Below are 71,497 nucleotides of genomic sequence, written 5' to 3'. Positions count from 1 at the left end.
CCATTTCCGGTGATAAGCAAAATTCATCCATTACGTTGTCTTCAACAAGGTAATCCACATCATCCAAGTCCGAGTATGCCATTCTACCGACCCCCTCCAAACGATTGCTGTGATTTGCCTTAGGCTGATATAGAGAGTCTCAATGATCTCTATATCAAAAGTAATTCTTTTTGCCACTTAAGATAATAATCTACGAATCACCCTCCTCCAGGATGTTTCGTCGTGGTATCATGGCAACTCAACTCCTCGCTACGTTGACAATCGTTTGCCACCCTCTTAAGCGTGAAATTGTTGTCTACCTAGTGAACCTTCGTCATCCGTATTCTTTCCACCCCTCCTGATGTGTATCTCGTGTCTCAACCCGAGAGATGGTTCTATGTCTCATTCCGTGAGTTAATCCTGAGTTGTTCGATCTTCGAGGAGATCGACCCTTCTAGAGTCTCCTTCTTCCCTCCATGTCATGTTGACAGGATTTCTCAGAGCAAGACGACAAGACAAAGATGGTGTTCAAATCAACGTTCATTTGAAGTGCAACCGGGATCGTGAAGATTATACTAGTTTGCGCTTCCCCTTCAGCCTACCCTACGCTTGAATCTCGAGACGAGATTCTTGTTTAGTGGGGGTGAGTTGTCACATCCCTAGCTTCTGGCATTGCACTAGTACTAGCCTTTGGTGATGCATCATGTTTACTTTTACAGAAAGTTGAAATGGGGTTTGTCCAAACCCTAGCATTATAAGAATTCACCAGGTTCACCTAAAATATTTTCAGTCAATCCAAGTGGCTTTCAAAAATGTTCATCATCTTTGGAAAAATGCTGGAAACAGTAACCAGAGATGATGCACATTTTTCCATGTCATTTTGGATCTTTGAACTAATATATATTGTATTTGAGTTGGAGCAAATATATGTTATATATATATTTTAATGCTTCAATAATTCTGATATTTTGTGAGGGGCTCTAGAATATTACTTTCAGTCCCTGCAAAAATTATTGGAAGAAACAAAAATGATTTAGTGTTTGAACTAAATCAAAACAGATTGAAACAAATAGAAAACAATGATTAGAAATAAAACAGAGCAAAAATAAAAAAAAGAGAAGGCCACCTGGGCCACTTACCTGGCGCCACGAGCCGGCCCAGCTCCCCCCCCCTGGCCGGCCCAGCCCACCAGCGCCTCCCCTGTCGCCTTCCTCCTCTGCCAGGAGGACGGGCACGCGCCCGGCGCGCGCGGCCACGCGCCCCGGCCACCTCCTCCCTGCTTCGGCCACCTCCTGCCTCCCTGCTTGCCTCCACTACTCCCTGGAGACGCCACGCGGCCCCCACGAACTCCCTCACTCTCTCCCGAGCTCTCCCCCTCCTCTGTTTCCCTCTCCCTCTCGTGCCGAGCGCAGCCGTCGCCACCGACGCTGTTCGCCGCGGCCACCGACCACCCCTCGCCTCGCCGATGCCTCCAGAAGAACCGCCGCACCTTCTTCTTCGTCTCCACCAACCCATGTGACGCCGGAAGCCCCGGAGCGCCGTCCCCGACGTCTTCTTCCTCCTCGGGCCACCGAGATCGCCGGCGACCTCCCGTCGTCACCAGCCCCTCCCCGAGCTCGCTGACCTCCTCTACGGCACCGCTGTGAGCTCCTACGCCTCCCCTCCCTCTTCCCCCCTTCGATTGCGCCCTGTAGCCCCGATCCCACCGGAGCCGCGAGCTCGGCTCCGCCGGCGATGTCGCCGCCGTCACTGCAGACAGCAAGGCTCGAAACCGAGCACGGCACCGTGCTCCTAGCATCCTCAGGAGCTCGGCGAGCCCCTTAACCATCCCTCCCGTCCTCTGTGGCCTCGCCCCGCTCGAACCCGAAGCTCCGGCCGCCGCCGCGAGCTCCGTTCCGACGAGCTCCAGCGCCCCCGCCACCACCCTCCTGCTCCTTTGGATACGGGAGAGCACGGGCTACGCCCCGGTGGTCTCCGCGCGTTTTTCCGCCGCCTGTAGCCCATTCCGGCGAAGCACCGCCGCGCGGTTTGGTCGTCGCCGGCCGAACCCCGGCGAGGCTGACGTGGCGGCTTATTTAGCGCTAATCCCCACCATTAGCCACCCCACCAGCCGCTGACAGTGGGCCCCGTAGTGGGTCAAAGCCCGGGTCAACGCGGGATTAGCCCCAGTGTCACTGACCAGTGGACCCCACTGGTCAGGTTTGACTGGAGGCGCCCTGTTGACCTGCTGACGTCATAATGATGTCAGGCTGACGCAATAAGTATTTTCTGGAATTTAAATAATCTTAAATGATTTAATAATTCCAGAAAATAGCTAAAACTTCAATAAATCATAGAAAATTAACCGTAACTCCAAATTAAATAAATTATATATGAAAAATTATCAGAAAAATTCAAGGAATCCATCTGTACCATTTTCATGCATGTTAGAACAACTTATCACTACTGTTTAGGGCAAATGAAGTGAATGGCATTTGAATAATCACATATGGAGTTTGAATTTGAATTTTATATTCAAACCAACTTCATTTAATCTGTTGCTAGTTGCATTAGCCCAAAACACATTCATATTGCCATGTCATAGCATGCATCATATTGTGCATTGCATTGATTGTGTTCCCTTCTGTGTTGCCGGTATTTGTTCCCTCTCGATAGACGTGATACCGATGATGTGATCGTTGACACTGATGAAGACTCAATGTTATCTTCAGAAGTGCCAGGCAAGCAAAACCCCCTTGTTCATTCCGATACAATCCTACTCTCTCGCTCCTGCTCTCTTTTACTGCATTAGGACAACACCGATTCATCTGTTACTTGCTGCGGTAGCTGAACCCCTTTATCCTTTGCATGACCTGTCATTGCCACAGTAAATAGATGAAACCCACTAGCATGAGTAGGAGTTGTTTGAGCCCTGTTGTGCCTACTCATTCATGTTTGTTTGTCATGCCTGCTACTGCTTAGAGTTGAGTCAGGTCTGATTCATCGGGGATGAATCAGAGGTGTGTGAACATGTCCTACTGTGTGTGAGCTAAGTGTGTGAACACGATTTGGTAAAGGTAGCGGTGAGAGGCCATGTAGGAGTACATGGTGGGTTGTCTCATTGCAGCCGTCCTCAGGAACTGAGTTCTGTGTTTGTGATCCATGATTCAGCTACTACCACGCATTGGGCCCGAAACCAATGGACCCTCTCGGCTTCTTAATCACCCTTGTCCTCTGTCCAGGAGTTGCAAGTAGTTTCTGGTGTTTGTAGTATGCTGGAGGCCGTGGACAGCGCTGACTGTAGGGGTGGGCTGTGATGCGGTAGGCACGTGGCCGGGTAAACCGGGCACCCGTTTGGTGTCACGGAACCCTGTACACATCGTTTGGGGCTGTGAGCGAAACTCCGGCCGGATCTCCTCATGGATGGAACCCGAATAGGCGATAAACCTGGACTAGAGACTTGAGTGTTTAGGCAGGCCGTGGCCGACACCCACGTTGGGCTTCCGCTTGAAGGTTGCCGAGTACATGTCGTGTAAACGGCGGTAAGTGGTGAGAGCGTGTGTGAAGAAGTACACCCCTGCAGGGTTACCCTAATCTATTCGAATAGCCGTGTCCACGGAAAAGGACTTCTGGGTTGCTTATATCAGTTCATAGACAAGTGAAAGTGGATACTCTAAAATACGCAAGATAAGCGTGAGTGCTATGGATGGCGTTCTCGTAGGGAGACGGGAGCGGATCCATAGTGGTGTATTGATATGGTGAATATGTGGACTCGTGTGCGCCACCTCAAAAGGTTACTCGCAGTCGTAGTTCAGAATAGCCACCGAGTCAAAGCTGGCTTGCTGCAGTTAAACCCCACCGTCCCTTTGTTGATAATGATGCATATGTAGATAGTTCTGATGTAAGTCTTGCTGGGTACATTTGTACTCACGTTTGCCTATTTTATGTTTTTGCAGAGAGACTTCAGTCTCACTAGTATTTCCGCGTGGTCTTCGACGTTTAGCTTGTTACCTCAGCTACGATCTTGTGCCTCGGCAGGATTTGGTAGATAGTCAGGCTTCTCAGCCTTTTTCATTTATAGATGTCTGTACTCAGACATGATAGCTTCCGCTTGTGCTTTGACTTGTATGCTCTGAATGTTGGGTCATGAGACCCATGTTTGTAATATCTCGCTCCTCGGAGCCTATTGAATAAACTACTTGAGTCGTAGAGTCATTTTGTGATGCCATGTTGTATTGCACATATCGAGCATATTGTGTGTATGTTATTGAAATGCTTGGTATGTGTGGGATCTGACCATCTAGTTGTTTATCTTTAGTAGCCTCTCTTACCGGGAAATGTCTCCTAGTGTTTCCACTGAGCCATGGTAGCTTGCTACTGCTCCGGAACACTTAGGCTGGCCGGCATGTGTCCTTCTTCGTTCCTGTGTCTGTCCCTTCGGGGAAATGTCACGCGATGAATACCGGAGTCCTGTTAGCCTGCTACAGCCCGGTTCACCGGAGTCCTGCTAGCCCAGTGCTACAGCCCGGATTCACTCGCTGATGACCGACACGTTCGATGCTGGGTCATGGATGCCTGTCCCTGTAAGTTTGTGCCACTTTGGGTTTACGACTAGCCATGTCAGCCCGGGCTCCTTATCATATGGATGCTAGCGACACTGTCATATACGTGTGCCAAAAGGCGCAAACGGTCCCGGGCAAAGGTAAGGCGACACCCGTGGGAATACCGTGCGTGAGGCCGCAAAGTGATATGAGGTGTTACATGCTAGATCGATGTGGCATTGAGTCGGGGTCCTGACAGCCCACCTGTGCACGCCAGGAGAGGGGGGTGCGCCCTAGTGGGTTGTGCCCACCCAGGTGCCCCTCTTCAGTAGGTCTTGGCTCCAGAAATTCTTATTTATTATATAAAACTTCCTTGCAAAGTTTCGTTCCATTCCGAGAAGTTTTGTTTCTGCACAAAAACAACACCATGGTAGTTCTGATGAAAACATCTTCAGTCCGGGGTTAGTTTCATTCAAATCATGCAAATTAGAGTCCAAAACAAGAGGAAAAGCATTAGGAAAAGTAGATATGTTGGAGATGTGTCAACTCCCCCAAGCTTAAACCTTTGCTTGTCCTCAAGCAATTCAGTTGATAAACTGAAAGTGAAAACGAAAAACTTTTACGAACTCTTTTGCTCTTGTGTGCATAAATAAGATTAAATCGCATCCAGTTTTTCAGCCAACATTATAACTAACCATGCTGACAATAACTTTTAAAGATTATAATGACTCATATCAATGACATAATCAGCTAGCGAGCAATAATAAGATATCTCAAACGGCAACACATTGTCAAAACAACCATGATATAATATGACAATAGTGGTATCTCGCTAGCCCTTTCTGGGACCGCAAAACATAAATGCAGAGCACCTCCAAAGTTCAAGCAGCGACTAAACAATGCATAAGTCATGACAGTTGTGCTCTCAGGTTCTAGTGCTTGTTTTAGAAGGTGATGACACAACATAAAAGTAAATAGATAGTCCCTTCGCAGAGGGAAGCAGTGATTTGCAGAGGTGCCAGAGCTCAAGTTTTAAAAACATAGGTAAATGATATTTTGGGACATGCACCCTTCTCATTTACTTCACGACCATCAGTTATCAATATCTTCGATGCTAAGCATGCTGGTGGCGGTTCCCAAGCGATAAAAGTAAAGGTTTACTCCCCCTCTACCAACAATCACATTCCATTGCTTGTCCGGAACAATGGGTGCCGTTCAAACCAACAACAGTCCCGGGGGGTTTTGTTTTATTATTTGCATTTTTTAGTTCGGGATTGGGAATCCCTATTACTGCCCTTTTCTCGTGCGATGGCGAGTGAATAAACACTCGACCTGAGAATAACCCGCTTAGCATGGAAGATACCGACCACCTCATGTCATTCCATGAACGATCCCGGCACACAAAAATGATATTTATTTAGAAGTTTTTTAGAGGTGGCACATGCAAATTTACTTAGGACGGCAGGGTAATACCGCATATAGGTAGGTATGGTGGACTCATCTGGAATAACTTTGGGTTCAAGGTTTTTGATGTACAGGCAGAATTCCCACTTAGTACAGGTGAAGGCTAGCAATTAGATTGAGAAGCGCCAGCTAGAGGGCAACAACGGTCATGAACATGCATTATGCATAAGTAACATTGGACACTAGCATGAGTAGGATATGAACACCATGAACATAAATATCATAGAGGCTATGTTGGTTTTGATTCAACTACATGCATGAACATGTGCCAAGTCAAGCCACTCGAACATTCGGAGGAGGATACCATATCATCATACTACATCACAATCATTTTAACGCAATGTTGATATCCAAGATAAGTCATTATCCACTCCCATCTACTTATGCATGGCATGAGAAACTATAATATCTAATTGTCATTGCAAACATGTTTAATTATAATGAGCTGAATCATGGATACTAGGTTAAACATATTTACACAAACAGAACAAGTTGAGTTCATACCAGTTTCTCTCTGCCACGGCCAGTTCATCGAATGTCGTCATTATTGCCTTTCACTTGCACGACCGAACGATATGAAAATAATAATAGTGCAAGAGTGACGTGGACTAAGCTGGAATCTGCAAACATTTTATTCAACAGGAGAAGACAAGGTAAAATGTGCTCTTTATTAGTTCAACAATTATTCATATAAGAGCCACTCAACATTTTCAGCGTGGTCTTCTCCTTGGTACAGCTCGAATAAAAAGAAGACAAATTCAGAGAAACCCACTGAAATATTTTTGGGGTTTTTGGTTTTCTTGAACAAGCAAATAAAAGGGAAAAAATGAGAAAAACTATTTACACGAGAAATCTCCCAACAAGCAAAAGAAGAACAAGGAAATCTTTTGGGGTTTTCTTTTTAATGTTACTACTAAGCATGCATAGAAAGTAAATTAGCTACAGCTAATTTTTTTGGTTTTTCTAAAGTTTTTCAGACACACAAGAAGAAAGCAAGAAAATAAATCCAAGCATGGATGGTACAATGGAAAAGTGTGAACACCGACTAATGGAATATGTGGACATGAATGTAATGTCGGTGAGAACACGTACTCCCCCAAGCTTAGGCTTTTGGCCTTACTTGGTAGTCGATCAGTAGCCTGGATAGTAGTTGGCGTGGTAGCTTACAGAGGCTCTCGGTGCGGATGCCTTGACCTGCCGTGCTGCCTCCACCACTGTGTTGTGAGCTCGGGCCTCGCTCTTAAGAACAAAATATCTCCCTTTGTTGTGATAGTCAAAAAGAGCAGGCACAGGCAAATATATGTGAACAATAGATTTTTGGTTAAACAATAGATTATAAGTGAAGTTATCAACCTTTCCCTTGAGAATTTTATGATCCTTTAAGGTGTCAAAATCTAAATATTGTGTGGGTAGGATAGGATCAAAGGGCAAAGGTGAAACACCCAGCCCTCATGCTAAACGCATGGCATATACCACCATAGAAATAGCCACTGTTAGCGCTGTGCTGAAGTCTGCATGCAATAATCGCTACAAGGTTATAATTCCTTTCACCGGTGAGAGCAATGCGAATGAGGTTCAAGTTTGGGGCATAGAGTGTACTACAGTCTTGCTTGCCTACTATACATGTTCCATTAAATAATGCAAAGTACTGAATTGCAGGAAAATGAATGCTCTTTATTCTACCTTGTGTCACTCCCCTCGTCTCACCGCAGCAAATACTAGTTAGGAATGTTTGGTACTCAGCCCTTGGCGGTTCATCAAGCGAACCCCAGAACGGGAGTTTGCAGTGGTAAGAAAAATTCTCTAGTGAGATGGTAAATGGATTATCATAAAGCATAAAGAAACCCTAGATTCATGGGGAATGAATTTAAATCCCTTGACAAATGATTCGGTGAGAAGGTGGCGTTGTTTGCAATTATCTGAAAGGTAGGGACCGAGACCGACATTGTGAACATATTGCTAAAATTCCTCTTTAATACCCACACGCACCATATACTCATCGCAAGGCCATAAGCATGTTTTGGTGGCGGCATCTCGAGTACAACTTTCACTTGGTTCAACATATGACCGGCGAGCGGAGCTGTCACTAGAAGATGCCCCCGGGGATATTCTCCTCGAAGAACTCCTTACAAATAGGTTCATCATGTTCGCGTACAATTTTTTGAAAAAAAATTGGTGACAAAAATTTGTCAACAAAACTTTAATAAATTGATAGCAACTACTCATCGGGATGCATAGAGGCCATAGCAAGCATTCAAACTACTTAGAACTCTAAGAATTTAGCATGCAAGCACATCTATAGCAGCACCAAGAGTAGCTAATTATTCAAAATACAAACCACTAAAACAAAAACTAATTGGACAAACGGTGGAGTCACATACCAAGCAACAATCCCCCAAAATAGTTTCAGAAACGGAGCTTCGAGCAAAGAGATCGAAATCCATGGGTTTGAGGGCAAGAACACACGAGAGAGAACAATGGAGATTTTTTTCTGGAGGTAAGTGATGAAGTGGTCTGAAGGGATAAGTGAGGGGGCCACGTGGGGACCACAAACCACCAGGGCGCGCATGGGGGTCCTGGCGCACCCAGGTGGGTTGTGCCCACCTGGTGCACCTCCCTATGATATTATTTGCACTAGAGATTCAGAAATATTCAGAAAAAATCGTATTAAATTTTCAGGGCATTCTGAGAACTTTTATTTTTGGGTCATTTTTTATTGCATGGAAAATTTACAAAACAAACAAAACATGGCATTTTATTTTATTTAACTAATAAAAACAGAAAACTAAAAGTAGGGATAGAAGGTAGTGCTTACTAAATTCATCAACTTCATATCGTTCAAAAATGATCCATTAATAAGGTTGATCGGGTCTTATTAACAACCACTTTTGATTAGCATGAAACCGAAGAACTTTCGTAAATCACTAAGTTACCTCAATGGGGATATGAATGTCCCCAACAATAAGCATTTCATATTTCTTTTTGATAGTAGGTAGAGGTATTTGAAAACTTCCAATAGTGATTGTTGGAGATTTTCAATAACATTAATACCATTCACTTGGAATTATTTCTTTGGAAAGTGCGCTATATGCTCATCATATGAAAAGTGACATTGCTTTTATTGCAATCAATAACAGCCCCTAAAATATTCAAGAAGGGTCTACCAAGGATAATCAACATGTTGTCGTCCTCGGGCATCTCAAGTATAACAAAGTCAGTCAAAATAGTAACATTAGCAACAACAACAAGCACGGATGTCTACTACGCAACTTTATTTTTGTAGACACGTGTTGGGCCTCAAAGCGCGGAGTTTTGTAGGATGATAACCCACAAGTATAGGGGATCCCAACAGTTTTCGAGGGTAGAGTATTCAACCCAAATTTATTGATTCGACACAAGGGGAGCCAAAGAATATTCTCAAGTATTAGCAGCTGAGTTGTCAATTCAACCACACCTGGAAACTTAATATCTGCAGCAAAGTATTTAGTAGCAAAGTAATATGATAGTAGTGGTAATAGTAGCAAAAGGTAATGATAACAAAAGTAATGTTTTTGGTATTTTGTAGTGATTGTAACAATAGCAACGGAAAAGTAATTAAGCGGAGAACAATATATGGAAAGCTCGTACGCAATGGATCAGTGATAGAGAATTATGCCAGATGCGGTTCATCATGTAACAGTCTTAACCTAGGGTGACACAGAACTAGCTCCAATTCATCAATGTAATGTAGGCATGTATTCCGAATATAGTCATACGTGCTTATGGAAAAGAACTTGCATGACATCTTTTGTCCTACCCTCCCGTGGCAGCGGGGTCCTAGCGGAAACTAAGGGATATTAAGGCATCCTTTTAATAGAGTACCGGACCAAAGCATTAACACATAGTGAATACATGAACTCCTCAAACTACGGTCATCACTGAGAGTGGTCCCGATTATTGTCGCTTCGGGGTTGCCGGATCATAACACATAGTAGGTGACTATAGACTTGCAAGATAGGATCAATAACTCACATATATTCATGAAAACATAATAGGTTCGGATCTGAAATCATGGCACTCGGGACCTAGTGACAAGCATTAAGCATAGCAAAGTCATAGCAACATCAATCTCAGAACATAGTGGATACTAGGGATCAAACCCTAACAAAACTAACTCGATTACATGATAAATCTCATCCAACCCATCACCGTCCAGCAAGCCTACGATGGAATTACTCACGCACGGCAGTGAGCATCATGAAATTGGTGATGGACGATGGTTGATGATGACGACAGCGACGGATTCCCCTCTCCGGAGCCCCGAACGGACTCCAGATCAGCCCTCCCGATGGGTTTTAGGGCTTGGCGGTGGCTCTGTATCGTAAAACGCGATGAATCTTCCTCCTTGATTTTTTCTCCCCGAAAGTGAATATATAGAGTTCGAGTTGAGGTCAGAGGAGCTCCAGGGGGCCCATGAGGTAGGGGGCCCGCCCAGGGGGGCAGGCGCGCCCCCACCCTCGTGGCTAGGGTGTGGGCCCCTAGTCTTGATCTTTTGCCAGTATTTTTTATTATTTCCAAAAATACGCTCCGTGAAGTTTCAGGTCATTCCGAGAACTTTTGTTTCTGCACATAAATAACACCATGGCAATTCTGCTGAAAACAGCGTCAGTCCGGGTTAGTTCCATTGAAATCATGCAAGTTAGAGTCCAAAACAAGGGCAAAAGTGTTTGGAAAAGTAGATACGACGGAGACGTATCAACTCCCCCAAGCTTAAACCTTTGCTTGTCCTCAAGCAATTCAGTTGACAAACTGAAAGTGATAAAGAAAAACTTTTACAAACTCTGTTTTCTCTTGTTGTTGTAAATATGTAAAGCCAGCATTCAAGTTTTCAGCAAAGATTATAGACTAACCATATTCACAATAACACATAAGTCTCATTTTTACTCATATCAATGCATAATAAACTAGCAAGGAATAATAATAAATCTCAGATGACAACACTTTCTCAAAATAATCATAATATGATATAACAAGATGGTATCTCGCTAGCCCTTTCTGGGACCGCAAAACATAAATGCAGAGCGCCTTTAAAGATCAAGGACTGACTAGACATTGTAATTCATGGTAAAAGAGATCCAGTCAAGTCATACTCAATGTAAACTAATAGTAACGAATGCAAATGACAGTGGTGCTCTCCAACTGGTGCTTTTTAATAAGAGGGTGATGACTCAACATAAAAGTAAATAGATGGGCCCTTCGTAGAGGGAAGCAGGGATTTATAGAGGTGCCAAAGCTTAGTTTTGAAATAGAGATGAATAATATTTTGAGCGGTATACTTTCATTGTCAACATAACAACCAAGAGATGGCGATATCTTCCATGCTACACACATTATAGGCGGTTCCCAAACAGAATGGTAAAGTTTATACTCCCCCTCCACCAACAAGCATCAATCCATGGCTTGCTCGAAATAACGAGTGCCTCCAACTAACAAGAGTCCCAGGGGGAGTTTTGTTTGCAATTATTTTGATTTAGTTTGCATAAAGCATGGGACTAGGCATCCCGGTGACCAGCCATTTTCTTGTGAGTGAGGAGCGGAGTCCACTCCTCTTGAGAATAACCCGCCTAACATGGAAGATACGGACAGCCCTAGTTGACACATGACCTATTCAAGCATACAAAACAGGATATTTATTTGAAGGTTTAGAGTTTCGCACATACAAATTTACTTGAAACGGCAGGTAGATACCGTATATACGTAGGTATGGTGGACTCATATGGAACAACTTTGGGGTTTATGGGATTGGATGCACAAGCAGTATTCCCACTTAGTACAAGTGAAGGCTAGCAAAAGACTGGGAAGCGACCAGCTAGAGAGCGACAACAGTCATGAAAATGCATTAAAATTAATCAACACTGAATGCAAGCATGAGTAGGATATAATGCACCATGAACATAAATATCATAGAGGCTATGTTGATTTTGTTTCAACTACATGCGTGAACATGTGCCAAGTCAAGCCACTCGAATCGTTCAAAAGAGGATACCACCCTATCATACCACATCACAACCATTTTAATAGCATGTTGGCACGCAAGGTAAACTATTATAAGCTCCTAGCTAATTAAGCATGGCATAAGAAATTATGATCTCTAGTTGTCATTGCAAACATGTTTATTCATAATAGGCTGAATCAGTAACGATGAAATAATCATATTTACAAAAACAAGAGAGGTCGAGTTCATACCAGCTTTTCTCATCTCAATCAGTCCATCATATATCATCATAATTGCCTTTCACTTGCACGACCGAATGATGTGAATAATAATAATAGTGCATGTGCATTGGACTAAGCTGGAATCTACAAGCATTCAATAAACAGGAGAAGACAAGGCAATATGGACTCTTTGTTGAATCAACAATAATGCATATAAGAGCCACTTCAACAATTTAATTATGGTCTTCTCCTATCGACCCCCAAAGAAAAGAAAAGAAATAAAACTATTTACACGGGAAAGCTCCCAACAAGCAAAAAGAAGAATAGGAAATCTTTTTGGGTTTTCTTTTTAATTACTACTACAAGCATGGAAATTGAAACTAGTTAAAAGCTACAACTAATTTTTTTGGTTTTTCTTAAGGTTTATTAAACACACAAGAAGAAAGCATAAGAAAAGAAAATGAACTAGCATGGATGATACAATGAAAAAGTATGAGCACCGACATCTAGCAATGAGTGTGTGAACATAAATGTAATGTCGGTGAGAAATACGTACTCCCCCAAGCTTAGGCTTTTGGCTTAAGTTGGTCTAATGCCACGGATGGCCTGGCGGATATCCAAAGTTGTAACGGGGGTCATACTGGGATGCAGTAGTCATTGCATCGTGGGCTGCAGCTAGGAGGCGAGCTATCTCAGCTCTCCTCTTATACTCTTCCACCTCCTCTCTGGTTATAGAATATCTCCCTTTTGCCTAAAAGTCAAAGAAAGTAGAAGCAGGGAAGCGACGTGATAGGTGCGTCGTCTGTCAAAGATTAGTCGGTACTAGAGGAACTGATCGTTCCTCTCAACAAACTGATGACGAACCATAGCCTCATAATCCAAATAAGCAGGGGGCAACTCAATATCATCCTCAAGTATGGTTATACCAAGAAAATTAGCTATGCGGGTTGCATAAATTCCACCGAAGAAATCTCCATTAAATCTATTAAGATGCAACCTGCGTGCAACAATGGCTCCCAAATTATAAGATTTATCTCCTAACACAGCACTCCTAAGAATACTGAGGTCAGGGACACACATGTGACATGCTTCATCTTTATCGTTAATGCATCTACCTATGAAGAGAGCAAAATAATGTATAGCAGGAAAATGAATGCTCCCTATGGTAGCTCGTGCTATATCTCTAGATTCCCCCACAGTTATACTAGCAAGAAAATCTCTAAATTCATATTTGCGAGGTTCACTAGTACTACCCCATTATGGAAGTTTGCAAGAAGTGGTAAAGTCCTCTCGGTCCATAGTGTAAGAATTTTCATAAAGATCAAACAGGACAGTTTGAGAATTATGTGAAGATGAAAATTCAAACCTCCTCACAAAGGAGCTAGTGAGATAGTGGTACTGGCGGCATTTTTCTTCCTCGAAGCTCACAAGATCAGCGTTATGCAAATATGCGTTAAATTCTTCCTTAATTCCTGCTCGATCCATGAAGTCCTCTGAAGGCCATTCACAAGGCCGCGCTGGAGCGTCCCTTGGTGGCTCATCATCAGCATCACGCATTGCAAGCCTGGTTCTTGTTTCCTTGAAGAACCACCTTGGTACATTTTCCTAAACATATTTCCTCCGCTGAAAAATTTCTGAAATTTTTAGTAACTTCAAATAAAAGTGAACCAAACTCAACAAAATTGATAGCAACTACTCCTACAAGTGCCTAGAGCCTATATCATGCATCAAAACTACTTGGAACCACATAAATTTGACATGCAAGCTCAAGAATAGGGTCACCTAAGCAGCAAAAATATGCAATGAATAAAGCACTAGAACAAAAACTAATTGGACCAATGGAGGAGTCACATACCAAGGAACAATCCCCCCAAGCAGTTTTGTGAGAGGTGCTTTGAGCAAGGAAATCGAAAATGGCAGCAAAATGAGCTTGGACTCGGGTTTGAACTAGATAATGGTGTTTGTGGGAGGAAGAAGGAGTGTGTGGGTGCAGGAATAAGTGGAGGAGGTCCACCATGGGCCCACGAGGCAGGGGGTGCACCCAGGGGCGTAGGGCGTGCCCTCCACCCTCGTGGCCAGGTGGATGCCCCCTGCTGTGTTCTCAGTGCCAAATATTCTCAAATATTCCAGAAAAAATCATATTTAAATTTCAGGGCATTTGGAGAACTTTTATTTTCGGGGTATTTTTATATTGCACTGATAATTCAGATAACAGACAGAAAACACTATTTTTACTTTATTTAATAAATAATAGAAAGTAAAAATAGGGTACAGAGAGTTGTGTTTTCTAACTTCATCCATCTCATGATCATCAAAAGGAATCCATTAAGAAGGTTGATCAAGTCTTGTTAACAAACTCATTCCGAATAACATAGAACCGGAGAATTTTTGAATAACACTAGGTTACCTCAACGGGGATATGCACATCCCCAACAATAAGAATATCATATTTCTTCTTGACAGTAGGAAGAGGAAATTCAAAACCTCCAAAAATAATTGATGGAATTTTTCCAATAGAATTAATACTGTGGACTTGAGGTTGTTTCCTCGGAAAGTGTACCGTATGCTCATTACCATTAATATGAAAAGTGACATTGCCTTTGTTGCAATCAATAACAGTCCCTGCAGTATTCAAAAAGGGTCTTCCAAGAATAATAGACATACTATCGTCCTCAGGAATATCAAGAATAACAAAGTCTGGTAAAATAGTAATGTTTGCAACCACAACAGGCACATCCTCACAAATACCGACAGGTATAGCAGTTGATTTATCAGCCATTTGCAAAGATATTTCAGTAGGTGTCAACTTATTCAAATCAAGTCTACGATATAAAGAGAGAGGCATAACACTAACACCGGCTCCAAGATCACATAAAGCAGTTTTAACATAGTTTCTTTTAATGGAGCATGGTATAGTGGGTACTCCTGGATCTCCAAGTTTCTTTGGTATTCCACCTTTAAAAGTATAATTAGCAAGCATGGTGGAAATTTCAGCTTCCGGTATCTTTCTTTTATTAGTAACAATTTCTTTCATGTACTTAGCATAAGGATTCATTTTAAGCATATCAGTTAATCGCATACGCAAAAAGATAGGTCTAATCATTTCAGCAAAGCGCTCAAAATCCTCATCATCCTTTTTCTTGGATGGTTTGGGAGGAAAAGGCATGGGTTTCTGAACCCATGGTTCTCTTTCTTTACCATGTTTCCTAGCAACAAAGTCTCTCTTATCATAACGTTGATTCTTTGATTGTGGGTTATCAAGATCAACAGCAGGTTCAATTTCTATATCATTATCATTGCTAGGTTGAGCATCAACATGAACATTATCATTAACATTATCACTAGTTTCAGGTTCATTACCAGATTGTGTTTCAGCATCAGAAATAGAAATATCATTTGGATTCTCAGGTGTTTCAGCAATAGGTTCACTAGAAGCATGCAAAGTCCTATCATTTTTCTTTTTCTTCCTTTTAGAAGGACTAGGTGCATCTATATTATTTCTCTGAGAATCTTGCTCAATTCTCTTAGGGTGGCCTTCAGGATACAAAGGTTCCTGAGTCATTTTACCAGTTCTAGTAGCCACTCTAACAGCAAAATCATTATTCTTACTATTCAATTCATTGAGAAAATCATTTTGAGCTTTAAGTACTTGTTCTACTTGAGTGGTAACCATAGAAGCATGTTTACTAATAAGTTTAAGTTCACCTTTGACATTAGCCATATAATCACCCAAGTGTTCAAGCATATCAGCACTACGTTTTAATTCTCTACCAAAATAAGCATTGAAGTCTTCTTGCTTAACCATAAATTTATCAAACTCATCTAAGCATGGGCTAGCAAACTTAGTAAACGGGATTTCAGCTTTATCATATCTGTAGAGAGAATTTACCTTTACTACCTGTGTCGGGTTATCAAGACCATGTATTTCTTCAATAGGTGATGGATTAAAACCATATATTTCTTCAACAGGCAGTAAATTAAGACCATGTATTTCTTCAATAGGAGGTAAATTCTTAACATCTTCAGCTTTAATACAATTTTCTCTCATGAATTTCTTTGCCTCTTGCATATCTTCAAGACTGAGAAATAGAACACCCCTTTTCTTCGGAGTTGGTTTAGGAATAGGCTCAAGAGTTGGCTCAGGAACTGGCTCAGGAAGTGTCCAATTATTTTTATTTGTCAACATATTATTCAATAGAATTTCAGCTTCATCCAGTGTTCTTTCCCTGAAAACAGAACCAACACAACTATCCAGGTAATCTCTGGAAGCATCGATTAGTCCATTACAAAAGATATCAAGTATTTCATTTTTCTTAAGAGGGTGATCAGGCAAAGCATTAAGTAATTGGAGAAGCCTCCCCCAAGCTTGTGGGAGACTCTCTTCTTCAATTTGCACAAAATTATATATATCCCTTAAAGCAGCTTGTTTCTTATGAGTAGGGAAATATTTAGCAGAGAAGTAATAAATCATATCATGGGGACTACGCACACAACCAAGATCTAAAGAATTAAACCATATCTTAGCATCACCCTTTAATGAGAACAGAAATATTTTAAGGATATAAAAGTAGCAAGTTCTCTCATCATTAGTGAACAGGGTAGCTATATCATTTAATTTAGTAAGATGTGCCACAAGAGTTTCAGATTCATAGCCATAAAAAGGATCAGATTCAACCAAAGTAATTGTATCAGGATCAACAGAGAATTCATAATCCTTATCAGTAACATAGATAGGTGAAGTAGCAAAAGCAGGGTCAGGTTTCATTCTAGCATTAAGGGATTACTGCTTCCATTTAGCTAATAACCTCTTTAGATCATATCTATCATTGCAAGCAAGAATAGCTCTACCAGATTCTTCATCCAGAACATAACCCTCAGGAACAACGGGCAATTCATATTTATTAGGGGGAGAGTCTTCATCATCACTTTCATCAATGTTATCAGTTTCAATAATTTCATTCTCTCTAGCCCTAGCAAGTTGTTCATCAAGAAATTCACCAAGTGGCATAGTAGTATCAAACATAGAAGTAGTTTCATCATAAGTATCATGCATAGCAGAAGTGGCATCATCAAAAACATGCGACATATCAGAATGAATGGCAGAAGCAGGTTTAGGTGTCGCAAGCTTACTCAAAACAGAAGGTGAATCAAGTGCAGAGCTAGATGGCAGTTCCTTACCTCCCCTCATAGTTGAGGAATAAATCTTGGTTCTTGGATCTTTCAAGTTCTTCATAATGATAAGCAGATATAAATCTCAAGTGACTCAAAGAATAGAGCTATGCTCCCCGGCAACGGCACCAGAAAATAGTCTTGATAACCCACAAGTATAGGGATCGCAATAGTTTTCGAGGGTAGAGTATTCAACCCAAATTTATTGATTCGACACAAGGGGAGCCAAAGAATATTCTCAAGTATTAGCAGCTGAGTTATCAATTCAACCACACCTGGAAACTTAATATCCATAGCAAAGTATTTAGTAGCAAAGTAATATTATAGTAGTGGTAATGGTAGCAAAAGGTAATGATAACAAAAGTAATGTTTTTTGGTATTTTGTAGTGATTGTAACAATAGCAACGGAAAAGTAATTAAGTGGAGAACAATATATGTAAAGCTCATAGGCAATGGATCAGTGATAGAGAATTATGCCGGATGCGGTTCATCATGTAACAGTCATAACCTAGGGTGACACAGAACTAGCTCCAATTCATCAATGTAATGTAGGCATGTATTCCGAATATAGTCATACGTGCTTATGGAAAAGAACTTGCATGACATCTTTTGTCCTACCCTCCCGTGGCAGCGGGTCCTAGCGGAAACTAAGGGATATTAAGGCCTCCTTTTAATAGAGTACCGGACCAAAGCATTAACACATAGTGAATACATGAACTCCTCAAACTACGGTCATCACCGGGAGTGGTCCCGATTATTGTCACTTCGGGGTTGCCGGATCATAACATATAGTAGGTGACTATAGACTTGCAAGATAGGATCAAGAACTCACATATATTCATGAAAACATAATAGGTTCAGATCTGAAATCATGGCACTCGGGCCCTAGTGACAAGCATTAAGCATAGCAAAGTCATAGCAACATCAATCTCGGAACATAGTGGATACTAGGGATCAAACCCTAACAAAACTAACTCGATTACATGATAAATCTCATCCAACCCACCACCGTCCAGCAAGCCTACGATGGAATTACTCATGCACGGTGGTGAGCATCATGAAATTGGTGATGGAGGATGGTTGATGATGACGACGGTGACGGATTCCCCTCTCCGGAGCCCCGAACGGACTCTAGATCAACCCTCCCGAGAGGTTTTAGGGCTTGGCGGCGGCTCCGTATCGTAAAACGTGATGAATCTTTCTTCTTGATTTTTTTTCTCCCCGAAAGTGAATATATAGAGTTGGAGTTGAGGTCGGAGGAGCTCCAAGGGGGCCACGAGGTAGGGGCGCGCCCAGGGGGCAGGCGCGCCTTCCACCCTCGTGGCTAGGGTGTCGGCCCCCTAGTCTTGATCTTTTGCCAGTATTTTTTATTATTTCCAAAAATATGCTCCATGAAGTTTCAAGTCATTCCGAGAACTTTTGTTTCTGCACATAAATAACACCATGGCAATTCTGCTGAAAACAGCATCAGTCCGGGTTAGTTCCATTCAAATCATGCAAGTTAGAGTCCAAAACAAGGGCAAAAGTGTTTGGAAAAGTAGATACGATGGAAACGTATCATAGGACAGTAGCAATTTTCCCTCAAGTGGATGACCTAAGGTTTATCAATTTGTGAGAGGTGTAGGATGAAGATGGTCTCTCTCAAACGACCCTACAACCAAATACAAGAAATCTCTTGTGTCCCCAACACACCCAATACAATGGCAAATTGTATAGGTGCACTAGTTCGGCCAAGAGATGGTGATAAAAGTGTAATATGGATGGTATAAATATATTTTGATAATCTGAATAAATAATAACAGCAAGGTAGCAAATAGTAAACGGGCACAAAAACGGTATTTCAATGCTTAAAAACAAGGCCTAGGGTCTGTACTTTCACTAGTGCAATCTCTCAACAATGCTAACATAGTTGGATCATATGATTATCCCTCAAAGTGCAACGAAGAATCACTCCCGAGTTCCTATTAGCAGAGAACAAAATATAGAAATTGTTTGTAGGGTACGAAACCACCTCAAAGCTATTCTTTCCGTTCGATCTATTCAAGAGTTCGTATTAAAATAACACAAAGCTATTGTTTCCATCGATCTATCCCAGAGTTCATACTAGAATAACGCCAAAGAAAATTCATATTCATAATACTCAATCCACACAAAGAACTATAAAGAGACCCCAAAGTTTCTGCCGTAGAAAAGATGATAAAAACATGCATCAACCCCTATGCATAGATTACCCCAATATCACTACGGGAATCCGCGAGTTGAATGCCATAACATATATCAAGTGAATCAATAAGATACCCCAATTGTCACCTCAAGTATTCATACTGCAAGGCATATATCATGTGTTCTCATCTCTGAATATTCAATCCGACAAGACAAAACTTCAAAGGGTAAAGATTCAATTCATCACGACAAGAGTATAGAGGGGAGAAACATCATATGATCCGACTATATTAACAAAGCCCATGATATAGATCATGAGAGAGAGAGAGATTAATCACATAGCTACTGGTACAAACCCTCAGCCCCGAGGGTGGACTACTCCCTCCTCATCATGGTGGTCGCCGGGGTGATGAAGATGGCCACCGAAGATGATTCCCCCCTCCAGCAGGGTGCCGGAATGGGTCTAGATTGGTTTTCGGTTGCTACAGAGCCCTGCGGCGATGAAACTTCTGATCTAGGTTGACCCCGAAGGGTTTTGGAATATTTGGGAATTTATAGTCCAAAGAAGGGGTGTGGGAGGCGACTGAGGTGGGCACAACCCACCTAGGCGCGCCAGGGGGCCCTGGCATGCCCTGGTGGGTTGTGCCCCTCTCGAGGCGCCCCCCAGGTGTAGCTCTGGCCCATTGGGTTCCTCCTGGTCCATAAAAAATCCACAAAATGTTTTTCTGTGTTTGGACTCCGTTTAATATTAATTTTCTGTGATGTAAAAAACAAGCAAAAAACAGTAACTGGCACTGGGCACTAGGTCAATAGGTTAGTCCCAAAAATGATATAAAAGTTGTTATAAAATGATTGTAAAACACCCAAGAATGATAAAATAATAGCATGCATACTTCATAAATTATAGATACATTGGAGACGTATCAGGCACATCCTCACAAATACCGATAGGTATGGCCATTGATCTATCAGTAGGAGTGAGCTTATTCAAATCAAGTCTTCTATATAAAGAGAAAGTCATAACACTAACACCAGCTCCTAAATCACACAAAACAGTTTTCACATAATTCTTTTTGATGGAGCAAGGTATAGTTGGTATTCCCGGATCTCCAAGTTTTTTAGGTACTCCATCTTTAAAAGTATAATTAGCAAGCATAGTGGAGATTTTAGCTTCCGGTTTTTTTCTCTTATTAGTGATGATGTCTTTCATATACTTTTCATAAGGAGGCATCTTCAAGATATCAGTCAAGCGAGTACGCAAAAATACTGGCCTCAGCAATTCAGCAAAGCATTCAAATTCTTCATCATCTTTCTTTTTAGTTGACTTGGGTGGAAAAGGCATAGGTTTTTGAACCCATGGTTCTCTTTCTTTACCGTGTTTTCTAGCAATGAAGTCTCTTTTGTCATATCTTTTATTCTTAGGTTGTGGGTTATCAAGATCAATAGGTGGTTCTATCTCAACATCATTGTCTGGTTCTTTTTCATTGTTTGGTTGAGAGTCTTCATGAACCTCATCATTATCTATTTCATTATCACTAGGTGAGTGTTCATTACCTGATTGAGTTTCAGCATCAAAGATAGAAGTTTCATTATCATTATCAGGAGGTTTTTCTATTTCAGGTTCACTAGAAGCATGCAAAGTCCTATCATTTTTCTTCTTCTTTTTCTTTCTAGAAGGACTAGGTGCATCAGTGTTAACTCTTTGTGCATCCTGTTCTATTCTTTTAGGGTGTCCCTTAGGATAAAGTGGTTCCTGAGTCATTTTACCTCCTCTAGTTACAACTCTAACATCAAAGTCATGTATATTATGATTCATTTCATCAAGCAATTCTCTTTGAGATTTAGCAACTTGTTCTAATTGAGTTTGAACCATAGAAGCATGTTTTCTGACACCTCTAACATCATTTGAGATTCTAAATAACAAGTCACTCAAGCGAGCAATCATATCATAATTGTATTTCAATTGTTTCATAACATTTGCATTGAAGTGATCTTGTTTTCTAAAGTAGTTTTCAAACTCATAAAGGCATTGACTAGGATGCATATTGTGAGGATTGTCATTATCACTAAACTTCATTAGAGAATTTACCTCTACCACCTTAGGCAGTGGTGGTGTATTAAGCCCATGTATTTCTTCAATAGGAGGTACATTTTTAACATCCTCGGCTTTAATACCTTTTTCCTTCATAGATTTCTTTGCCTCTTGCATATCTTCAAGACTGAGATATAATATACCCCTCTTCTTCAAAGTGGGTTTAGCCGGTGGTTCAAGAAGAGTCGAATCATCATAGCTTTTCAATATGTTATTCAATAATTCCTCAGCTTTCCCAACAACTCATTCCCTGAAAACACAACGAGCACAACTATCTAGGAAATCCCTAGAAGCATCGATTAGTCCATTATAGAAGATATCAAGTATTTCATTTTTCTTAAGAGGATGATCAAGCAAAGCATTAAGTGATTGGCAAAGCCTCCCCCAAGCTTGTGGGAGGCTCTCTTCTTTAGTTTGCACAAAGTTAAATATTTCCTGTAAGGCAGCTTGTTTCTTATGAGCAGGGAAATATTTTTTAGAGAAGTAATAAATCATATCTTGGGGACTACGCACACAACCAAGAGCAAGAGTATTGTACCAAGCTTTAGCATCACCCTTTAATGAGAAAGGAAATAATTTGAGAATAAAGTAGTAGCGAGTTTTCTCATCATGAGTAAAAAGGCTGGATATGTCATTCAACTTAGTAAGATGTGCCACAACAGTTTCAGCTTCATAACCATGGAAAGGATTAGATTCAACCAAAGTAATTAACTCAGGGTCGACAGAGAATTCATAATCCTTATCATCAATAAAGATAGGTGAAGTAGCAAACTTAGGATCACATTTCATTCTAGCATTCAGAGATTTTTCTTTATACTTGACTAATAATTTCTCTAAATCATCTCTATCTCTGCAAGCAAGAATATCTCTAGTTGTCTCCTCAGTCATAAAATAACCTTCTGGTACCTTAGGCATTCATATCTAGGAAGGCTAGTTCTAGCAGGTGTTTCAGGAGATTTAGTTTCAAGCTCATCATCAGATTCAACAACATCATGTTGTATTACTCTAGCAATTTGTTTATCAAGAAATTCACCAAGTGGCACATCATCATTAAGCAAGGTACTAGCATCATCACACTACTAGGGAAAAGCTTATAGGCAGACGCTTACTAGTAGCGCGGGTTTATACCCCTCGCTACTGCTATTTACTAGTAGTGCGGGTTTATAACCCTCGCTACTACTAAGTTGATAGTAGTAGCGCGGGTTTATAACCCTCGCTACTACTAAGTGGTCTCTACCGTGCCCCTGGGACAATGCCATACTAGTAGCGAGGGGTATAAACCCGCGCTACTACTAAGTTGAGTAGTAGAGCGGGTTTATACCCCTCGCTACTACTAAGTACAGGGTTTTTTAACATCCCTGAAATACCCATCTCCTCCCCCAAATCCCTCCTCTCTCCCTCCACTCTCTCCCCTCTCTCTCTCCATAAGCTCTCACATTGTCCTCTTGCCCATGCGCTCCTCCTCCTCCATGGCGTCAAAAGAGGCCGCCACCTCGCGCAACCGATGTCTAGGAGCTCCCAGGTCTTCCACCGGCGTCTAGGAGGCCGCCGCCTCACGCAACCACGCCAGAACACCTCACCACCGGTGACCAGCCCCGCTGCTCCCTCCATCTCCTTCCTCTCTCCCTCGGTTTTCTTTTTCACTCTCTCCCTCTAGTTTGATTCACCCTCCCATGTGAAGGAAATATTCCCTAGAGGCAATAACAAAGTTATTATTTATTTTCTTATATCATGATAAATGTTTATTATTCATGCTAGAATTGTATTAATCAGAAACTTAGTACATGTGTGAATACATAGACAAACATAGTGTCACTAGTATGCCTCTACTTGACTAGCTCGTTGAATCAAAGATGGTTAAGTTTCCTAGCCATACACATGAGTTGTCATTTGATTAACGGGATCACATCATTAGAGAATGATGTGATTGACTTGACCCATTCCGTTAGCTTAGCACGTTGATCGTTTTAGTTTACTGCTATTGCTTTCTTCATGACTTATACATGTTCCTATGACTATGAGATTATGCAACTCCCGATTACCGGAGGAACACTTTGTGTGCTACCAAACATCACAATGTAACTAGGTGATTATAAAGGTGCTCTACAGGTGTCTCCGATGGTACTTGCTGAGTTGGCATAGATCGAGATTAGGATTTGTAACTCCGATTGTCGGAGAGGTATCTCTGGGCCCTCTCAGTAATGCACATCACTATAAGCCTTGCAAGCATTGTAACTAATGAGTTGGTTGCGAGATGATGTATTACAGAACGAGTAAAGAGACTTGCCGGTAACGAGATTGAACTAGGTATTGAGATACCGACGATCGAATCTCGGGCAAGTAACATACCGATGACAAAGGGAACAACGTATGTTGTTATGCGGTTTGACCGATAAAGATCTTCGTAGAATATGTAGGAACCAATATGAGCATCCAGGTTCCGCTATTGGTTATTGACTGGAGACGTGTCTCGGTCATGTCTACATAGTTCTCGAACCCGTAGGGTCCACACGCTTAAAGTTCTGTGACGATCGGTATTATGAGTTTTTGTGTTTTGATGTACCGAAGGTAGTTCGGAGTCGCGGATATGATCACAGACATGACGAGGAGTCTCAAAATGGTCGAGACATAAAGATCGATATATTGGACGACTATGTTCGGACACCGGAAGTGTTTCGGGAGGTTTCGGACATATACCGGAGTACCGGGGGGTTACCGGAACCCCCCGGGGAGTATATTGGGCCTAATGGGCCTTAGTGGGAGAAGAGGAGGGGCGGCCAGGGCAGCCGCGCGCCCCCTCCCCCTCTAGTCTGAATTGGACAAGGAGGGGGGCGGCGCCCCCTTTCCTTCTCTTCTTCTCTCCCTTCCTCTCCTACTCCTACTCCTACTTGGAAGGGGGGAGTCCTACTCCCGGTGGGAGTAGGACTCCTCATTGGAGCGCGCCATAGGAGGCCGGCCCCCTCCCCCTCCTCGACTCCTTTATATATGGGGAGGGAGCACCCCTTGGAGACACAATAATTGATCATTGATCTTTTAGCCGTGTGCGATGCCCCCCTCCACCATAATCCACCTCGGTCATACCGTAGCGGTGCTTAGGCAAAGCCCTGCGTCAGTAACTTCATCAACACCGTCACCACGCCGTCGTGCTGACGAAGCTCTTCCCGGAAGCTCTACTGGATCGTGAGATCGTGAGACGTCACCGAGCTGAACGTGTGCTAAACGCGGAGGTGTCGTACGTTCGATACTGAGGATCGATTGATCGTGAAGACGTACGACTACATCAACCATGTTGTCATAACGCTTCCGCTAACGGTCTATGAGGGTACGTAGACGGCACTCTCCCCTCTCATTGCTATGCATCACCATGATCTTGCGTGTGCGTAGGATTTTTTTTGAAATTACTATGTTCCCCAACAGTGGCATCCGAGCCAGGTTTATGCATAGATGTTATATGCACGAGTAGAACACAAGTAAGTTGTGGGTGATACAAGTCATACTGCTTACCAGCATGTCGTACTTTGGTTCAGCGGTACTGTTGGATGAAGCGGTCTGGACCGACATTACTTACGCGGGACTGGTTCTACCGACGTGCTTTGCACACAGGTGGCTGGCGGGTGTCAATTTCTCCAACTTTAGTTGAACTGAGTGTGACTGCGCCCGGTCCTTGTTGAAGGTTAAAACAACACTAACTTGGTGAACTATCATTGTGGTTTTGATGCGTAGGTAAGAACGGTTCTTGCTCAGCCCGTAGCAGCCACATAAAACTTGCAACAACAAAGTAGAGGACGTCTAACTTGTTTTTGCAGGGCATGTTGTGATGTGATATGGTCAAGGCATGATGCTATATTTTATTGTACGAGATGATCATGTTTTGTAATGGAGTTATCGGCAACTGGCAGGAGCGCTTTATTGTATGAAATGCAATCGCCATGTAATTGCTTTACTTTATCACCAAGCGGTAGCGATAGTCATAGAAGCAATAGTTGGCGAGATGACAACGATGTTACGATGGAGATCAAGGTGTCACGCCAGTGATGATGGTGATCATGACGGTGCTTTGGAGATGGAGATCAAAGGCACAAGATGATGATGGCCATATCATATCACTTATATTGATTACATGTGATGTTTATCATTTATGCATCTTATTCTGCTTTGATTGACGGTAGCACTATAAGACGATCTCTCACTAAAAATTTCAAGGTACAAGTGTTCTCCCTGAGTATGCACCGTTGCAAAAGATCGTCGTGCCGAGACACCACGTGATGATCGGGTGTGATAAGCTCAACGTTCTTATACAACGGGTGCAAGCTAGTTTTGCACATGCATAATACTCGGGCTAAACTTGACGAGCCTAGCATATGCAGATATGGCCTCGGAACACTGAGACCGAAAGGTCTAGCATGAATCATATAGTAGATATGATCAACATAGTGATGTTCACCATTGAAAACTACTCCATTTCACATGATGATCGGTTATGGTTTAGTTGATTTGGATCACGTGATCACTTAGATGATTAGAGAGATGTCTATCTAAGTTGGAGTTCATAAAGTAATATGATTAATTGAACTTAAATTTATCATGAACTTAGTACCTGATAGTATTTTGCTTGTCTATGTTGTTGTAGATAGATGGCCCGTGCTGTTGTTCCGTTGAATTTTAATGTGTTCCTTAAGAAAACTAAGTTCAAAGATGTTAGTAGCAATGATGTGGATTGGATCCGTGATCTGAGGATTATCCTCATTGCTGCACAGAAGAATTATGTCCTTGATGCACCGCTAGGTGACAGACCGATTGCAGGAGCAGATGCAGACGTTATAAACGTTTGGCGAGCTCGATATGATGACTACTTGATAGTTTAGTGCACCATGCTTTACGGCTTAGAATCGGGGCTTCAAAGACATTTTGAACGCCATGGAGCATATGAGATGTTCCAAGAGTTGAAATTAGTATTTCAGACTCATGCCCATGTCGAAAGGTATGAGACCTTTGACAAGCACTTTGCCTACAAGATGGAGGAGAATAGCTCAGCTAGTGAGCATGTGCTCAGAATTTCTGAGTACTACAATCACTTGAATCAAGTGGGAGTTAATCTTCCAGATAAGATAGTGATTGACAGAGTTCTCTAGTCACTATCACCAAGTTACTGGAACTTCGTGATGAACTATAATATGCAAGGGATAACGGAAATGATTCCCAAGCTCTTCGTGATGCTGAAATCGACGAAGGTAGAAATCAAGAAAAGCATCAAGTGTTGATGGTTGACAAGACCACTAGTTTGAAGAAAAGGGCAAAGGGAAGAAGGGGAACTTCAAGAAGAACGGCAAGCAAGTTGCTGCTCAAGTGAAGAAGCCCAAACCTAGACCTAAGCCTGAGACTAAGTGCTTCTACTGGAAAGGGACTGGTCACTGGAAGCAGAACTGCCCCAAGTATTTGGCGGATAAGAAGGATGGCAAAGTGAACAAAGGTATATTTGATATACATGTTATTGATGTGTACTTTACTAGTGTTAATAGCAACCCCTCAGTATTTGATACTAGTTCAGTTGCTGAGATTAGTAACTCGAAAGGAGAGTTGCAGAATGAACAGAGACTAGTTAAGGGTGAAATGACGATGTGTGTTGGAAGTGGTTCCAAGATTGATATGATCATCATCACACACTCCCTATACTTTCGGGATTAGTGTTGAACCTAAATAAATGTTATTTGGTGTTTGCGTTAAGCATGAATATGATTTGATCATGTTTATTGCAATACGGTTATTCATTTAAAGTCAGAGAATAATTGTTGTTCTGTTTACATGAATAAAACCTTCAATGGTCATACACCCAAGGTGAATGGTTTATTGAATATCGATCGTAGTGATACACATATTCATAATATTGAAGCCAAAAGATGCAAAGTTAATAATGATAGTGCAACTTATTTGTGTCACTACCGTTTAGGTCATATTGGTGTAAAGCGCATGAAGAAAATCCATGCTGATGGGCTTTTGGAATCACTTGATTATGAATCAGTTGATGCTTGCGAACCATGCCTCATGGGCAAGATGACTAAGACTCCGTTCTCCGGAACAATGGAGCGAGCAACAAACTTGTTGGAAATAATACATACTGATGTATGCAGTCCGATGAGTGTTGAGGCTCGCGGCAGGTATCGTTATTTTCTGACCTTCACAGATGATTTGAGTAAGATATGGGTATATCTTCTTGATGAAACATAAATCTGAAACATTTGAAAAGTTCAAATAATTTCAGAGTGAAGTGGAAAATCATCGTAACAAGAAAATAAAGTTTCTACGATCTGATCGTGGAGGAGAATATTTGAGTTACGAGTTTGGTCTTCATTTGAAACAATGCGGAATAGTTTCGCAACTCACGCCACCTGGAACACCACAGCGTAATGGTGTGTCCGAACATCGTAATAGTACTTTATTAGATATGGTGCAATCTATGATGTCTCTTACCGATTTACCACTATCATTTTGGGGTTATGCATTAGAGACAGCTGCATTCACGTTAAATAGGGCACCATCTAAATCCGTTGAGACGACGCCATATGAATTGTGGTTTGGCAAGAAACCAAAGTTGTCATTTCTTAAAGTTTGGGGTTGCGATGCTTATGTGAAAAAATTTCATCCTGGTAAGCTCAAACCCAAATCGAAGAAATGTGTCTTCATAGGATACCCAAAGGAGACAGTTAGGTACACCTTCTATCATAGATCCGAAGGCAAGACATTCGCTGCTAAGAATGGATCCTTTCTAGAGAAGGAGTTTCTCTCGAAAGAAGTGAGTGGGAGGAAAGTAGAACTTGATGAGGTAACTATACCTGCTCCCTTATTGGATAGTAGTTCATCACAGAAATCTGTTCTTGTGACTCCTACACCAATTAGTGAGGAAGCTAATGATGATGATCATGTAACTATAGATCAAATTACTATCAAACCTCGTAGGTCAACCAGAGTGAGATCCGCACCAGAGTGGTACGGTAATCCTGTTCTGGATGTCATGTTACTTGACCATGACAAACCTACAAACTATGAGGAAGCGATGATGAGTCCAGATTCCACGAAATGGCTTGAGGCCATGAAATCTGAGATGGGATCCATGTATGAGAACAAAGTATGGACTTTGATTGACTTGCCCGATGATCGGTGAGTCATTAAGAAAAAATGGATCTTCAAGAGGAAGATGGACGCTGGTAGTAGTGTTACTATCTACAAAGCTCGAATTGCCGCAAAATGTTTTCGACAAGTTCAAGGTGTTGACTACGATGAGATTTTCTCACTCGTATCGATGCTTAAAAGTCTGTCCGAATCATGTCAGCAGTTGCCGCATTTTATGAAATCTGGCAAATGGATGTCAAAACTGTATTCCTTCATGGATTTCTTAAAAGAAGAGTTGTATATGATGCAACCAAAAGGTTTTGTCGATCCTAAACGTGCTAACAAAGTGAGCAAGTTCAAGCGATCCATCTATGGACTGGTGCAAGCATCTCGGAGTTGGAATATATGATTTGATAAAGTGATCAAAGCATATGGTTTTATACAGACTTGCGGTGAAGCCTGTATTTACAAGAAAGTGAGTGGGAGCACTACCGCATTTCTGATAAGTATATGTGAATGACATATTGTTGATCGGAAATAATGTAGAATTTTCTGGAAAGCATAAAGGAGTGTTTGAAAAGAGTTTTTCAAAGAAAGACATCGGTGAAGCTACTTACATATTGAGCATCAAGATCTATAGAGATAGATCAAGACGCTTGATAAGTTTTTCAATGAGTACATACCTTGACAAGATTTTGAAGTAGTTCAAAATGGAATAAGGAGTTCTTGCCTGTGTTGCAAGGTGTGAAGTTGAGTAAAGACTCAAAACCCGACCACAGCAGAAAATAGAAAGGGAATGAAAAGTCATTCCCCATGCCTCAGTCATAGGTTCTATAAACTATGCTATGCTGTTTACCAGTCCTATTGTATACCTTAGCATCTTTCTGGCAAGAGAGTACAATAGTGATCTAGGAGTAGATCACTATACAGCGGTCAAAATTATCCTTAGAGGACTAAGGAAATATTTCTCGGTAATGGAGGTGATAAAAGAGTTCGTCGTAAAGAGTTACGTCGATGCAAGTTTTTTACATCGATCTAGATGACTCTAAGTCTCGATCTGGATACATATTGAAAGTGGGAGCAATTAGCTAGAGTAACTCCGTGCAGAGCATTGTAGAGATAGAAATTTGCGAAATACATACGGATCTGAATGTTGCAGACCCGTAGGCTAAACTTCTCTCACAAGAAAAACATGATCACTCTTTGGGTGTTAATCACATAGCGATGCGAACTAGATTATTGACTCTAGTAAACCTTTTGGGTATTAGTCACATGGAGATGTGAACTAATCACATAAAGATGTGAACTAGATTATTGACTCTAGTGCAAGTGGGAGACTGAAGGAAATATGCCCTAGAGGCAATAATAAAGTTATTATTTATTTCCTTATATCATGATAAATGTTTATTATTCATGATAGAATTGTATTAAGCGGAAACTTAGTACATGTGTGAATACATAGACAAACATAGTGTCACTAGTATGCCTCTACTTGACTAGCTCGTTGAATCAAAGATGGTTAAGTTTCCTAGCCATACACATGAGTTGTCATTTGATTAACAGGACCACATCATTAGAGAATGATGTGATTGACTTGACCCATTTCGTTAGCTTAGCACATTGATCATTTTAGTTTACTGCTATTGCTTTCTTCATGACTTATACATGTTCTTATGACTATGAGATTATGCAACTCCCGATTACCGGAGGAACACTTTGTGTGATACCAAACGTCACAACGTAACTGGGTGATTATAAAGGTGCTCTACAGGTGTCTCCGATGGTACTTGTTGAGTTGGCATAGATCGAGATTAGGATTTGTCACTCCGATTGTCGGAGAGGTATCCCTGGGCCCTCTCAATAATGCACATCACTATAAGCCTTGCAAGCATTGTATCAAATGAGTTGGTTGCGGGATGATGTATTATAGAACGGGTAAAGAGACTTGTCGGTAATGAGATTGAACTAGGTATTGAGATACCGACGATCGAATCTCGGGCAAGTAACATACCGATGACAAAGGGAACAACATATGTTGTTATGCGGTTTGACCGATAAAGATCTTCGTAGAATATGTAGGAACCAATATGAGCATCTAGTTTCCGCTATTGGTTATTAACCGAAGATGTGTCTCGGTCATGTCTACATAGTTCTCGAACCCGTAGGGTCCGCACGCTTAAAGTTCTGTGACAATCGGTATTATGAGTTTTTGTGTTTTGATGTACCGAAGGTAGTTTGGAGTCCTGGATATGATCATGGACATGACGAGGAGTCTCGAAATGATCGAGACGTAAAGATCGATATATTGGACGACTATGTTTGGACACCAGAAGTATTTCGGGAGGTTTCGGACAAATACCAGAGTACCGGGGGGTTACCGGAACCCCGCGGGGAGTATATTGGGCCTAATGTGCCTTAGTGGGAGAAGAGGAGGGGCGGCCAGGGCAGTCGCGCGCCCCCTCCCCCTCTTGTCTTAATTGGACAAGGAGGGGGGCGGCGCCCCCCTTTCCTTCTCTTCTTCTCTCCCTTCCTCTCCTACTCCTACTCCTACTTGGAAGGGGGGAGTCCTACTCCCGGTGGGAGTAGGACTCCTCATTGGAGCGCGCCATAGGAGGCCGTCCCCCTCCCCCTCCTCCACTCCTTTATATATGGGGAGGGGGCACCCCTTGGAGACACAATAATTGATCATTGATCTTTTAGCCGTGTGCGGTGCCCCCCTCCGCCATAGTCCACTTCGGTCATATCGTAGCGGTGCTTAGGCGAAGCCCTGCGTCGGTAACTTCATCAACACCATCACCACGCCGTCATGCTGACAAAGCTCTTCCCGGAAGCTCTACTGGATCGTGAGATCGCGGGACGTCACCGAGCTGAACGTGTGCTGGACGCGAAGGTGCCATACGTTCGGTACTGAGGATCGGTCGATCGTGAAGACGTACGACTACATCAACCGCATTGTCATAACGCTTCCGCTTACGGTCTACGAGGGTATGTAGACGACACTCTCCCCTCTCGTTGCTATGCATAACCATGATATTGCGTGTGCGTAGATTTTTTTTTTTGAAATTACTACGTTCCCCAACACCATGTCCATCCCCGTGCAAGTCGTCGCCATGGACGACCAGGAGCTATCTGAGATGGTCGGGAAGAGGTGCCCCATGCCGCTGCCTTGCTCTTCCATAGAAATGGGCCCTCTCCAACAGCCACCGCCGGATCTGGTCTGCCGCTGCCCGTTCATGCCTCCGGCGACCCCAACCGTCACTGGATCGAACCACTGCTGCCATTGACAACACGCACGGGATCGAGATTTTTTTAAAGTAATAGTAGTAGTGCGGGGTATAAGACCCGCTACAGATAATTAGTAGTAGCGCGGGTGGCACCAGCGCTACTACTACAAGTTAGTTGTAGCGTTGTAGTAGTAGCGCGGGCACATGCGCTACTACTAGCTATTTATCCCGCGCTACTACTAGGCTTTTCCCTAGTAGTTTCATAAGCATTATCCATAGTAGAGGTAGCATCATCAATAACTTGCGACATATCAGAATTAATAGCATGTGGTGGTGGTGCAAGTTTACTCATAACAGAAGGTGAATCTAAAGCAGAACTGGATGGCAGTTCCTTACCTCCCCTCGTCTTTGAGGGATAAATTTTAGTCTTAGGATCCTTCAGATTCTTCATAGTGATAAATTGGTAATAATCCCAAGTGACTCAGCTATGCTCCCCGGTAACGGCGCCAGAAAAAGGTCTTGATAACCCACAAGTATAGGGGATCGCAACAGTTTTCGAGGGTAGAGTATTCAACCCAAATTTATAGATCCGACACAAAGGGGAGCCAAAGAATATTTGAAGGTATTAGCAACTGAGTTGTTAATTCAACCACACCTGGAGATTAATTATCTGCATCAAAGTGATCAGTAGCAAAGTAGTATGATAGTTTTGATAATAGTAGCAGCAGTAACGATAACGGTAACAATGATAGCAGTAATTTTGTAGCAAGTGTAACAGTGATGATAGCAGTAGTAACTTAGCAAGAACAATATAGGATAAATTCGTAGGCATTGGATCGGTGACTTGTTGGATGATATTCATCATGAGACAGTCATAACCTAGGGCGATACGGCACTAGCTCCAGTTCGTCAATATAATGTAGGCATGTGTTCCGTAAATAGTCATACGTGCTTATGGAAAGAACTTGCATGACATCTTTTGTCCTACCCTCCCGTGGCAGCGGGGTCCATATTGAAAACTAAGGGATATTAAGGCCTCCTTTTAATAGAGAAACGGAACAAAGCATTAACACATAGTGAATACATGAACTCCTCAAACTACGGTCATCACCGGGAATGGTCCCGACTATTGTCACTTTGGGGTTGCCGGATCATAACACGTAGTAGGTGACTATAACTTGTAAGATAGGATCTAGAACATGGATATAATGGTGATAACATAAACGGTTCAGATATGGAATCATGGCACCGGGCCCAAAGTGACAAGCGCAAAGTCATAGCAACATCAATCTAAGAACATAGTGGATACTAGGGATCAAGCCCTAACAAAACTAACTCGATTACATGATGAATCTCATCCAACTCCTCACCGACCAGCGAGCCTACGACGGAATTACTCACTCCTGGTGGCGAGCATCATGTAATTGGCGATGGAGAAGGGTTGGTGATGGTGAAGAACGAAGATCCCCCTCTCCGAAGCCCCAAACGGACTCCAGATCTATCCTCCCAATGAAGAACAGGAGGTGACGGCGGCTCCGTCTCGTGGATCGCGATAATTCTTTCTCACTGATTTTTTCTAGAAAAATAGGATTTTATAGCGTTGGTTTCAGGGTCTGTGGGGCCACCAGGTGGGGACAACCCACCTGGGCGCGCCAGGAGAGGAGGGCGCGCCCTGGTGGGTTGTGCCCACCCAGGTGCCCCTCTCCGGTAGTTCTTGGCTCCAGAAATTCTTATTTATTATATAAAAATTCCTCGCAAAGTTTTGTTCCATTCCGAGAACTTTTATTTCTGCACAAAAACAACACCATGATAGTTCTTCTGAAAACAGCTTCAGTCCGGGGTTAGGTTCATTCAAATCATGCAAATTAGAGTCCAAAACAAGAGGAAAAGCGTTAGGAAAAGTAGATACGTTGAAGACGTATGAGAAAGAAATAGCAATAAAACTGAACGATCATTATGTAAGCTAACGAATGGGTCTTGTCCATCACATCATTCTCCTAATGATGTGGTCATGTTATCAAATAACAACACATGTCCATGGTTAGGAACATTAACCATCTTTGCTCAACGAGCTAGTCTAGTAGAGGCTAACTAGGGACATGGTTTTTGTTTATCTATTCACACATGTATTTAGATTTCCGATCAATACAATTCTAGTATGAATAATAAACATTTATCATGAATAAGGAAATATTAAATAACAACTTTATTATTGCCTTTAGGGCATATTTCCTTCAGATTGAACCCATTACAAATCACCTCTCTCATTGCAAGAAAAATCAATCTAGTTGGCCAAACCAAATCAATAGACCCGAGAGAAATACAAAGCTATGTTAATCATGCATAAAAGAGTTCAAGCAAGACTCAAATAATATTCATAGATAATCTGATCATAAACCCACAATTCATCGGATATCAAATAGATCTCCAAGAATATCGAGGAGAACATTGTATGAAAGATCAAAGAGAGAGAAGAAGCCATCTAGCTACTAGCTATGGACTTGTAGGTCTGTGGTAAACTACTCACACATCATCGGAAGGGCAGCAAGGTTGATGTAGAAGCTCTCCGTGGTCGAATCCCCCTCTGGCAGAGTACCGAAAAAGGTCTCAAGATGGGATCTCACGAAGACAGAAACTTGCGGCGGCGAAAAATATTTTTGATGTGCTCTCTAGTCTACAGGGAATATTGGGTATTTATAGAAGAAAAATTAGGGTTGGAAGTAACACGGGGGGCCCACAAGCTTGTGGGGCGCGCCCTACGAGCTTGTGGCCATCCCGTGCCCTTTCTGGCCTTCTCCGAAGCTTCCAGGGTGTTTTGTGGTCCAAAAAATCGTCAAAAAGTTTCGTTTTGTTTGGACTTCGCTTAGTATTGATTTTTCGTGAAGACAAAAACAAGGAAAAAACAACAACTGACACCGAGCACTAGGTTAATATGTTAGTCTCAAAAATTAATATAAAATAGTATAATAATGCATATAAAATATCCAAGATTGATACGTTGGAGACGTATCATCCTTGTCGCGTCGTATGCATGATCTTGTTCACCGAGAGCCTCGATGCTCAAACCTCGCTTGGGCATTCAAAGTTTGTAGTGGCTCTTTCAGTATCTTGTACCTTTGTTTTTGTGTGTGTCTCTTTGTTTGTTTGTTTTACTTTTGAACTTGGATTTGTTGCTCGATGTTGTGGTGGTTACTTTATACTTCCTCCGTTTCTTTATGTAAGATGTATTATTTTTAGCACGGTGACCAAGGAACATAATCGCAGACATGTTTCAACGAAATTACCTTTGGCAAATTTGTTGGTTGGTGGCAAGTAAATCAATTAGTCCAAGAAAGTAAGAGATACATGCAATCGACAGAGAGATATTTTTCTTCTTCTGCTACAAGGAGAGATATAGAAAATCATGAGAGAGATAGTTTCCCTTTTTCTGGAGGGCTAACAAGAGAATTATGAGGAATTAGAAGAAATGCACCTTACATTCTGGATTTTTATCAAAAAACAAATACACCTTATATAAAGGAACGAAGGGAGTAATATAAAGTAGGGTAACCCTTTTTCATAAAATCTATGCAAGGGTTCAACGACGATGACCGCGGCTCTAGAGAGCTGATCGTTACTTCGTTAGGGGCACGTGCATGAAGACTTCCTGACTATCAACGACAAGGTCAAGCCGGTTCAGGTAGAGGGGCGTGCTACAACGGTGCGTCAGCGGCTCGATTTGACCGCAGTAGTGGTCATTCGGTGGTCTCGGAATCTCGATGTAATTTTTATTATGTTTGAGATGTTTTGTACATCTGTTGAACTTTTATAATAGATCTCATTCTTTAAAAAAACTGAAGCAATTATTCTTTTTTTGAGACAAAAGCAATTATTCTTGTGAATGAATGAATAAAGGAGGTTTGGACTGTAAAATAATGGTGCGTTTTAGCCTGACGGGTTAGATGGGCCGGGATGGTTTGGCCCATCTCATGAGCCAGTCCCTCGGTTGCGCCAGTTGTTGTCCACGGCCCACAGGCGAAACCACAGCCGACCGCCGCCCCTCCCGTCTCCCTGTCCCGTCCCCTCCTGCATCGTTGAACCAACCGAGCTCCAAAGTAAACCCCGCGCCCAAAATCCCCAAACCCTAACCGCTACACCACCCGACCCCACCCCACCCGGCGGAGCGGCAGCTCCCCGGCCGCCCGGCGGTAATCAGCGCCGGCGAGGGAAGGTGCCGGGAAGGCGGCGGCGACCTGCGGGATACCGGGACAGGCGGCACACGGTCGCTGAAGAGCGAGCGCGCGAGCTGCCGAGGAGCAGTGAAGCCCCCGCCACAGCCCCCAACGAGACTCGCTACAGACAACACGGTAAGGCACCTATCGCCGAATGGCCGCTTCTCCATTGCTTGCTCAATCTGTCAGACATCGAGCATTCTTGTGAAAATCGATTTTTTTTTCAGAAAAGTCAAAGATTTTGGAATTTTGGTTGTGTAGCAAAACCTACCAGTTATAATGTTTTCAAGTAGCTCGATAAGAGAAGATAGCTTAATCAGGACGCACCCGCTTGGAGACTAATGATAGGCCGGGTCAAACTGGCCCTTAAGGACCGTTTGACTGAAGCAGACGACCTAAGTTTCGTCAGTTGGGTAAAATGCAAAGGCTGTGGACTACTATACTGTAGCTTTCAAAATAATAAGAGGCAGAGGAACTGGGGTTCACAAGTCTTGTGTGCAGTGGCGGAGCCAGGAATTAAGGATCAGGGGGGCCAAATGACTCAAACTTTTGATAACAGGGGCCAAACAATACTAATACATGTATTTTTGTATAAATTACACACTGTTCATCTACTAATTAGCAGCAAATCAGTGATCTTAGTGGGGGGGGGGGGGGGGGGGGGGCTGCTGGTCCCCCCTGTCTCCGCCACTACTTGTGTGTGCTAAAACCTAAAAGTGCTAGCTGCTACCGGGGAGTGTTGATGGGTGCCAATTTTAGTTTAATTTAATTCGTATGTAATTCCATTTTCTGAGAATGTTAAAATATGTTTGTTTGATGTTTGTTAGGACAGTTGATACAGCCATGGATATCACTCAGATTCTCCTAGCTGCGCAATCTCCGGACGGTAACCTTCGGTCCGTAGCAGAAAGCAGCCTTAAGCTGTTTCAGGAGCAGAATCTTCCCAGGTTCCTGCTGTCCTTATCAGTGGAGCTCTCGAATGACGGAAGGCCGCCAGAGTCTAGAAGACTTGCTGGCATTATCCTTAAGAATTCGTTGGATGCTAAGGATTGTTCAAGGAAGGAGCTACTTGGTCAGCAATGGGTCAGCCTGGACTTGTCGATCAAATCGAGGATTAAGGAATCGTTGCTGCTAACGCTAGGATCTTCGGTGCCTGATGCAAGGCAGGTCTCATCACAGGTTATTGCAAAGGTCGCCTCCATTGAGATGCCCCGTCGTGAATGGCCAGACCTCATTGCCAAGTTATTGGGAAACATGACGCAGCAGGGTGCATCTGCGCCACTGAAGCAAGCAACTCTAGAGGCGCTGGGGTATGTCTGCGAGGAGATTTCTCCTGAGCACTTGGAGCAGGATCAAGTCAATGCTGTTCTGACCGCTGTGGTCCAGGGAATGAACCAGGCAGAGCTAAGTGTTGAAGTCCGTCTTGCAGCAGTTAAAGCTCTATATAACGCTCTTTATTTTGCTGATAGCAACTTTGCAAATGATATGGAGAGGAATTATATAGTGAAGGTAATTTGCGAGACTGCTGTATCTAATGGAGTGGAGATCAGACAGGCAGCTTTTGAATGCCTTGTTGCAATTGCATCCATATATTATATGCACTTGGAACCTTATATGCAAACTGTATTTAACCTGACGTCTAACGCTGTCAAAGGAGATGAAGAATCAGTTGCACTTCAAGCTATTGAGTTCTGGAGCACAATTTGTGATGAAGAGATTCAACTCCAAGAAGAATATGAGGGATATGACAATGCCGACTCTAGTGCAAATTTTCGCTTTATAGAAAAGGCACTCCCTTCACTTGTTCCAATGCTGCTCGAAACTCTGTTGAAGCAAGAGGAAGAGCAAGAGCAAGATGATAATGTCTGGAACATTTCCATGAGTAGCGGGACGTGCCTTGGACTCATTGCTAAAGCTGTTGGTGATGCGATTGTCCCTCTTGTCATGCCATTTGTTGAGGCTAACATCACAAATCCAGATTGGCATTGTCGTGAGGCAGCTACTTTTGCATTTGGTTCTATCCTTGACGGTCCTTCTCTTTCGAAACTTGCTCCACTGGTACATGCTGGACTCGATTTCTTGCTCAATGCAATGAAAGATCCCAACAGCCAGGTAAAAGACACCACTGCATGGACTCTTGGGCGTGTGTTTGAATTTTTGCATTCTCCAACAAGTGTGAATCCAATTGTAACAAGTGGAAACCTTATGCGTATCATGACAGTGTTGCTCGAGAGTAGTAAGGATGCTCCAAATGTGGCTGAGAAAGTCTGTGGAGCTATATACTTTCTTGCCCAAGGTTATGAAAATACAGCAGATTCAGTTTCTTCTGTGCTTACACCTTATCTTCCTAGTGTCATCACCACTCTCCTTTCTGCTTCGGACTGTGCTGACACGACCCATTTTAGGCTTCGTTCATCTGCTTATGAAGCATTGAATGAGATTGTGAGAGTCAGCAACATAGATGAAACTTCAAGCATTATAGGCCAGTTATTGCTGGAGGTCATGAGAAGATTGAAGTTGACATTTGATCTGGAAATATTTTCATCAGGCGACAAGGAGAACCAGAGTGACCTGCAGGCTTTGCTGTGCGGTGTACTGCAGGTCATCGTCCCGAAACTGAGCAACTCAGATGCGGAGCCCATTATCACCCAGAATGCTGATCAGTTGATGTTTCTGTTTCTCCGTGTCTTTGCTTGCCACGGTTCTACTGTACATGAAGAAGCAATGCTTGCTATTGGTGTTCTTGCGGATGCTATTGGTCCAGATTTTGTAAAATACATGCCGGAGTTTTTCAAGTACCTTGAAGCAGGCTTGCAGAATCATGAAGAATACCAAGTATGCTCCATTTCTGTTGGAGTGGTGGGTGACATTTGCCGTACACTAGAAGATAAAGTGTTGCCATTCTGTGATGGAATTATGACTGTTCTCCTCAAGGATCTTTCAAATCCAATGCTCAACCGGTCTGTCAAACCTCCCATTTTCTCATGCTTTGGAGACATTGCTCTTGCTATTGGCGAGAATTTTGAGAAATACCTGCCATATGCCATGCCAATGCTTCAAGGAGCTGCTGAGCTTCTTGTTGTTTTAGATCAAAGTGACGATGATATGGTTCACTATGGTAATCAGCTCAGACGGGGAATATTTGAGGCTTACTCTGGCATATTACAGGGTATAAAAGGTCCAAAAGCTCAGCTGATGGTACCTTATGCAACCCACCTGTTGCAGTTCACCGAAGCTGTCTACAAGGATGGGAGCAGGTGCACATCATTTTCATTGTCATTTCTTCTAGTTATAGACCCAAAGTGGTCGGACCCTTCCCTGGACCCTGCGCAAGCGGGAGCTACATGCACCAGGTTGCCCTTTTTTTTTTATATGAGTGACTGTTCCGTTTCTTAGCAGTATATGCATATGTCTGCTTTCAGGGATGAGAGTGTGACAAAGGCTGCAGTTGCAGTCCTTGGTGATCTCGCGGATACACTTGGCCCAATATCAAAAGATCTGTTCAGGAACCACCTCTTCCATGTCGAATTCTTTAGGGAGTGCCTTGATTCGGACGAAGAGGTCAGGGAGACTGCATCGTGGGCGCAGGGAATGATAAACCAAGCAGTGGTTGCTTAATATGCGAAATCATTTTCTGTTGTTGGTTTTGCTGGAGGTTTCTTCTTGTGCATCTGTAAAGTCCATTTGCCACGGATGAATGGAAGAATTCCAATGTATATGTAGTGTCAGTAGTAGGGGATCCTTCAGTGATGTGTTCGACTTGAACTGCTAAACTTACTAATGTGTTTGACTTGTTGCTTATCCATGCTATGTTGTCTATGTTACTTTAGTCTTTTTCTGTCATATGCTTTCATCCTGCCTGATTGGTCCTTGTTGTTGGTATATGTTCTATTGCAGTGCAGTGTTCTTGTTAATATGGTTTCATGCTACCTGATTGATCCTTGTTGTCGCTATATATGACTTGTCACACTATTGGCATGAATTATGGCCATGTCATTTTGTCGGAATTCTTTCAGTGGAGTTTATTTTGAACATATGGTGTTGTAACATTGTGCTGGAGAAACATCTTTGCAGAGGGCTTTTCTCAGGTAACTCGTTATATGAGTACTAATGTTGTGCACGGACAGAAGCGGCGCAGGCACCATTTCATTGTGGGTCCACATCACTGGTCTGCACCTTCTCCACGCCACCGCCATGACTCAACCCAGTTGGCCTGATCTGACCGATCCTTTCTCAGGTTTTTTATTCTCACATTTATTTATTTGTTTGTTTTTGTAACGCTGACTACCTGAAGTTTTAACCAACCTGACCAATCTTCAGACTCGAACTATTTTTGTGTGTGCCTGGAATCTGAATCATGAATGCATGACTGGTTCTCAAAAAGGAATAGATGACTGCTTTTTCTATTTGATTAGATTGAGTTATCCTTCAAATGTGCATGTACTGCTGCTGTTAACGTCCTGGATTAGTTTTGAAAAAGATACGTTTGCTGTTTCTATTTACAGAGCAATATCCTGGCAGCACTCACCTAGTCTCGAACAAAATATTTGTAGTGAAAAAAAAGGCATGGTTGGAACTATGTCACTGTGAGTTGTTTTTTTAATAACAGAAGAGTGACACCAATCTGTTGGTGGTATGGTTGTAATCTACATTTGCACTAAATTTTCTTGCATGTATCGGTATTTCATTACTTTAACTATTCCCCGGCCTGATCTCCTTTTGTATCTTCTCTACATTAGATCTAGGCGCACTGGAGCATCTTCTGAATACATCAGTACACAAGCTTACAGGGTACAGCTAAACAGAATTACGTCCTCATTTATTGGTACAAACGTAAGGATGAGCCCAGCTAGCTAAGCCAATCCTGGGAGCTTTCGTGACCTTGTCGCTGGAGTCGACGAACACCTTGACTCGGCCGGTGTTGTAATCCATGGTGACAGAAGGCGTCGGGCGGAACGACGTGGACGTAATTCTTCTCGGCGCCGGCGTCGGGCTTGTGCTCTGTGATCTTCTTCTTGGCCTCCTCCGAAGACAGGCCGACCACCTCCGGCCATGAATTCTTCTCGGCGCCGGCGTCGGGCTTGTGCTCTGTGATCTTCTTCTTGGCCTCCTCCGAAGACAGGCCGACCACCTCCGGCCATGAATTCTTCTCGGCGCCGGCGTCGGGCTTGTGCTCTGTGATCTTCTTCTTGGCCTCCTCCGAAGACAGGCCGACCACCTCCGGCCATGAATTCTTCTCGGCGCCGGCGTCGGGCTTGTGCTCTGTGATCTTCTTCTTGGCCTCCTCCGAAGACAGGCCGACCACCTCCGGCCATGAATTCTTCTCGGCGCCGACGCTGGCGGTCGCCCCCGCTGATTCCATTGCCTACTTGCTATTTACTCCCTCCGTTCCGAAATACATGACGCTGGGGTTTTTTCCGACCAGGTGAAAAAGCAGCGAAATGACCAGGTTACCCTTCAGTTTTGAATTCTCTCCTCGTCTCCACCCAGGTCGTCTTCCAGATCCGCCCGCCTCCGTCGCCCCCCACCTCTGGATCCTCCACCTCCATCGCCCCCGCCTCCGTCGCCCCCCACCCCCAGATCCTCCACCTCCACCTCCACCTCCATCGCCTCCCATCTCGCCCAACGGATCCCCTCCCATCCTCCCCAACTTCCTAGGCCAGCAGATCCCCCACCTCGTCATCCCAAGGCCAGCGCCCTGCTGCAGATTGCCGCCACCCTCCCAGGGCCTCGCCATCTCCACCTCCAGGTACTGCAGATCACCGCTGACTTCAGGTCCTGGTCGTTCAACAGGTCCAAAAAGGGGCAATTCAGTTGCAAATTTAGTATGACAAAATTCAGTATTGGAGCATGATGTTGGGAGGATTCAAAAAATCAGTACTGCATTGGAGTAAAAGTGCAGTACTCCAATGATGTTGGAGTATCATTAACAAAAAATCAGTACTACTGAAACAATTGCATGATGTTGGAGTATCATTAACAAAATAGCATGATGTTGGAGTACAGTTGCATGATGAAGTACTACAGGGGCAGAATCACTTTTACAACGTCATGCAACATCATTTTCATGACAACAGTACTATTGCATGATGTTGGAGTACTATAGTGCTTGATGTTGCATGAACTTATACCGTGGCAGTACCTGAACAGGCTCCAGGTCCAGCAGGTGGAGCTCCAAGCTCCATTGCACCAACTTCAGAACAGGCAGCAACTGAAAAAGGAAATAGACATAGTCAGGGCAGAGGCATGGATTTTGATCTCAACTGCACTCCAGCCGAAGAAGAAGACATACTCCAAGATGATATGAACATGGAAGAGGAAGAGGGCATCGATCCCGGTCAAGATGCAGTTGGTGAGCTCCAGTACTCCTGCCATGAACAATCAATAGTTCATTTGTACCCCTATAATGGAGTAGCTAGCCAGTGTTGAGCAATTAAAAAATCCATTTGGTATTAACAATGTTTAACAACAAAGTTTGGTATTAAACGTGTGTGAAAATTGATTTTCTAAACCCACACATTCCCTGGGACTTGATGCCATATTCAAGTTCTAAGATCAGGTCATAAATTGTTTCCTAGACCATGGCTACCTTGGGACATTGTTTTGGTATCACAACTGTCACAGGATGGCATATCACTTAAAATGACAGGCACATCAAGCAGTCAAAGCAGAGGACATCCCAAATTGATTCAGTCAAACAACAGATCCAACAGCAAGAAGACTGATTATAACTACCTTGGGTAACATCGCCGTGCTGAGAGAACGCGTCCTTGCACTGACAAAAAATGCATTGTGATAGCAAAATCAGCAAGCAGGATAACTCAGAAATTGGATGAAATTTACATTTAGATGAAATTGGACAGAGTGTTTGCACCAAATTTCAATTGACAAAAAATGCATTGTGCTAGCGAAATCAGCAAGCAGGATAACTGAGAAGGAGTACATACGAGGGCATCTTAATAAATAGGTTCACAAATCAGATATCTGGGAGGAAGTCTTGGCAGATCTCAAACGCAGATTCAGGTTCAGGCATCAAACATATTGTCCTTGCACTGAACACCAGGCATCCTCAACCATAAGTCAGCAGTAATCTCGATTTGTTCAATGTTCACATGGATTGCTCCTAACATATACTCCCTCCGTTCCAGATTACTCGACGAGTAATCTGGAACGGAGGGAGTACATTCAGTTAAAACTGCACAAAGTGTTTGCATGAGGCGCCACCTTTCTTCCCCAACTGAGCATCGCCTATGCCACGAACCCTAGAAATAATCCCCAAAATATTAGACCTCTCCGATCCCCTTTCCCAAATCAGATCACCACAAGAAATTTTGACATTGACTAGTAAGAGTAGCTCATTTAACAAGTTTCTGAAAATGAACAGTAACTCTAGTTTCTGAAAATGAACAGTAAGAGTAGCTCATTTAGCAAGTTTCTGAAAATGTAACTCTAGTTTCTGAAAATGAACAGTAAGAGTAGCTCATTTAGCAAGTTTCTGAAAATGAACAGTAACTCTAGTTTCTGAAAATGAACAGTAGCTCATTTATCATTTGAGCATTTCATCATTTGATCATTTCTTGTTGTTTTTCATTTGATCATTTGAGCATGGACTAATATATTTTTTCATTGTTTTGTTTCTTGTTGCAGTTGTTGAGCAAGGAGTTAGAAAAAAGAAAACCCTCACTAACGAGCAAAAATATGCTGCTTATGTGGCATTGCATTCAGTGTGCATGAGCAGAGGTGGCAAATTCAAAAGAAATGATAAGAAAGACCTTGCACATTTTTGTAAGGTTGAAGTGAGGAGTATACAAAGAGTTTGGCAGAAGGCGATGGAGCAAATTTCAGAAGGTTTAGAGGTGGATGTTTCCGATCAGAGAAAAGGAAACTCTGGAAGAAAGCCAAAGGACATCAATTTAGAGCAAATACCTACCATCCCACTAAATAAGAGGTCCACTATCAGATCTCTAGCTTGGCAACTCGGATGTAGCCCTACCACACTGCATAGAAAGTTCAAGCTGAGTTTGATAAAGAGACACACAAACTGTGTGAAGCCAGCTCTAAAAGAGAAGAATAAAAAGGATAGGATGGAATTTTGTATGTCAATGCTTGATGAGACAACGATCGAAACTTCAAGGCCTAAATTCAAGACAATGCATAATGTTGTGCACATTGATGAAAAATGGTTCAATATGACAAAGAAAAATAAGACCTACTATCTGCTGGATGGGGAGGAGCCTACGAGGCCTATACATGGCAACTGTATTGGCAAGGTGATGTTTTAACGGTCGTTGCTAGGCCAAGGTGGGACCGTGAAGGAAACGTGACCTTCTCTGGGAAAATTGGTATCTGGCCATTCGTGAAAGAAGTTCCTGCTCAGAGGAGAAGTGATAACAGGCCCAGAGGTACAATAGAGACAAAGTCAATAAAGGTCGACAGAAAAGTGATGAGGGAGTTCCTGATATAGAAGATCTTACCAGCGATACAAGCAGTTTGGCCTGAAAGTGATGCTGGACAGACCATCTACATCCAGCAGGATAACGCTAAGCCCCGTATCTTGCCAAATGACCCAGAATTTCTAGCTGCCGTCGAAAAAACTGGACTTGATATCAGAATAATACAACAACCAGCCAATAGCCCTGATTTGAATGTGCTTGACCTTGGGTTTTTCAACTCGCTGCAATCCCTGACAGATTGTCTGAGTCCTAAAACACTACAAGACCTTATTAATGGTGTTTTGGAGGAATTTGATGGCTATGAGGTTTACAAGCTCAACAGAATTTTCCTAACTCTGCAAACGTGCATGATTGAGATCCTGAACCATGCTGGGGGCAATGGGTATAAAATACCACATGTGAACAAGGAAAGACTTGAGGGTCTTGGGAAGCTACCTCCAAGATTGTCGTGCCCTCAAGAGGTTTACGCAAATGCCCTACACAACTTAGGGCTAATGGCGAGGGTTCAGTGATGGAAGAGGCCTGAATGCTTGTTGTCAAGAGACCTGAGATGAGGCTTGTGGAGTATGCTTGTTGCATCCTTGTTATTATTTGTGTGGAGTATGATTATCATCCATATCTGAGTATGTTTGCAAAGGCTTGTGTGGAGTGGATTTTTTTGCTCCATTTGTATGATCATTTTAACTCCATATGTTTGCATCGGCTTGTGTGGAGTGAATTCTCTTATTTTCTTAGGAGGAAAGGGCTAGGAGAGGAAAGGAGTGGAATAGAAAAGGAGAGGATTAATTTAGATTTAATTAGCAGAAAAAGTTTAATTTAGATTTAATTAACAGAAAAGGTTTATTTTAGATTTAATTAACAGGAAAGGTTTTAATTTACAGTTAATTTCCAGATAAGAGAAGAGAAGAGAGGAGAGATAAGAAGAGAGTAAGTAACTGGATTAAGCTATTGGAGTAACTCCATGGAGTACTAACGTCCAGGAGTACTGCAATGCTTTATTAATAAATATACTACTGCTGTCCTACACTATACTCCTACTCCAAGAACTACTCCTACTGCCAAGTACTCCAATTTAGTGGAGTACTGAAGAGAAGAGAAGAGAAGAGAAGAGAAGAGAAGAGAGAGGAGAGGAGAGGAGCAATATACACTAAATTACTCCACTAAACAGCAAAAGATTTCATTTAATTAGTTTAATTAACATAAAAGGGTTTAAGTTAGTTTAATTAATACTCCAAATCTGAAAGGTTTGAGTTAATTTAAATTAACTGAAAAGAGAAGAGAAGATCTACACTACTCCAAATCTTGAACTCACTTTTTTTATTTGAGAAGAGAAGAGCAGAGCAAGCACTGCTACTGCTCCAAGCTAATATGACAGTAAATCAGAAACTCCAAATCTGATTATTCAGGTACTCCAAATACTGGATCTGCTTGCTACTCCAAATTTTGCAACCACTACTCCAAAACAGTACTGAAACTACATAAACTACAGCACAACAATTGCAGTTTTGAAGTAAAGCTTCAGTTAATTTTAAAGTTTAAATTAAAGTTTCATTTAAAATTGAGAGAAGATGGAGAGAAACTACAGTAAGTACTGTTGGAGTACTCACTAACTACTGTAAGATGAGTACAGTACAGTACTGCTGCAAGAGGAGTACAATACTCCATTAGCTCATTGCAAATTTAACCAAAACTACACTAGCACAGATGTTGGTGAGGAAACAACAGTACTATTGCAAGAGGAGTAGTAAAATCGTCAGCGTCGGGCACCACAAGCACCACCGTCAGCGTCGCCCTGCAAGCACAACAAAGTATTGGAACTCTGAACCGAACGACAACTGAAGCAAAACAATCGACCATCAACAGTAAACCTTTGAAGAAATGTTGGAGTGCTGCTGCTACTTGGTTGATTACAGAGAGCTCGGTAGGCAATTAAGGCCTCATAACTGACATTAGCATCTGTAACATTTGCTAGCACTACTCCTAGCAGTACACAAGATCACAAGAATCTCCATTTGCTAGCACTACTCCTAGCAGTACACAAGAATCTCCATCTGACATTAAGTTTTCACGGAGAAGAGACAGGAAGAGGAAGAGAGAGCAATACCTCAAGGAGCCATCATCCATGGACGCACAGCCGGGCCACCACGTCCATCCACTCGCCACCTGACGCAACGGCTGCTCCTCAAGGAGTCGCTCATGGAGGCCGCGCGCGAGGAGGACGGTGGCGGCCGCGGCGACGACAAGCTGCTGCAGGTGGTGTTCGACCGCATCCTTCGGCGTCAGGTGGTGTACGACGCGCTTGGGCAGGGCGGAGGTGCCGTCGTGGGTCCAACTGCTCACCATCGCCTACTACTCCTCGTCACCGCCGCACAGATGCAGCAGCTCCCCACCGCCGCACAGATCCGGCAGCTCCTCACCTCCACAGTTCCTCTTCCCGCAGCTCCTCCGACTCCAGCAGCTCCTCCGGTGGTAAAAATCGAATCTTGGGACGACGAACCAGGGATGACGCGAGAGAAAGAGGGCAGCGGCGACGCGGTTAAGGGAGATGCAGCGAAGCAGGCGAGGGAGATGCGGCTGCTACGCGGGCGAGGGAGATGCGCGGCGACGCGGGCGAGGGAGATGCGGTGGGAGAGAGGCAGAGAGCGATAGGGGCGAGCGAGACAGAGAGACTGAGAGCGATGCGGTCGAGGGTAAAAATGGAAAACGCGAATATTTCGTAGCGTTACGAGATTTCAACGTGCAGACGTAAATATGCCGTACATGATTTTGAACATGGATGGACGATGATGTGGCATGATCGTTGATATGCCGTACATTTGAACTAAGCTATGTCTTTTTTTTTATGTTTGAAATGTCATCATATTGTCAAAATGAACATGTTGCAAGCGCCGGCTGCTGGCGCGCGCTGAAAAGTTTAGCGCGTCTGTTGGAGCGGCGCGCGCAATTTTTTGCAGCGGCCGCTAGAACCCTGCGTCGTGCAAAAAGTTTCTAGTTCGGCGCTATGAACATGTTTTAACGCGTCGCGTGGTTGCGCGCTTGTTGAAGATGCTATTAGAAAGCGAGGACGAGAGTAGCAGGGTTGCACCTCCCTCAACGGAGTCTCGGGCTGTCGGCGGCGTGCTCCTCTGTCTAGTGTTGGTCGTCAAAAGTTAATCCTTTTGAAGGACGGCTTGTCCGGCGAGTAGATGGGCGTGCTCGGGAGGAGGGCGCGCAACTCGCGGGCTGGGGCTGGGGCACGGTTGCTTGGCTCGGAGTTGAGGCTGAGCATGTCGGTAATAGACGAGGAAGAGACGAAGCTACGAGAGTTGGAGTCTCTCTCGGCGACGGCGTGCTCCTCTGTTTTGGATTCGAACTCAGACGCCTAACGTACATCCATATTCTACTGCCGCCGGACTGAGTGCCCGAGTCGGTGCCCGACTTTGAACGACCTGCCAAAGCTTTGTAGGCCATAAAAGCACAAGCAACGCAAACGCAACGAAAGGCAAGAGATACAAGCTCGCAACGCACGAGAAGCAAAAAAAGATAGCTAGCTAGCTACCTTCCATATACCAAAGGAGGCATGTCGTCGTCCTTCCGCCGCCGTGCGCTGGTAGTGCTGGCGGCAGTTCTCATCCTCGGGCTGCTATTGCTCCTCCTCGTGCCGGCCATTGCTCACGCAGACAGCATCGCCGCCGCCGCCGCCGGCGGTAGACGTACCAGCAGCAACGACGTTCGTCCCAACCTAAGACGGAAGAAGCTCATGCCTACTCAGACCCTCGACCTACGCGGCTACCGGCTACCACAGAGCAGTTGCTGCCGGGCGCCACCGCAAGCTACTCGAGCCTTCTCCCGGGCCTTCTCCCGAGCCTTCCCCGGCGCCCTCTCCCGCACCTTCTCCCGCGCCTTCTCCCGAGCCTTCTCAGAGTGGTGAAAGCGCCGTCGCCGAGGTCGACGTGGCGAGCTACGGAGCCGTCGGCGACGGCCAACACGACGACACGCCGGCGTTCCGGGAAGCATGGGCCGCGGTTTGCTCCTCGCCTCAGCCGGCCACCCTCGTGGTCCCCAGGGAGAAGACATACCTCGTGAAGCAGACCACCTTCTCGGGCAAGTGCAGGTCCCCGGTCACCTTCAGGCTGGACGGCAAGCTGGTGGCGCCCGCCAGCCGGTCGGCATGGCCCGAGGAGAACATGAGGTGGTGGATCATGTTCCGCAATATTGAATTTATGCACCAGCCAACTCATCCAAAAGTCCGAACTGATGGAGAGAGATGGGCAATATATTTCAACACTCCCCCTCATGTCTAGGCGACGTGGGATCGATGTAGGCCGCAGAATCGTTTTTATTTAATACTGCGTTGGCAGGGTCTTGAACTCAAGACCTCTTGGCTCGGATACCATATTGAATTCATGCACCAGCCAACTCATCCAAAAATCCGAACTGATGGAGAGAGATGGGCAATATATTTCAACACGCAACGTCGACGGGCTCACCGTGACCGGCGACGGGACCATCGACGGCAACGGCGAGGCGTGGTGGAAGACCTCTTGCCGGGTGGACAAGAAGCTCAAGTGCAGCAACGCCCCGATGGCGCTGCTGCTCAGCAGGTGTAACAACCTCACGGTGGAGAACATCCGGCTCCTCAACAGCCAGCAGATCCACATGTCGGTCGAGGACTGCCAGGACGTGCTCCTCAAGGGCATCACCATCACCGCCCCCGGCGACAGCCCCATGAACGACGGGATCCACATTGCTCGCACCAAGGACATCCAGGTCCTGGATTGCGACATTAAAACAGGGGACGACTGCATGTCCATCGAGACCGGAACCGAAAACCTCTACGCTTCGAGGATAACCTGTGGCCCGGGACACGGGATCAGCATCGGGAGCTTAGGCGGCGACAACTCGGAGGCCCGAGTCTCCAACATAACAATCTACAAGGCGCACCTCTCCGGCACGACCAACGGCGCGCGCATGAAGTCGTGGCAGGGAGGAAAAGGGTAGGCCAAGGACGTCACCTTCGAGGACATAACCATGGAGGAGGTCCATAACCCCATAATCATCGACCAGAACTACTGCACATCGGCGGATCCCGCCAACCCTAAGCCGTGCAAGAAACAAACTTCGGCGGTGGAGTTCAGCAACATTCGGTTCAAGAACATACGGGGCACCAGCGCGACGAAAGAAGCTATCAAGCTGGACTGCAGCGACACCGTCCCATGCCGCGATATATTGTTGCAAGACGTGAAGCTTACATTTCATGACCGTGGGCACAAGCACATGCACGCTTCCGCGACAAGTGTATGCAACAATGCCAAGCTAACCGAATCTGGCACCAATGTAGATCCCAAGACCTGCTGAGACAACAACAACAACAACAACAACAACAACAAAGTAAATAGTATAATCTTGTGGATATGGATTTGACATTTATGTACTGCAAATATTCGTATCTATACAAATCATACACCTTGTGTCATTTATATGATCACCTTATGAGAACTGAGTTTGTAAGGCGTACAACTAATTTCCTGGATAAACAAGATACTGAGTTGATCAAAGATTTGATGCGTGGGTGGTGTGAATTTCTTCGGGGGTCATGATCCCTATGTTCATGAGGCAATCGCCCGGTGACTCGGTTTTGAGCACTCTTGATCTTTGTTGTGGTTTCCAGTGACAACTTTTGGTATGGTGCTTCAGTCCATCGAGCTTATATCCACGTGTTGTGCTAGGTCTAGGTTAGCTAGGCATCCTTTGTTGGTTGGTTGTTTACTCGAGGATATTGAAGCAAGACATGGCTCTAGATGTTGTTACGCCAACTAATATGCTCATAATTTCACAGTTAACCCAAGAAAGGTTGATTGAGTTACGAGAATGTTTTCATGTTCATTTGACAAATTTGAATTTTTTGCTTATATTTGGTTAAAATGTACTACTAGTATCTTTTCAGAGCTCAGCAAGCCATCTAGGCTTGAGCCGAGCTTGCCTACCAGCTACTGGGCCAAGCTAAAACTGAGGGTTTTTTTTTTGCGGATGAAGCTAAAATTAATTAAGCATACGGTTATATAAACAGTAAACAATTACAAAGGAAATGTTGATGGGCCACACAACACCAACATGTACTTTATGATTTGCTATTTATATGTTTTGCTCATAGAAGCTCAAGCCAAGGCCTACGATGGTCAACACGACGACTCCATAGGCATTGTTATGTGTGCCCTTTCCGTCAACTTTCGCTTTGCCCAATTCGGCCAATTCGATTGCAGGTTCTAGTTACTGCTTACCCCTATCTTCTGTAGTTTCGCTCTAGAAAAAGCACTATTGTTGGATGCAATACTCTTTTTGTAAATCTGTGTATATTTTGTCCGTTCAATCATCTTTGAGATATTTTCTTGATGAAAATTGCATGCTTCCAAGAATGTTCAAGAAAAAAAATTCAATTCTACATTGGACCAAACTCTTACGTATGAAGTAATTTGCCTTTGTAACATAAAATTAATTTTCGGAGTTCTAAGATCAAATCAAATACGCAAATACACAAGAACATTGAGGTGTATAGTACATATCTATAAAGTTTCAAGATCAAATAAGCTTTGGTGTGATCCGTATAAAAAGCAAAATCATGGACTTTTATAGTGAATAGTACATGTGTTAGAGTATCATTAATTTATTTTGTGTGTGTACCTTAACCAAAACATATTTCATAATGAAAATTTATGTAGATGTTATATACATCCCTAGGCTCATTTGTATTTTCTTTCAGAAAATTTGGAACTTCAAAATATATTTTCTGCCTTTTAAAAAATATGGGCTTTGATGCAATGCTCTTTTTGTAAATCTGTGTATATTTTGTTCATTCAATCATCTTTGAGGTATTTTCTTGATGAAAATTACATGCTTCCAAGCATGTTCAAGAAAAAAAAAACAATTCTTCATTGGACCAAACTCTTACGTATGAAGTAATTTGGCTTTGTAACATAACATTAATTTTCGGGAGTTTTATCCAATATGCAATACACAAGAACATTGAGGTGTATAGTACATATCTATGAAGTTTCAAGATCAAATACGCTTTGGTGTGATCCGTATAAAAAGCAAAATCATGGACTTTTATAGTGAATAGTACATGTGTTAGAGTGATATTATTATTTTTGTGTGTGTGTACCTTGAACCAAAACATATTTTCATAATGAAAATTTACGGAGATGTTGTATACGTCCCTAGGTTCATTTGTATTCTCTTTCAGAGAATTTGGAACTTGAAAACACATTTCTGCCTGATCTAAAAAATATAGAGCGCCCATTTGTATTCTCTTTAAGAGAATTTGGAACTTCAAAATACATTTCTGCCTTTTCCAAAAACATAGGCTCTGATAAAAAAAAGCAAATCGCCCACCGTGGGGCTCAAACCCTTTTCATAATGAAAATTTACGGAGAAAGTGCGAACTCGCTCCCGTGAGGCTAGGCGACCGCTCGCTCCTGCGCCGCCGGCCACTCCGGCCACGGCGGCCAACGGCTGTAGGCTAGGTCCCGGCTCGCTCCTGCGCCGTCGGCCACTCCGGCCACGGCGGCCACTGGCTGTAGGCTCTATGCCCAAGGGACCCCCTCTGCCTCGCAAGGACGTGCTTCAGTTTGCCGACGTATGCGGGGTCAGCGAACTCGACCTCAACAAGGTGGCCCCGACCAACGTCGATGTGTGACACAGTCATGTTATCCTGCGGTTCCATCCCTGGATGCTCTCGGCCTCTCGCTAATCATGAACTAGGCTCCCATCTTAGTTTTAGCCTTAGTTTCTTTGGAGGGCATCTAGCGATCTACCTGCTCCCCCTAGTTATTTCTTTCCTCTTCTCTTTTTTAGGTTGCTGTTATCTGCCTGCGCTAGGCTCGCTGGCCACTAGGGCCGGCCTCTATTCGGTGTCTATCTCTTCTTTTTGCCTTAGGCCCTCGCTCTTTGCTCGGTTGTATCCGGCTGTTCCCAATGAATAGACACCTACGTATTCTATCTTGGAACGTCCGTGGTTTGGGTCGCCCGGACAAATGTAATGATGTGAAATCGGCTTTGTTAAGCAATCCCTCTGCGGTGATTTGTTTGCAAGAGACCAAGCTCCAGGTCATAGACACTTTTAAAGCCACCACCTTTCTTCCGCCTATGTCTAGGAATTTTCACTTCTGTCCATCTCTTGGAGCCTCGGGCGGACTGCTCACTTCTTGGGATGGCGACTCCATCATTTGCACTAAAAACCACTCTGACATCTTCTCTCTAACTTGCTGGTTCAAGTTCAGGGCGACTGACCTATCTTGTGTGGTAACTAATGTCTACGGTCCTTGTGATCACTCGCTAAAACCTGCTTTTCTCAACTCCTTATCTACTCTCAAGACGATGATCTCCGGCCCCTGGACTATCATCGGCGACTTTAACTTGACCCTCCGCCCTTCCGAGAGATTGAACGCGAACTTTAATCATGCCGAGGCAACAATGTTTTCTTCCTCGATTCAATCATTGCAGCTGCAAGATCTTCCTCTACTCGATCGCCTCTACACTTGGTCCAATCAACAAGACAATCCCATTTTGGTTAAGCTAGACCGTGCCTTAGTCAATGTTCCTTGGTCCCAAACATTCCCGGACTCCTTGCTAATTTCTTGCTCTCGGACTACCTCCGACCATGTGCCTATCTGCCTGTCGGCATCCACGTTGATTCCTAAATCTAGAGTGTTCCGCTTGAACAACAACTTACTACACCATCCCCTTTTCCAAGACTTGGTGAAGAGGAACTGGTCTAGCGTCACACACAGCCATCTGGACCCTGCGGGCAAGATTTGCCTTAAAATTAAGAGGACTCGATGTATGGCTAAGAAATGGGCTTTCAACGCTAAATCTCCCAAAACCATTGCAAAAAACTGCACAACCACCATCAATTTTCTAGACAAACTAGAGGAGTCGCGTTGTTTATCTCCGCTAGAGCTTCAACTTCGCGTAGCGGCTAAGCTCTCCCTTCACCGTCACAATAAAATTTTGGCCATCTATTGGAGTCAGCGCGCAAAAGTTAGAGAGTGCACTCTTGGCGACGAAAACTCCGCTTACCTACACGCCTGCGCCTCTGTCCGATTCCGCAAGAATCAGATCAAGTCCCTATTGGTGGAGGGATCGAACTTCTATTCCCACCATCAGAAAGAAAAAATCCTTCTAAACTTCTTCAAAAACCTGGTGGGAACCCCTGCTGCATCCTCTATCAACTTTGATCTACCTAGTCTAGTGGCCTCGTCTGCCCTCTCCTCCCTTGATGCGGTCAGTCTCATCCGGCCTTTCTCTCTATGCGAAATTAAAACCGCTCTTTGGGGCATGAATGACAACGCCAGCCCGGGACCGGATGGCTTTGGCCCTGCCTTCTTTAAAGCCAACTGGGATTTGGTTAAAAATGACCTTCTCAATCTGCTGCACGGGTTCCACAGCTGCTCCGCGGATCTTAAATGGATCAACAGAGCTTTCATAGTTCTAATCCCCAAGAAAATTGGCGCCAATGAACCAGGGAGCTACCGCCCTGTGTCCCTGCAAAATTGTGCTATAAAAATCACCTCCAAATGCCTCTCTAATCGGACTCAACCTTTCATCAATCATATGATCCATCATGACCAATCTGGTTTTGTCCGGGGTAGAGGGATCGCAGACAATTTCACGCATGCTGCAGATATCGTCCAGTCTTGCTTCAAGCGCAAAAAGGCTGCTATTGTTCTGAAACTAGATTTCCAAAAAGCAGTGGCGGAGCTAGCCGAAAAACTCTGGGGGGGCGAAACACAAATCATCAGTGTCTGGGGGGGCCAAATGCTAAAAATGTTCTAATCTAAGTCTCCCTAAAAAAATTTCTTCAGAAATTGGTAAAAGGCTGGGGGGCAGCGGCCCCCCTGGCCCCAACATAGCTCCGCCACTGCCAAAAAGCCTTTGATTCAATATCTTGGGAGGCTATCACGGCCGTCTTGCAGGCAAAAGGTTTCCCCCCTCTTTGGTGCTCCTAGATAGATCAACTAAACAGATCGAGCCAGTCCTCTGTGCTCCTAAACTGGACCCCTAGGCCCTGGTTTCACTGTAAAAAAGGACTGCGCCAGGGCGACTCCATGTCCCCGTACCTATTTATCCTCATCGCCGACATTCTTCAGCGTCTTATTCTGCACGCTTCGGCTTCGGGGCTCCTTCTACATCCTCTAGACAGCTCTCTCCCATGCCCAGTCCTTCAGTACGCTGATGATACTCTAATTATCCTTCAGGCTAGCTTGGAGCAATTAATTCACCTCAAATCAATTCTACTAGAATTCTCGGCCGGCACCGGGCTACAGATAAATTTTCACAAGAGCACCTTCGCCCCTATTCATGTGGATGATGCTCTCGCCTCCTCTATGGCTGCGGTGCTGGGCTGCCCTGTGGCCTCCTTCCCTCAAAGCTATCTGGGCCTACCTCTATCCACCCACAAGCTTAACCTATCGGCTTTTTTCTTCATCATAGACAAAGTGGATCGGAGACTCGCTGGGTGGCGGGGCCTGCTCCTTTCCTTAGCCGGTAGGGCCATCCTAGTGTGGGCGGTCCTACGTGCCCTCCCACTCTATGCGATGTCTTCCCTTCTGCTTCCTCTAGGTACAATCCAGGCCATCGATAGTCGCTGCCGGGCTTTCTTCTGGGCAGGACAGGATACGATCTCTGGGGGTCAGTGTAAAGTTGCGTGGGATGCGGTCTGTGCCCCCTTCTCTCGTGGGGGTCTTGGGTTTCTATCGTTGCATCAGTTCAATCAGCGTCTTCTCCTCAAATATTTGCTCAAAATTCACTCACACTGCATGACCTCTGAGCCAAACCACCTGGCCTCCACATATGGTTGGAGCCACCACCGTGACCTCGGCGACCCAGCTCGTCTTGACACTGTCATCTGGCGCGACATAGTATAGGGTCTCCCTCTGCTCCGTGCCATCACCAGGGTAATCCCTGCCCCCTGGCGATGGTCGCTCCACGGCATTCTGGCTAGACTTATGGATCCCTAACCACACCACCACTCTAGCGGCTCAGTTCCCGGCCATTTTTTCCCACACTCTTAGACCTAACGCTTTCGTTGCAGCTGTTCTAGCCCACCCACAACTAAACACCTACCTCGCCCCTCGACTCTCGCATGCTGCAGAGAGAGACCTCGAATCTATCCGCTCTATTCTTGCCATGTTTTCCTTGAATGAACAGGTACCTAACCGGAGAATCAGCAGGCTCAAGGTAAACCTCTGACCACATCCTTCGCTTACGGGGCTCTATGGATGGACCGGCCGATGGATCCGATGGCGCTTGCAATCTGGAAGAACTATGTGCCAAACAAGTGCCGGCTGTTCCTATGGCTAGCGCACAAAGACAGGCTCTACACCAACGATCGAAGATTCAGGAGGGGCATTGCGTCCACGGCCTCTTGCCCCTTCTGTAACAACTCCGAGTCTATCAACCACCTGCTTTTCACGTGTGCTCAAACTCGTCAGATTTGGGCTGAGCTCAACTCTCTCTACCATACTACGCCCAACTCCATTGCAACATGTTGGGGCTCACTGGTGAATGACAAAGTCCGATCTACGGTGATCATCGCTATCCTATGGAATATCTGGAAGCGAATAAATGCTAAAGTATTCAGAGCTGAAACGATCTCATGCTATGGTCTAATAGATGCTCCTCCGAGCTAAAGAAGTCTCTTCTCCTAGAGTGGAGATCAATGGTGTTGCTCTTAGCTGGGAGAATGTAACTTTTCTGTTTTTTCCCATCACCTTCCCCCCTTCTCTCACCTTGTACCTCCTCTTCACCTGGTTGTAAGTTTCACGTTGATTAATATATACGTTCAGGCCGGCGTAAGCCCGCCGTTGCAGCGTCAAAAGAAAGAAAATTTACGGAGATGTTGTATACGTTCCTAGGTTCATTTGTATTCTCTTTCAGAGAATTTGGAACTTGAAAACACATTTCTGCCTGATCTAAAAAATATAGAGCGCCCATTTGTATTCTCTTTCAGAGAATTTGGAACTTGAAAGAACATCACCTTCCCCCCTTCTCTCACCTTGTACCTCCTCTTCACCTGGTTGTAAGTTTCACGTTGATTAATATATACGTTCAGGCCGGCGTAAGCCCGCCGTTGCAGCGTCAAAAGAAAGAAAATTTACGGAGATGTTGTATACGTTCCTAGGTTCATTTGTATTCTCTTTCAGAGAATTTGGAACTTGAAAACACATTTCTGCCTGATCTAAAAAATATAGAGCGCCCATTTGTATTCTCTTTCAGAGAATTTGGAACTTGAAAACACATTTCTGCCTGATCTAAAAAATATAGAGCGCCCATTTGTATTCTCTTTCAGAGAATTTGGAACTTCAAAATACATTTCTGCCTTTTCCAAAAACATGGGCTCTGATAAAAAAAAAAGCAAATCGCCCACCGTGGGGCTCGAACCCACGACCACAAGGTTAAGAGCCTTGCGCTCTACCAACTGAGCTAGACGGGCTTTGTGCCACTTGCTTCATTCGTCTGTATATATCCAAAATAGAACAAAAGCCCTCCTCCACCTACTCAGCAGAATGATTACCTTTTTTTAAGCTGGAAATATCTTTCCATTCCTTGACCTCGCTCAGCGCTCAGCAGAATCACCAAAGCATACATGGAGTCAGGGACTCGTTCCTTTCCATCAGGATATCATTAGCTCGACGGAATCATTCATGCATTATTATGCTAGACACATATAGACGCCTCAGTGGTCAGTGGGAAGTCGCAAAGGCAACATCGAAACTTGTCGCGCAGAGGCACAAACGGCGAAAGGTGGGCAGCCTTGCCGCCAGCCCACCAGGAACACAAAACCGTATGCTTGTGCCCACAGGTAGTGCCAATAATTCCACAACCGTTTCCCGCAGCCAGCAGCGTCTGCGATTGCAACCCTATGAAAAAGGCAGGCGCTGTTTGTGATTGCTTCCGAATCATCTCCCTCTGGTGACACCTACCGCCTACCACCACCAGAGGAGATACTCCTAACAGATAAGTCCACACCGGATATCATCAAGAAACTCGGTGCCCCGCCCCCAATAATTGCAGCCCTCGCATATAAATACGCCCGGCCGTATCCATATGTATGCACACACACAGACATCTCACACGATCCAATTATATCCTGCTTAAAGAGGAAGGTAGCTAGCTAGGCTGCATCTTTCAGCTGCGCCTGGTCAAACATGGCTTCCATGGGGTTTAGCTATGCGCAGGTACATGTGCGGCAGGAGAAGGTCCGGCAGAGGATCAGCCAACAAGGAGCCGCCAACAACTCGACCGTGAAGAACAAGAACAAGAGTATCGGTGAAGAAGACAAGATCAGCAAGAAAAACTGCGACTCATGGGCCGCCGCCGGCAGGGTGCATCCGTGCGCATCTTCCACGGCGGCGGCGGCGGCTGGGCCGGTGCCGGAGAGGTGAGGCTGGCTGGCGATGAGTTTTCTCTTCAGGCCACAAGAGGCTTGATTCGAGAGTTTAGTTTGTGTTTGTGACTAGTCTTAGCTTCTCTCAATATTTCCTCAAGGGAATAAAGATGTATGCTAGTATGTTTGCTTGTCTCAATAGTGCCAATATTTCAACGACCAACAATCAAATATACTTCAGCCACAGTTATCTGATAGCTCGAAATCCCCACCTAAAATTGTTTCTGACAGGCCTGCCTGTCGACTAACAAAGAGACTCACTAGAAGATGCAGGACAGAGTATTTTTACATAGCCAGAGCCATGGTATCACCCTGTCTTCCAACTGGAATCTTACTACTGCGAAGAACCTAGCTACTGACTAAAAGTGCTTGATCCTGAACTTCCACTCCCCCTTCACGGCATCAAACGCCACGAATTCAGCGCCATTCTTCTCGGTCCATTGCGCCAGAATCTCCTTATACCTGTCGACTTCTGGACCTTCCGTCAACTGCAACCCGGTCTTCTTATCGACGCATTTCACATTCAGGAGGGTGATCTCTGCAGGCTTGTTGAGCTCCTGCCCCACAGGAGGTCTCTTGCTCTCATCTGTGTAGACCAGGATCTCGCGGTCCTTGAACTCTACGATGGAAGCGATGTCGAGCTTCCTCACATCAGTTTCTCCATCAAACTTGATGCTGCCATAGCCATGCCTGCCGACCGTGAAGTCCTTCACATGTGAGCAACAACCTGGCTCGTTGCTTTCTCGTGCAGCAAGCTCTGCGATAGACGGCGAGGTGTAATAGTCTGCCTTATAGAGCCGAGGAAGCACACTTTCACTCACAGGGGCACCACCAAATGGAGTTATCACAGGATCAAATGGATTACTCCTAGCCAGGACAGCACCGTTGATATACCCTTTCTGTTCCCCAGCGGATCCTGATGATGGTGAACAAGATGTCAGTAACTCAATGCATATATCGTATGGCAACACACAAAGCATGAAGTAGCTTTGGTTCTGAGATATCAAATATTTTGACATTTGGGCTCCACAAGTGCTAATGGAGAACTTGGGTTTGCTCCTAGGATTCTTCCTTGTAACGTGCCAGTGAAGAATTTCTTGAATAAAGTATTGCTAGAATGAAACAGTAAAAGCTTATTTGAATAAAATACTCCTAGGAATCTTCACTCTGACGATGCTAGTAAATTCTTTTGCTTATTAAAAATTATTAGCATGAAGCAACAAAAGCTTATTTCAATAAGTTTTCCCATGGGATAACAAAAGCCAAGTAGAACATGACAGTGGATCCATTTTATAGCAACAAAAGTATCTACAGTTAATGAGGAAAACAAAATATTGTTTACTCTGCTTGAACCTGCATCGACTCAAGTTTGTGATGCAATGTGAAATAGAAAAGACAAAAACACATCATGCTTATCAGAAGTCTCAAGAAAATCCGAGCCATATGAAAATTACTGCTACAAAAACATTGCAGTATCAAAAGTCTAGGAAAAATAATGTAGCATCGACCTATCAGAAGTCTACAGAACAAACTAGTACCGAAAGCTAAGAAACTGATACGATACCACTGATAAGTTCTGGAGTATCTACCTGTTGAACTAGATGGTTTCCTGTCATGCTGCTCCACTGATTGGATAGTTAGCTCTTGGTTCTCTCCAGGATAGATACAGAAAGACACTGGTGTTGCTGAAGCTTTAACATTATGATGAACCTATGCAAAAGGACATGTGGATTTCATTTATGGGGTACTCAAAATGGACAGATTCAATTTTTTTGGATGCAATAAAAAGCGACTGGGAGCATTTTATCTGAATATTCATGAGCCCAAACGTGTGAGCATATACGGCTTGAAACTGTTTGAAGAGGTCCACAAGATTTCATCTTACTGTGCAACACAATTCTGGGCTATGGAGATTTATTGCCATACCTCTGTAGCACGACTGCCAGTATCATCATTCCTTGGAGAAAATCTAATCCTTACAGTAGTAATGTCAACTGGTAGTACCAACTCCACAGTTTTCTCAGCTTGATCAATATTTATCTGGAAAGGACGACAATAATAAATCAGATAAAGAAACAAAAAGCCAGGAAATATAGCCATTCAGTGACACCTACAGTAGTGGAATGACCGTTTGGCGATGGAGCTGGTGCTGAATGGGCGACCGAAGAGCTGAGTAAACTTCCTCCAGATTGAGTAGATTTTGAAGGGAACAAATTTTGGCTAAACATATGGCCTTGCTGCTTCCATCAGAACAATTAATCAATGAGAACACATACCAACTCCTATGAATGAAATGCATCATGAAAGAATAATCTTCTTTAGGAATACTTACAGCAGAAGATGTATCTGCAGGAGCTGTACATGCTGCTGTGTTATTGGATACGTTTTCCCAACATGTAGTAGATGGTGCACAAGATGAGCTTGAAAACCATGATGGCTTGTGGATTGGCTCGGGAGGGTATGAGAATAATGGTGACTGGGGTCCTGGAGGGCGCAGCCAAAATGGGTTGGTGGTACCATGTGCTGAGGATTGCAGTCCCACAGGTGCTGAGGATGGCTCAGGAGAGTATGAAAACAATGATGGCTTGACAGGATTTGCGAAGGCATTCACTGGGGCCTGGGGCTGGGGCTGCGAGGAATGATAAGCCCAAGGAACTCTGCCCTCCTGTAAGTTGAAACCACCTGGGGAACACACAAAACTAGATTAGTAATAAGAACCACATAAACTAATAAAATAAGTACATAATGAAAAAACACAAGATTCAACAGTTATTAACCATCAGTTATCATATAAGGTCCACACACGTTCTTTGGCCCCAGATTGCAGCCAGGGCACCAAGAGCAGTACCGTGTTGCTTTAATAGAACTAGTCAAGTCCTTGCACATTAGGTTAGGTCTCTAGAGGATTGAAGATAAATTAGGAAGAAAATTAATTAAGTATTAGAGTAAATAGTACTCCCCCTCCGTTTCTAAATATAAGCCTTTTTAGTGATCTTGACCATCACAGCGACCTGCCGAGACCTCATAGAACTTATCAAAAATGTAAACAGGACAAAAAAGTCTAAGTGTTGGAAATACTCAATATCTTACCTTTGTCTCCTTTCTTATAATCTGCATGTCGAAGCTCCTCATGAGATTTGCTCTTGAATACTGGCATTGCTGAAATAGATACATAGTAATTACGTTCAGGATCATCACCAGGAGTCCTGGTATAAGCAGAAACCCTGCTGCCTTTTTTAGACACTCCTACATAAATAAGATGTGAAAAAAGAAACAGTGAGATAACATATAAAATCTCATAATAAGTCAACTCAAAGAAAGAAAATTTTACATCAAATTGAAAAAAAAAGGTACCAATAAGTCAACTAAACCTTGAACCAGCCGTATTCAAAGAAAAAGGTCAGACTCATTTGACCAGCGGTTTTCCCCAGTTTTAAAACTCTTATTTCAAAATAAGCTAACTACTTCAATTACTAATCACCATTGAAGGTGTATTGTTATTGTATAGAAGGCACTACTGCCCATAACAAATAGACCAAGTAGATCATGTAGAGACTTGCATGAATATTAGGATCAGATTACTGCATCACGTTTTGAGTCAATAGATCAAGAAATAGTAAGAAAAAAATGGTATTTAAAAGTGCGTTGACAAATTACAATGCACAGCCAAGTTTACATATTCAACTACTCCCTCCGATCCAAAACAAGTGACATGGTTTTAGTACAAATTTGAACTAAAACCACAAAAATTATTTTGGATCGGAGGGAGCATGTTTAATGATAGCAGCTGAAAATGTAAGAGACTGGGTCAGCTATAATTTGTGAATACATGATGAACTAAATGAAAAGCACAAAGAAACCACAAAACTTACGGCCAAAGGGCCCAAATGAAGGCTCAGATTGCACCCCAAAGGTAGGAACATGTGAATAATGTTGGCCTGTTGTAGCTGTACAAAGCAATATGAAATTAGTTTAGTCAAATCAGCTGTGCTGAGTAAACTTATGAGTAATGAAACCGTAGAAACCAAGGTTATGTTTGGGATTATATCTACTGCTGGAAATAGTGAAAGCAACATAGAAAACAGTGGCATTGCCAAATAGTTCAGAGAAGAAAAAAATACCCTAATGGTTTCACAAAGGAATATGACCACTGCATGCAGCAAACAATTTTGATTATGACAATTAATTTATTGATAAAATATCAGAATTGACTACATACATGCTCATGAATGGGTAGTTTTGTAAAAGAATATTCCTGTAGACTGTCATGGCTCTTGTGAATATGTCATGAAGAAAATAACGATCCAAAGAACATCATGGAGACCATGAACCAAAATGGCGTGCTCCTGGGAACAGAGTAGCACTTGCAGCCTACTATAGCTGTTTATATAGCGTCCATCTCCATTAAAAAACAGATCTTCCAAGAACTTACAAAAGACCCTGTAGTATCACCATACTGGTTTGGTTGACCTTATTACTGTCATACTGGATTGATTAGCCTCAGTATACATAGTTTCAAATTAGAGAAAATCAAAAGTCAATGCTAAATGAATACTTCCTACTATATATCAATCATAAGTCACGAGGAAAGAAAAAGATCAACTGTTAACCAAAAACGTCAAAAACCACCAATGGTGCTTCAGTAGTCAGAGTTAAATCTTAAATGCATCCTAGTATCGTACTGGAATTGTAATACTTGCACAATCTTGTTGTGCAGGACATTTGGCTAACAAATATCTTGGGTTATGAACTCAAGGAAAATTGTGTTCTCAGTTACACCATAAATATTTCACGTATTCATGAACTTACTCAGGGATGCTACTTGATGGCATCGCCAGAAATTTTACTGTTCATCCAACACATGCACAGTCAAACAGGGGAAGACACTGCTAACAAATAGAATTCACATCTACCATTGTATTGAAAGAATCCATCCAATCTACTTCAGGATAACCAAATAGCAGACGATTAAATAAAATAGAGAATTGGTGGACAGAAGGCTACTTACAGCCAAATGGTGTGTTGGATGAAAAAGGTGCCTGATGGGGCATGGGGTGCCCGAAGGCATTAGGGGATCGCCCAAATGCTGGGCCACACCAAGATGAATAGGAGCCCATGGCAGCACCAGAGGCTGGCGTGAAACCAGACGAGGATGGAAAAAAGCCCGTGGCTACCGGCGTGGAACCAAACGAGGATGAAGAAGGGCCCGTGGCAGCACCAGAGGCTGGCATGATACCAAACGAGTATGGAGAAAAGCCCGTGGCTACCGGCGTGAACGAGGATGAAGGAGGGCCCATGGCTGCACCAGAGGTCGGCATTACACCAAACGAGTATGGAGAAGAGCCCGTGGCTGCACCAGATGCCGGCGTGAAACAAAACAAGGATGGAGAAGAGCCCATGGCCGCACCAGAGGTCGGCGTGGAGAACAATGATGATGAAGAGCCCTTGACTGGCCCAAAGGCTGGCGGAGGGGTAGACCAAGATGAAGAACCCATCATAACTGCAGAAAACAAAGATCAAATTGAATTGGATGAATGACAAGTTAATAATCTTAATCCCTAATTAACGCCTAAGCATGGAAGATAAAACTGCATCAGTCACACAAGACACTAATTGCTAGGTACCAGAAAATGAAGGCACGCGATCAACTCCTTGCCAAAATTGCAAACATATTCACTGAAACAAAACACATCCGTCTATCCTGGCAGTTATATTCACTGAGCGGGTGCATTTCTCATACGCCGTGCTACATTCAGAAACCATAAAGTAATTCTTCACCTCCGGATTGGAGGCCTGCTAAATTTGTTAACTCTTACTGACTTCCCATTAGTTTAATGATTAATCTAGCCCGCCAACCCCGTGGTAAACTGGAATCTAGGCAGCAAATGCAGCGTAATAAATAGTTAAATAACTAATAAGAAAACCCAACAAACGAACCCCCCGAATCAAACCACATAGAGAAAAGCGCTTCTAACAGAAGAGGAACAAGTGCAAATAAAGTGGGACCGTCGCGTGCCCAGTTCGCTCATTCATCCAACGACAATATGTACAGAAGAAAACGAAAAATGGTGCGTGCGTGCGTGCGCCCGTCACACAAACCGACGAGAAAACGCACGCGGTTGCCCCGGCGGGCGGCAGCCGAGTAGAGCTCCTAATCAAAATCGACCCACCCGAAGAACCCTAGCCCGGGATTGGGGACAGAGCTGAACCGTCAGGTAGGCAATGCGGCCACCGCGACCTAGCGTCGGACCTGACCTACGAGCGAATCGCGAGTAGGTTCGCCGGGGTTCCGGTCGCATTGAGGCGGGGAGGAGGGTGAGGAGGAGGGGAGGCTTACAGGGAGGAAGGAAGGCGGCGGTCCGATCGAAGGGGCGGCGCGGCGGCGCGGGGTTGGGCGGGCGGGGGTCCTCCGCCGTCTGGGGTGGAGGGAGGGAGAAGAGGTGGCGCGGGTGGGCTCCCCGGTGCGGTGCCGGCGCGGTTTATATACTACAGCGGCGGTTGGGCTCGGGGGACGGACGACTTCCGGGTCGCGGGTAGCGTAGGAGTGGTACAGTAGCTTACATATCAAGCCACAAGAGTAAAATATGACTTGTCAGCTTTCTTCCAACGCCACCTTTTTTTTCGTTTTTTATTAAGTCTTCTTCGGTAGCCACTTCTCGGCAAGGGAGGTGGAACATGAAAGATGTACCGAATGTTCTCTCCGATCTAAAAGTGCCGTGGTTATTTTATTTGAGGAAAAGCCACCATAACGCATTTTACTGATCATCGCTAGCAAAAAGGGCCCATGTGTTGTAACTGGAAAAAGAAAATCATAATCTCAAATGGGCATGACCATATTTTGCTGCATCGCCGAGATACACTATCACTCTCATTTTCGTGAAATGGTGAACAATTTTTTTTAAAAAAAATAAAACTCGTGAACATTTTTAAAATACGTGAACATTATTTACAGATTTTCTAACGTTTTCGAAAACCATGACAATTTTTTTAATTCGTAAACATTTTATACTATTTGCAAAAAAAATAGAAAAAATTGTGAACATTTTAAAAAAATATTCTTGAATAGGAGAAAATTTCTAGAATCAACGAACATTTTTTTAAATCACAAACATTTTATGAATCCACAAACTTTTATGAATTATTAAACATTTTATTTCAATTTTTTATTTTTAGACATTTTTTAAGTCTCAAATTATTTAAAGTAGAAAAAACAAAGACGGAAAACAATAACGAAAAATGAAAAACCAGGCCGCCCGGACATGGGTCAGCCCATACAGGCATGCTGTGTCTTCTTCTAGCAGGCAGAGCGCAGTATAGACAGACGGGGATTCCCTGTGTGAAACCTTTTTTTATTACTTATAGATGGCATCAATGGGTAATATTTTGCAACTTTGAAAACAATTTTGGTGACGTACTGTCAAAAGCAATAATCTTTTTTATTACTTATTATAGATGGCATCAATGGGTAATATTTTGTAATTTTGGAAGCAATTTTGGTGATGTACTGTCAAAAGCAATAACCTTTTATTATTAGGCATAGATTAAAATACTGATACATCATTCACGAGACTACTAAAAATAAGGGACGCGTCTAGCGGGCAAATGTTACCCGATAACGCTCCCTAGCACCCCGCCAATTAAGCAAGTTCTTGTATCACGTTCTGATTATAGAAAAACTCAAACAAATATAATCTCACCTTGTCCCCGCGTGAGCTATTAGCACCGCCAATTAAGCAAGTTCTTGTATCACGTTCTGATTATAGAAAAACTCAAACAAATATAATCTCACCTTGTCCCCGCGTGAGTTATTAGCATCTAGTCCCATGTGCGTTAGTTGCATGTACGCATGTGTCTTTAGTCCCACATAGTCCAACCGGCATATAAGATGGAGGGTGTTGTCTTAGTGTGTCTTTAATTCCGTCTTAGAAAATTCAAAAAGCTATAACTGTCACATTGAGTGTCAAAATTCAAATTCATTTTCACCCTTTGAAACCATGGTGACGTATTTTTCAAAACCAGATCTCGTGTAAGTATATTTTGATGGAATTTTGTGTGTGTGCAATTTAGTCCTCGTTTGGTGCGACTTCCTAGTAGTAGATGTGCAACTTTCTCTCTATTCGTGGACGTGCAATTTAACTTATGTGAACATGTGTAAATGTATTTAATTTGGGTTTTCATTTTTTTAAATAAGTCATACCTTTTGAACCGAACATCGGTTATTAAGGGGTTGTTTGGTTCCCTCCCTGGGAAGGATGCCTGACAAATTCCAGTGCCTGGCTTCGGCCTGGAGAACTGCTGCTTTTGTGCCTGGCCAGGCAGCTTTTGGCCAATATTGTTTGGTTGGTGACCACACCTACTTGGTACTTGCGTATGTCCAATCAAGAGAAAATGTGTCTTAGGTACGTCACATCAAGCCAATGCTTGTATTTTTTATTCTCCCATACATGATTAGCAGCCCCAGGCTGGTTTCAGGCGTCCCTTTCTAGTTGCCTGGGCCAGGCTAATTGTGGTCTCGGGTTTCCAGCCCAGGCTAATGACACCGTGAGCTTGCTAGGCCAAGCTAGCACCACACTTTTCAGGGCATGAACCAAACAAGATCCAGGCAAATCTCAGGGAGGCGCCAAGCTAGAAACCAAACAGGCTCTAAGACCCGCTTTTACAGTAGGAGTCTTCTCGACAAGCTCTTCAAAACTAGAACCCGCATGGGTATGTTTCAGTGAGCTTTTTTTTAATGTATTTTAGTCCTTGTTAGGTGCAACTGCCTAGCAATCAATGTGCAACTACCTAACCGTCAATGTGCAACTTTTCTACCTACCCGTGAACATGCAGTTTTCACGGATGGCACCTCCACCCAAAACTATCCTCTATCACTAAGATGTGCAATTTTTATCTGCTGCCATGGCCAACTGCCAGTAGTTGAACTTTCCCGCTACTCGTGGATGTGCAGTTTTCATTGTTTGTTACCTCATCCAACTTCCTGGCAGTGGATGTGCAACTTCGGATGCAGCCTGGCCAACTATCTAATAGTGATGTGCAACTTTCCCCCATATTTCTTGGAGGTGTAGTTTTCACTACTAACACCCCTCCAACCACCCCTGCTAGTGAAACGTGCAATTTTAGCGTCGCGCCTATATGCAACTTTTCTCTTCCCCTCATGGATGTGCATCTTTCATCATCCAAAGATCTTTGCTAGTAAGACATGCAACTTCGTCCGTTGTCCCGGCTAACTATGCCAACGAGAGCGTGCAATTCCTATAATTGTGATTATGCAACTATGTCGCTGAGCGTGTGCAACTCTCGCAATCGTGATTGTGCGACTATACTGCCACGCGTATGCAACTTCTGCAGTCGTGCACAAGCTAGTATCCGACGAGAGTATGCAACCCCACAGTCCGTGCATAAGCAACTATGCTGCCAGGGTGTGCAACTCCGTAGTCGCGCATGTGCAACTATGCCGACAAGAGCATGCAACTTCGCTGTCGTGCGTGTGCAACTATGCCGACGAGAGCATACAACTCTATGGTCATGCGTGTGCGACTATGCCGATGAAAGTGGCGTGTGCAACTCCCGATGCCGTGCATGAGCTACTACCCGACAAGGGTGCGCAACCGCGCATACCGTGCTTAAGCAACTATGCCGATCCGGGTGTGCAACTCTGCAGCCGTGCGTGTGCGACTATGTCGGCAGGAGCATGCAACTCTACGGTCATGTGTGTGTGACTACGCCGATAAAAATGTGCAACTCTACGACTGTGTGTGTGACTATGACGCCACGCGTGTGTAACTTCTGTGCCGTGATTGTGCAACTATGTCATCGCCCGTGTGCAAACTCATGTAGCCATGTGCGAGCTACTACCCGACGAAGAGTGTGCAACCCCGTAGACCATGCGTAAGCAACTATGCCGATGAGAACATGTGACTCCGCAATGGTGTGCGAGCGACTATGGTGACAAGAGCGTGTGCAGCCGTGGGTGAGCTAATATATCAACGAGAATGTTTCTATCCTAAAAGTAGTACTGAAGTTTGTTTAAAAAATTGCATTCCGAAATATGAAAGTTGCACCGTATGGAACAAAAAGAAGGCATCGAGAAAAAGTTCATTGAAATGTATTCACCCAGGATCTAATTTTGAAGAGCGCGTCAGAGGATTTTAACAGTGAAACCAAAATTTAATTCGATGTACGGTTCAAAGTTAAGTTTTTTTGAATTTTTTAACATGAAAATAGTTGCCCACAAATTCAGCAAAATAGCTTGGAGCTTGGTTTTCGCACCACATCCCGCATTACTAAGTGACCGGCGTATGCGTCGGCTGGAGTCACGTGCGCTTCGAATTTTGATGCATCTAACGCGCACACACTTTAAAGAATTTGGGAATAATTTTTGGCCCGGTAGGTGCAACACGTACGTCTCCATCTTTCCAGGCATCGTGTATATATTTACTCTATCTTTACTTTTACACATACTAGAAAAGGGGTCCGTGTGTGGCAATGATTTTTTTAATAATTTCTAATGGCCATGATCACATTTTGCTACATCATCGAGATACACTATCACTCTCATGAACAATTTTCGAAATCATAAACATTTTTAAACTCGTGAACATATTCGATATCGTGAGCATTTTTCAAATTCGTGAACACTTTTAAATTTTCAAACATTTTCTCAAATGAATTCGGGAACATTTTATACTATTTACAAATATTCTTTAAAAAATTATGAACATTTTTTACAAAATTTTCTTGAAACCGCAAAAATATATCTAAAATTCACGAACATTTTTTCTGAAATTGATGGAACAATTTTGGACATTCACGAACACTATTTTGCTTTAACGAATATTTTTTAAATTCATCATCATTTTTTAACCAGCATACATTTTATAAATGGATAAACTATTTTGTAAGTCACGAATAGTTTTGGAGTTTTTAGAATATTTTTTCATTTATGAATTGACGAAATTTTGTTTAATTTCACTAAAATTCTTTAATACATGAACTTTTTGGAAAATCCTGAACATTTTTTTATTTCCCAAAAATTTATTTTCAAAATTTCAAACATTTCTTTCATAACAAACATTCTTTTACAAAATTGTGAATATTTTTTGAAAATCAAAAATATTTTATGATTTACTAAAAATTATTTAAAAATTATCATATTTTAGACCTTTTTTGAAGCCTGAAATTATTTAAAGTTGAAAAAAATGAAAACGACAATTTTTTAAAAAAAAATAGCCGCCCAAACATGTGCCGGCCCAAACAGTCGTGCTACATCTTCTCCCAGCGCGCCGAGCGCAGTATAGAAGGTCCCTACTACATGGACCGGCTCAGGTGGGGGGATTCCCCTATGTAAAATGTTTTTTTATCACTTATAGATGCCATTGATGGGTGATGTTTTGCAACTTTAAGGATAATTTTCGTTATTTACCATCAGAAGAATAGCCTCTTTATTATTAGATATAGATATAGAATAGATGGGTGATGGTGGCTAGTGTGCTATGCTTCAATGAGTTTGGCCTGTGTTCAAATCACAACCTAGATAATTTAATTTTGTACGCTGGGCGCCAGTGAGGGTGACGGACAAAAAAAAAACATACCACCTTGGATAATACAAGATCCTAAAAATTCAAATCCATTCTGTATCTCTCTGTACCTTCTTCTAATCTAATAATAGTAAAGTAAGGTACGTTTCTTTGTTTTTTTGGTTTGTTTACCTCAACTTTTATTTCATCTACTATACTTGAGATGGTACTAATTCTGTAATAAATTAATTTGCAGTGAAAAAACTCTGTTGGGCCTTGCCTGTAATCTAATGAGCCAGTTGTACCCGAATTTCGAAAAGAAAATAAAGCTTGCAATGTCAATACGAAATCACTAATTAAGGAGTACTCGTTGCAAAGAACACTCCACTTTCCCAGGTCGCGACAAGTGGCGCACATGCAGCGCGCCACTTTCGCAACCTGTGAGTTTTTCCTTTTTTTCATAGATTCGTTTATTCAAAACGTTTTATCTCTTAAACTGTGCGTCCAAATCTCGAACCGTTTTCACCATTGGATTTCTCACGTCGAGATCTTCAAAACAAGATCTCATGTTGATAGGTTTTGACGAACTTTTTTTTCACGAAAAAACCGGACGGAAAAAACCGGGTGAAAAAACCGAACCGGGAGCACAGTTTTTTTCTTTTTCCGAAAGAGGCACACCCGTGCCTCTCGTAAAATCACAACCGTGCCTCTCGTGGAAGCAAAACCGTGACTCTCGTGTAAGGAAAAAAAACAAAAAACGTGTTTTTTTTCCGTTTTCGAGAGGCACGACCGTGACTCTCGCGAAAGCACAACCGTGCCTTTCGCGAAAGCAAAACCGCGACTCTCGCGAAAGAAAAAAAAACAGAAAACGCGTATTTTTTTCCTTTTCCGAGAGGCACGGCCGTGACTTCCGTGTAAGCACAACCGTGCCTCTCGCGGAAGCAAAACCGTAACTCTCACGAACGAAAAAAAAATAGAAAACGCGTTTTGTTTTTCCCTTTCCGAGAGGCACGGCCATGACTCTCGCGAAAGCACAACCGTGTCTCTTGCGAAAGCAAAATCGTGATTCTCACGAAAAAAAACAGAAAATGCATTTTTTTTTCATTTCCGAGAGGCACGGTCGTGACTCTCGCTAAAGCACAACCGTGGCTCTCGCGAAAGAAAAACCATGACTTTCACGAAAGAAAAAAAAAGAAAATGCGTTTTTCGAAAAGCTAAGAAAGACCGGGAGAAAACCAAAACGTCGAAAAAACCCGTTTAAAAAGCCGAAAACGCGTGCGAAAAAATAAAAAAACAAAATCCGAAGGGAGTGTCCAAAGCGCGACACGTGCCGAATGGCTGAGAGCGCGCCAAGTGACGCTGATCGTTGCGAGGCTCCCGAAGGAGCGCTCGTTAACTAGTTGCTCCCGTGTTAATAGACCAGCTGTACCGGAATTATGGCCCAGCTATACCAGAATTTTGTCAAAAATACTTGATCAATATGTGCTCGGAACCTTTTGGGCTGGCCCATGTGCGGGCGTCCTGTTTTTCTATTTTGTATTTTTCTTTTCTATTTTCCAATTTCAATTTTTATACTTTAAATAATTTGGGATTTTAAAGTAGTTCGGATTTTTATAAACAATTATTTTGAAAAAAATGTTCAAGAATTTATTAAATGTTTGTGGATTTTAGAAAATGTTCATGATTTTGCATATTCAAAAAATATTCACCATTTTGAATAACAATAAGAATTCAAATACTGTACATGGAAATTTTTAAAACTCTTCGGAAAAGGAAAAATATTCCAATTTTTGTAAAATCAATCATGAATTCAAAAAAATCTTCGAGAATTTTAAAAACATTTCATGATTTTAGAAAATGTTCATGAATCTGAAGCATTATTCACGATGTCAAAACAAATATTCAGGAATTTGTAAAAATGATCATGATTTCAAAAACAATGTTCATGAATTTGAAAAAGTATTCATGATTTCAAAAG

The 71,497-nt window shown here is 43.3% G+C and overlaps 4 protein-coding genes, 1 long non-coding RNA gene, 1 other non-coding gene and 1 pseudogene across 8 annotated transcripts; 3 read left to right on the top strand and 4 right to left on the bottom strand.

Moving 5' to 3' along the window:
- The first annotated feature begins 35,955 nt into the window (after positions 1–35,955).
- On the top strand, positions 35,956–39,929 carry LOC123189156 (importin subunit beta-1). 2 transcript variants are annotated; one of them, XM_044601508.1, is made up of 3 exons: positions 35,956–36,259; positions 36,957–39,381; positions 39,547–39,929. In XM_044601508.1, exons 2-3 carry the CDS (start codon positions 36,968–36,970, stop codon positions 39,740–39,742), a joined length of 2,610 nt encoding a protein of 869 aa, XP_044457443.1. In that variant the 5' UTR covers positions 35,956–36,259; positions 36,957–36,967; the 3' UTR covers positions 39,743–39,929. The 2 variants fall into 2 exon arrangements, with proteins under 2 accessions (XP_044457443.1, XP_044457439.1); XM_044601504.1 differs by having other exon boundaries at positions 36,952–39,381.
- Positions 39,930–40,973: 1,044 nt separating this feature from the next.
- LOC123117911 (uncharacterized) lies at positions 40,974–41,687 on the bottom strand. Its single transcript, XM_044538606.1, has one exon. It carries the CDS (start codon positions 41,484–41,486, stop codon positions 40,974–40,976), a length of 513 nt encoding a protein of 170 aa, XP_044394541.1. The 5' UTR covers positions 41,487–41,687.
- A 184-nt stretch (positions 41,688–41,871) lies between these two features.
- Positions 41,872–42,544, bottom strand: LOC123089710 (uncharacterized). Its single transcript, XR_006442366.1, has 3 exons — positions 42,417–42,544; positions 42,267–42,335; positions 41,872–41,902 (listed from the first exon to the last, which is right to left on the bottom strand). It is a non-coding gene; the product is annotated as an uncharacterized lncRNA (long non-coding RNA).
- Positions 42,545–48,136: 5,592 nt separating this feature from the next.
- LOC123116865 (polygalacturonase ADPG1-like) lies at positions 48,137–50,126 on the top strand (annotated as a pseudogene).
- A 6,850-nt stretch (positions 50,127–56,976) lies between these two features.
- On the bottom strand, positions 56,977–57,049 carry TRNAK-CUU (transfer RNA lysine (anticodon CUU)). Its single transcript has one exon. It is a non-coding gene; the product is annotated as a tRNA-Lys (tRNA).
- A 590-nt stretch (positions 57,050–57,639) lies between these two features.
- Positions 57,640–58,200, top strand: LOC123189147 (uncharacterized). Its single transcript, XM_044601494.1, has one exon. The coding sequence runs from the start codon at positions 57,765–57,767 to the stop codon at positions 57,999–58,001; it is 237 nt and encodes a 78-aa protein (XP_044457429.1). The 5' UTR covers positions 57,640–57,764; the 3' UTR covers positions 58,002–58,200.
- On the bottom strand, positions 58,154–64,467 carry LOC123189135 (nuclear pore complex protein NUP98A). 2 transcript variants are annotated; one of them, XM_044601477.1, is made up of 9 exons: positions 64,341–64,467; positions 63,012–63,503; positions 61,876–61,950; positions 61,094–61,249; positions 60,336–60,685; positions 60,118–60,240; positions 59,930–60,043; positions 59,593–59,713; positions 58,154–58,919 (listed from the first exon to the last, which is right to left on the bottom strand). In XM_044601477.1, exons 2-9 carry the CDS (start codon positions 63,499–63,501, stop codon positions 58,363–58,365), a joined length of 1,986 nt encoding a protein of 661 aa, XP_044457412.1. In that variant the 5' UTR covers positions 63,502–63,503; positions 64,341–64,467; the 3' UTR covers positions 58,154–58,362. The 2 variants fall into 2 exon arrangements, with proteins under 2 accessions (XP_044457412.1, XP_044457420.1); XM_044601485.1 differs by lacking the exon at positions 64,341–64,467 and having other exon boundaries at positions 63,012–63,302; positions 63,411–63,503.
- Positions 64,468–71,497: the final 7,030 nt, after the last annotated feature.

Source organism: Triticum aestivum, chromosome 1A (genome assembly GCF_018294505.1).
Source record: "Triticum aestivum cultivar Chinese Spring chromosome 1A, IWGSC CS RefSeq v2.1, whole genome shotgun sequence".
NCBI lineage: Eukaryota > Viridiplantae > Streptophyta > Magnoliopsida > Poales > Poaceae > Triticum > Triticum aestivum.
Note: the sequence above shows the minus strand (reverse complement) of the source record. Positions and strands in the feature narration are given on the sequence as shown.

What these genes read in the sequence shown, in the direction of transcription:
- LOC123189156 (XM_044601508.1), top strand. Translation starts at nt 36,968, where the DNA reads ATGGATATCACTCAGATTCTCCTAGCTGCGCAATCTCCGGACGGTAAC. An exon ending in GTCTACAAGGATGGGAGCAG is followed by an intron (nt 39,382 to 39,546) that starts GTGCACATCATT and finishes GTCTGCTTTCAG; the next exon opens with GGATGAGAGTGTGACAAAGG.
- LOC123117911 (XM_044538606.1), bottom strand. Translation starts at nt 41,486, where the DNA reads ATGGAATCAGCGGGGGCGACCGCCAGCGTCGGCGCCGAGAAGAATTCA.
- LOC123189147 (XM_044601494.1), top strand. Translation starts at nt 57,765, where the DNA reads ATGGCTTCCATGGGGTTTAGCTATGCGCAGGTACATGTGCGGCAGGAG.
- LOC123189135 (XM_044601477.1), bottom strand. Translation starts at nt 63,501, where the DNA reads ATGATGGGTTCTTCATCTTGGTCTACCCCTCCGCCAGCCTTTGGGCCA. An exon ending in ATCCAACACACCATTTGGCT is followed by an intron (nt 61,951 to 63,011) that starts GTAAGTAGCCTT and finishes TGCTTTGTACAG; the next exon opens with CTACAACAGGCCAACATTAT. An exon ending in GAAACCATCTAGTTCAACAG is followed by an intron (nt 58,920 to 59,592) that starts GTAGATACTCCA and finishes CACCATCATCAG; the next exon opens with GATCCGCTGGGGAACAGAAA.